Source organism: Hyperoodon ampullatus, assembly GCF_949752795.1.
Source record: "Hyperoodon ampullatus genome assembly, chromosome: 14".
Classification (NCBI taxonomy): Eukaryota; Metazoa; Chordata; class Mammalia; order Artiodactyla; family Ziphiidae; genus Hyperoodon; species Hyperoodon ampullatus.
Window position 1 is genome coordinate 23,942,526 of NC_136927.1, and position 56,798 is coordinate 23,999,323.

General features: G+C 49.6%; 2 protein-coding genes across 2 annotated transcripts; one reads left to right on the forward strand and one right to left on the reverse strand.

Moving 5' to 3' along the window:
• Positions 1-5,888: 5,888 nt before the first annotated feature.
• On the reverse strand, positions 5,889-35,622 carry SRRM2 (serine/arginine repetitive matrix 2; the record flags this gene model as incomplete). Its single annotated transcript, XM_079718984.1, has 21 exons — positions 5,889-5,906; positions 6,173-6,310; positions 7,387-7,585; positions 8,245-8,337; positions 8,491-8,541; positions 8,762-8,794; positions 8,887-8,946; positions 9,395-9,472; positions 9,649-9,813; positions 9,987-10,094; positions 10,990-11,263; positions 14,481-14,795; positions 14,903-15,023; positions 15,129-15,257; positions 21,381-21,457; positions 22,699-22,798; positions 23,039-23,218; positions 30,239-30,312; positions 34,124-34,206; positions 34,826-34,863; positions 35,419-35,622. The coding sequence occupies 21 exons, from the start codon at positions 35,620-35,622 to the stop codon at positions 5,889-5,891; spliced, it is 2,538 nt and encodes an 845-aa protein (XP_079575110.1).
• Positions 35,408-43,388, forward strand: FLYWCH2 (FLYWCH family member 2). The gene is made up of 3 exons (XM_079718355.1): positions 35,408-35,516; positions 41,462-41,893; positions 43,085-43,388. Exons 2-3 carry the CDS (start codon positions 41,563-41,565, stop codon positions 43,186-43,188), a joined length of 435 nt encoding a protein of 144 aa, XP_079574481.1. The 5' UTR covers positions 35,408-35,516; positions 41,462-41,562; the 3' UTR covers positions 43,189-43,388.
• Positions 43,389-56,798: the final 13,410 nt, after the last annotated feature.

Genomic DNA, 56,798 nt, shown 5'->3' on the forward strand with positions numbered 1-56,798 from the left:
AAAAAGCAGATGGCACAGGGGACCTAGGCCGATCCTGAGCTGGAGGAAGAACTGACTGTGAAGGAGCCTGTACCATTCTAGAGGCAGGAGAGGGAGCCCGCTCAGATGTCATTCTAGACTGGCTTGGGGCAGATGGTGGGGTTCTGGAGCCTGGGCCTCCTGGTGGGGTTCTGGACCTGGCTCGGTCAAGGAGCGGTGGTGAGGTTCTGCCACTAACGCGCTCATAGGCAGAGAGGGGCACCCTAGGGCTGGTGAGGTTTGCACCAGACAAGGCTGGAGCCATTCTAGCACTAGTGAGATTTGCAGGGGCCAAGGCTGGAGGAGTTCTTGAGCTGGCAATATTCACAGGAGCTGTGGCATGTGTAGATCTAGGACCCACCAGGTTTGCAGGGGCTGGAGCCTGGGGTGTTCTGGAGCTGGACGGATAGTTTGCAGCAGTCGGGGCTGTGCCAGAACCTGTGAGACTCAAAGCTGCCAAAGCAGCTGGGGTTCTGGCTCCTGCCAGGTTCACAGCTGGTGCTGTGGGGGTACGAGGGTCAGCAAGGTTCACGGCCGAAGGTGCCACTGCTGTTCTGGGGCTGGCCAAGTTCATGGCTGCTGCTGCAGCTGGCGTTCTTGAGTCAGCCAGGTTTACTGCCGTTGGGATGGCAGGTGTCCTGGCGCTGGCCAGGTTCATGGCTGCTGCAGAGGCTGCAGGAATCCTGCTGGCAAGGCTGGCAGCTGGGGCTGTTCTGAGACTCATGAGAGGCACTGGAGCTGGAACCTGGGACATTCTTGCAGCAAGGCCAGCTGCAGACATGGACGGAGGAGGCCGAGCGGTGCCAAGACTGATAGCCGTCAGGGCAAGTGCAATTCTGGACTGAGCATGGTTTTCTGGCACAGATGTTCTCGGATGATCAGGAATTCGGGGACCTGGACCATCCATCATGGAACCACCAGCTTGCTGCAGGACAGACATGGGTGTTCTAGAGCTGCCAAGGGGCTCAAGCATTCCAGGTGATCTACAGCGGTCAAGAGGAGTTGGTGACATGCTAGGACGACTGAAGCAGCTCATTCTGGAGCTATTGAGCGCTACCGGAGGTGTCCGAGAACCAGAATGATTTCTTGTTGCTGGAGGAGTAGCAGAACGTGAACGATCAGAACTGCTTCCGGATGCAGAACGCCTGCGGATAGCTGGAGGAGATCTTGTTAAGGACCGTTTGCCCCGAGTTGTTCGTGGAGTACGGGACCTAGAACGGCGGCGAATAGCAAGTGGTGAGCGACTTCGAGAACGCTTCCGTGCTAACAATGGGGTCCGAGACCTAGAGCGGCGCCGAATAGCTAGAGGAGTTCGGGACCTAGATCGGCGGCGTGTCACTGGAGAGGTTCGAGAGCGAGACCTCCTTCGAGTTACCGGAGACGTGCGAGATCTTGACCTCCTTCGGGTGACTGGGGATGTTCTGGATCTTGATCTTCTGCGAGTGATAGGGGAGGTTCTGCTTCGAGATCGCCTTCGGGTTACTGGTGGGGTCCTAGATCTGGACCTTCTCCGAGTCACTGGTGGAGTCCTAGAACGGGAGCGTCGGCGAGTCGGTGTTCTGGACCTTGAACGACGGCGGGTTACTGGTGGTGTTCTGGACCTAGATCGCCTTCGACTCACTGGGGAAGCTCTTGATCGAGATCTTCGTCTAGTCACTGAAGTCCTGGACCTTGATCGCCTCCGGCTGACTGGTGAAGTTCGAGACCTGGACCTCCGTCGGCTAACCAGGGGTGTTCTGGACCTGGATCGCCGGTGAGTGGCTGGAGAGGCCCGAGACCTGGAGCGTTTCCACGGGGCTGGTGATGTGCGTGAGCGGGAACGCTTCCGACTGGTTGGGGGTGTCCGAGAGCGGCCTCTTCGGCGTCTAGAGGACGTTCTGGAACTCTCCTGCCGGGCAGGAGACCTTGAACGGTAACCGGAGCCTCCCCTGCGACGCCGAGTAACCCGAGACCTTGACCGGCTCCGCTGTCTTCTCCGAGAGGTTGACTGAGAAGATCCAGACCTATCTCGACGACGGGTTGTTCTGGTTTTCTCCCTCCTCGAGCGGGAACGGGACCTCTGCAGCCCACGAGGCTTTGGTGAAGGAGAACGGCCTCTCCTTGAAGTTGTCTTAGTGCGTGGAGATGAAGGTGAACGCCGCCGGCGTGAGGATCTTGACTTTTCGGCTGGCTCTGGGGAAGATACTGAGGGACTTCTTCGACGTCTTAGGGGAGTTCTAGAGCGGGTCTCTGGTGAGGATGATGCAGAACGGCTTCTATGTGAGAGCCTAGCCTTCCTAGTCAGCTCAGGAGATGATCGAGAGCTGCGACGGCGAGGCGGAGTACGAGACTTGGTCTTGGGCTCTGGTGATGACCTAGAACTTCTTCTAGTAGTTCTGGATTTGGGTGGGTGTTCTGGAGAGGACTCAGAACTGCTGCTTCCTTCAGGCGAAGGGCCTCTGCCTTTGCTTGATGAACCTGATCTGCTTCGTCTTGGAAGGACCCGAGGGACAGGAGCCTTGGGTTCAGGAGAGGAATCAGAACCACTCTGTGCCCTGGGTACTGCTCTTGGCTTATCTTTAACTTCAGGGGATGAGCCAGACCTACTACGCCGAGGAGAAGGCCGGGATTTGCTGTCGACCTCTGGAGATGATCCAGAGTGACTCCTTTGTCTAAGTGGCATTCGTGTCTTAGCTTTAGAATCTGGAGAAGAGTCTGACTCACTTCTCTCCTGAGGCGATGAACTGGGTTTCCCATCAAGTTCTTGAGAAGATCCAGACCGACGTCTCTGCCCGAGAGGAGTCCTAGTCACGGTCTTCTGTTCAACTGATGACTCTGACCCACTTCTTTCTCTCTGGGGGGTAAGACACTTATTGTTGAGCTCCGGGGATGATGGAGAATGACTCCTTGGCCTAGGAGTCTGAGGCAAAACTTTTGCTTCTGGAGAGGAATCACATTCACTCCTTCCCCTGGACGGTGTTCTAGGTATATCTTTCATTCCAGGAGACGACCCAGACAGGCTGTGCCTTGAGGGAGTCCCAGACCCATCTCTAAGTCCTGGGGAAGACCCAGACCTGCTTCTCCTTGAGGGGGTTCGGGGTAAACCATCTTTCATTTCAGAAGATGCAGAACTACTTCTTTCCCTTGAGGGTGTTCTAGGTATAGCATCAAGTACTGGCGAAGACACACTCTGATTTGAAGACATTCCTGCTTTTTCCACCGCATCTGGGGATAACTCAGAACTGCTGTGTCTGGAGGACCTTGTTGATTGTTCTTTCACATCTAGAGATGGATCTGTCTCCAGCTGATTAGGAAAAGGTCCATTCAAATCTTTAACCTCAGGAGAAAATCCAGTATTCATTTCTGCAAGAGGGCCAGAGTTTCTAAATTCTAAAGGTGATCCAAAGCTATTCTCTCTGGGAGGAGAGTCAGACAGTTCTTTACGTTCTGGAGAAAAGTGTGGCCCACTCCAAGCTGAGGCCACTGCAGGGACTTCTTCCAAAGAAGCCTGTGACTGGCTTTGGTCAAGAGTCAAAGACATGGCAGGTCTTTCTTCTATTTCAGGAGATGATTCAAAGTTACTTCCAGCCATTTCTTTAAGTTCTGGAGACAAATGGGGCAGGACCTGGTTTAACGGTTCTTCAGATTTCTCTACCACCTCCATTAATTCCTCATTTTGGCTTGGCTTAGCTAATGCACTACTTCTGTCTTTTGTATCTGGAGATGACTCAACACCACCTCTTTCCCTTGATGGAGTTCTAGGGGTGTCTCTGAGTACTGGTGAGGACTCAGGCCTATCCTGCACAGGAGGAGGACTCAATTTGTCTCTTGGTCTTGGAGATGATGCAGTAACATCCTCCTGAAGGAGTAAGCCCGTTTTTTCTTTTGATTCAGAAGGCTCCAGTCTACTCTGCCCCAGAAGAGGTTTAGAGTCCATTGCAGGATATAGGGAAGAGTCAGACTGGGACCGGCTCTGCTCAGGAGACATTCCAGATTTCAGCCTAGGACCTGCTGACAATTCACTTCTATCTTGTCTTGTTGGAGATCTGGGTGCCAGCTCAGTGATTGGAGATGAGGACCTGGACTGGCCACCCTTAGGAGGTGTCTGAGATTTGGTCTGCAGATATGGAGATTCAGAATGACTCTGTCTCATTTCTGGACTTGAAGTACCAGATGTGGAGTCTGGTGAAGTTGGAGATTGTCCTTTCTGTTGCAGAGATGAGGGTGGTGTGCAGGACTTTACTCCTGGACAGAGGGAGAAAGATCCAGAGCAACTTTGTGCTGATGAATCTTTAGACTTCTCTTGGGAACATGGTGACTTTGATCCAGGAAGATTATGCCCTGGTGGAGTTTGGGGCTTTGCTTTGGGGCATGGCGAAGTAGACCCTGAGTGACTCTGTCTTAGTGGTGTTCCAGGTTTCACTTTGGTTTCTGGAGAAGAGGATCTAGAATGGCTGCGTCTTTGCAACAATCTAGATTCTGTCTTGGAGCATGGAGACTCTGATCTGCTTTGCCTTGAAGGTGTTTTAGATGTCACTCTACTAGGACTTGGAGAAGAGAAGCCAGAATGGCTTTGGATTGGTGACGTTACTGCTTTCATTTTGGGTTGTGGAGATGACGACCCAGATCGGCTCCGTCTTGGAGGTGTGCTAGATTTCACTCTAGAAGGAGAAGACCCAGAGCAGCTATGTCTCGAAGGGGTCCTAGACTTCACCTCAGGGTCAGGTGATGATTCAGAACGGCTCTGTCTTTGTGGTGTTGCAGATTGTTCATTTACCTGGGGACTTGTTACAGACTCTTGCCTTGGCGTTCCAGATTTCATGTTAGGTTGAGGAGATGAACTGGAATGACTTTGTCTTGATGGTGTTTTAGATTTCTGATTAGGAGGTGGAAAAGAACCAGAGCGACTTCGCCTTAGTGGTGTTCTAGATTTAGCTTTAGGTTGGGATGATCCAGAGCGACTGCGCCTTGGTGGTGTCTGAGACTTTTGTTTAGGGCGTGGAGAGGACCCTGAAAGGCTTCGCCTCAAAGACAAGCGGGATTTTACTTTGGACCTTGGTGAAGAGGGAGACCTGCTCCGCCTCGAAGAAACTCGACATTTCTTCATTTCTGGGCTTGAGTTGGACCTGCTCCTTCTCTGTGATGTTCTGGATTTGTTCTTCCGTTCTGATGATGAGCCAGACCTGCCCCTTCTTTGTGGTGTTCTAGAGTGAGATCTTCCCCGTCTAACTAGACTTCTACTACGAGATCTTCGTCTTGCTGGTGTCCTAGACTGAGATCTCCCTCTCCTGGTTGGTGTTCTAGAGCGTGACCGGCCACTTCGTCTAGCTGGGGTTCTGGAGCGTGACCGCCCACGCCTGGCTGGGGTTCTGGAACGTGACCGCCCACGCCTGGCTGGGGTTCTAGAGCGTGACCTGCCACTTCTCCTGGCTAGTGATCTACTGTGAGACCTCCGTCGTACTGGTGATCGGGTCCTAGATCTGCGCCTAGCAGGTGTTCTAGACCGAGACCTGCCCCTCCGGGCTGGTGTTCTAGACCGAGACCTGCGCCTAGTGGGTGTTCTAGATCGTGACCTCCGCCTGGCAGGTGTCCTAGACCGAGATCTGCCCCTCCGGGCGGGTGTTCGCGAACGAGATCTGCCCCTAGTTGCAGGGGATCTAGAGTGTGACCTGCCTCGTCTTGCTGACCTAGACCTGCCTCTTCTCTGTGTATTTCTGCTCCTGGACCAGCCTGGTCGCTGAGGAGACCTAGAGCGGCCACGTCGCTGGGGGCTCCTAGATCGTCCCCACCTCTGTGCAGACCGGGACCTACGCCACTGAGGTGACCGGGACCGAGAATGACCTCTCTTGGTAGGGGTTCGAGACCGAGACCGCCCCCTCTTAGTGATAGGACTACGGGACCTCCCCACTCTACGAGAAGGAGTATGAGAATGTGACTTATCCCGTTTTGCTCGGCCATGTGAGCGACTTTTGGAAGCAGGAGAAGAAGAAATATCTCGGCGGGACCCAGGAGCTGGTGTAGGTCTAGGACTTTCAGGGGAAGAGCTGGCATGCCGAGAAACTTTGGTAGGTTGAGGAGAGGGCGGGCAGCTCTCTGAAGAAGATTGGGGAGGTTTCTCAGGAGACTTAGGTGGTGAATGGCCCTGGGCTGGAGAAGCCTCAGAAGGGGGGTTCACTGGCTCCTGACTTAAGGGGGTTGTTGCAAGGGGTTGTGGGGAGCCGCCATATTGCTCAGCAAGGAGCGGAGTGGGAGCAGGTAGTTCTGGCCCTGTGCTGCTCCTTTCCGGAGAGGGGCTAGGTTGAACTGCAGATTTCTAAGAGTGGAAAAGAGAGTAAGGATACAGGTATGTAAGCACCAAAACTTCCTATCACCTGTAAGATCCCAACACCCTTTCCTATGAAACTTTTCCTCTATGCACCCCATTATACCAACTGGTCCTTTTCCTCACCACAGGCAGTCACATTCATTCAATAACAAGAAATCACATCATATGAAACACAGTGAGAAACATACGAAAACAGATTCTACAATCGAGTCTTCTATCTAGAGAAAAAACACAATGCAAACTAATGTACTATATTTCACAACAGACAACCATTGCAAAATGCTGAATGCCGAAAAAAAGGTATTTTTAAATGGAAAGATAAAGCAGTTTCCCAAAATGACTGACTTCACCTTTAAAAAATAACTATATTAAAGTAATAGAAAAAAAGACAAAGATTTGAATACATGACTTATGAATAAAAAACACCAGGATGAAGTACAGGGAAATACAGAAAGAGACCAAGTTATAAAAGCTTTAAACATTAAGTCAAAAGCAATAGGAAGTAAATTAAGTTTCTGAGATGATCCAACTTGCAGTTTGGAAAAGCAACTCTGGGTACCATGCAAAACAAACAGGAGAGCTACAAATTTAGCAAAGAGAAACTAAAATTATACTGTGATTGTTGAAGAAAACATTATTAGCGCTTGAATTTTAACAGCAAGTATAAAAGAACAGGTACTGAAAGATCTTTCCAAAGTAGTGTTTTCAGACTGCAAGCAGCAACCCAGTGGGTTGAAAAGTTTTAATGAGCCACAACCAGCATTTAATGAAACTGATACTAGAGACACTGTTTAGTAAGGTTAGGTGTAGTTCAAAAAAATTTGTTTGTTCCAGTTCTATTGACTTGTAAGTACAAAGAAAACAGTCATGTAAAACCTATTAACACCCAGTAAAGTTTGAAGGCCACAATTCTAAAGGATTTGCAAATGCAAAACAGAACTTTATGAATAACTGAGAGGAATGCAGAAAACAAAACCGGACCTTACTTCTCCCTTAACTTCACACACCTATCCTGAATCCACAGCCCTGCAAACCAAAGAATATCCATTAACTCAGGAACATACCTCCTTCTTGTCTTTATCTTTGTCTTCATAAGGGCTGCTAGGCTGCTTTGTAGAAGGCTCCGGGCTACTAGGCTGCCCTATGTTGGTGATACCTGGTTCCCTGGATGGTGCATTTCCCTCCCCTCGACGCCCCGAAGCAGGGGAAGGACTTCGCCCAGTCAAGGTAGTTGTATGGGTTTTAGCTGCAGCACTTCGAGACCTGAAGGAGGTAATTAAGGATGGGAAAAGAAGAAGAAAATCAGTTCAGGGGAGAACAGAAAACCCCCTCCCCAGCTCCCATCCACCTTTCTTCAATATAACCCTCTTCCAAAGAACCTTCTCTTACTCACAAGATTCAAGTAACTCATATTGAAATTCAAGTCCAGTTCACTTTGCTCCTTCTCTTCTCAACATCAATCCCCAAAAATGTTCTCCCTCTACCCCTTTATATTTACCTCCCCCAAACCTCCCGAAACCCTCCACCCAGTCCATTCCCTACCCGCTTCATTCACAACTCACCTGAGCCCACCTCCTTCAGGAAGCCTTCCCCGATTAAGGAAGCCAGGGTAAGGATTCCTTCCTCCCCCAGACACCACGAACAAACCACCACCCTCCCTATTCTGGCAGTCCATATATATCAGAACAAAACAAAAAATCACAAACAAAAGAAAACAAAAAATAAAAAACAAAAAAAAAAAGAGAAGGGGAAATGTATATGTCTGTCCATCCTGTTGCTTTAGCCTGTCAGCTCCTAGAGGGCAGGGACCGTGTCTTCCGAATGGTCTGTGCAGCGCCTAGCACACCGTGGGCGCTCAATAAATATTAAATTGATTAACCCACAAGTCCCTCTCCCTCCCTTCCTCCTGGACCACCCCTTACCGACTGCGGGAAGTATCTGAAGAGGAAGCAGAGTCTGCAGAAGTTGAACGGTGCACCCGTCGGCTCTTGGGGGCTGGTGTTGTACTTCGAGACCTGAAGGAAGACCACCACCACAGCTCAGGGTGCTGTCACACCCGCACTGGGTTCCCCTTATCACCCTTCAACGTCAGGGACGTGACCGATTCTGCCCTATCCCCAGGTGGCACTCATCTACTCGCTAAGCAAATTCCCCTCTAATTCACTCACCGCTTCCGCTTCTTGTCCTTAGATTTACGTTTGCTCTTTGGAGTAGGAGACCTGAGAAATAAGGCAAAATTATTTAAAATAAAAATCACTTTTAAAGAAACAAATAAAATGAAAAGTAAAATGGAAAGAACTGAGTTACTGACAGTAGGAGATCAAGGAACTGAGCTTTACTCCAAGAAAAAAAAACACCCCAAAGAGCCAGCAAGGCCATCAAGCAACGGCTCACCGCTCCATGTGCCACTATGTTCCCTATGCCACAAAGAGCTCTTACCTATGCTTCCTTTTCTTGGATTCAGATTCTGACCTGTTGGTAAAAAGTAAGTAAAACTATTATTTTTTATCTAGGCCTGGACTCACCAAACCTCTCCAATTATTCCACATATTCCCACCTCGTACCTGTGCTTCTTCTTCTTAGAGCTCTTCTTCCTCTCTCGTCGAGGAGAGCTGCTCTCTGACCTGCTAAACATGGGTTCAGAAACAGGTCATTCAGCCTGCCTCCTTCCCTGGCCCACCCACTTATAATCCATCCCCGGAAAGGCTTCTAAAGCATAGAACAACTCCAATAGCACCAATGTGCCGATCTAAGCCCAGAACTTATTTACTCTCCAAAAAGCGTAGGTACCTCCCTATTATATAGCAACAAACCCCAAAATGGAAAAAACAACGTAACTCCAAAATGCTGCTGATTGGTTCTGCAGAGGTGCAGAATCAACCCTTCCCCACTGAAGCAGCACACATTATTTCTTCTACCAGCTGAGACCTGAATGGTAACTCCCTCTTCCCTGACTTTTCTGGCAACTCTCTCCTACTTCCTAGAAATAAGAATACTCTATTTCCAGAGAGAGAGAAAAAACATGACAGGTTTGGTCCTCTGGCTACTAGAATAGCTTTCCAACTAACTTACCGTCCTCTATCTTTCTTCTTTTTCTTCTTCTTTTGCTTTGGGGTTGGTGAGCGAGAACTGCTAGACTCCCGGACAAGGCTGAGGAAAGATGAAAAACGGCAGAGATGGGTGCTAAGACAAACTCTCTTAGACATTTCAACTTCAGAAGAACAAAATCTCAAGAATTTGAAAAGACATAGTCCACACACAAAAAATGGAGCAGAGTGCTTAGAATTAGGAAGAGAAACTGACACTGGCTTCTTGGTCTTGTGTACCTGTAAGGTTTGGGTGGCTCAGGAACTGGTTGTTTAGCTTCTCGAGCACGACGCTGAGGATCAAAAGAGCTGCCATCCACATAGGAATCACTGATGCCAAAGGCAGCTCGGAGTCGCTCATTCTTCTTCTCATTCAATTCTGCCAACTGGTGAGTCTCAGTTATCCTAGAGGAGAAAAGGTCAAAGGTCTAAAGGAGATAGAGAACAAAATGCAAAGTCATATTCACACAAACAGCCATGAGAAAATGAAGACAAGAGCAGGAAGAAAGTCCAAACTAAACAGAGAGAACAGCAAAAGCAGAATAGGGTCCAGAGAAAATCGAGAGGGAAACACTCACGCTGGCCTCTGCCCTGGGGTCTCCTCCTTGCCCCCAGGGTTCACATCCTTCTCCAGCAACATGAGTCGAAAGGTCGCCACTTTTTCCTGAATTTGCTGTTCCTCGTACCTGGAGAACAAAAGCCTTCAGGGTTAGAGCTTGACTAGACACTCTCCCCAGTCCCAGGTTTACAGTTCCCTCGTTCCCAGCAGGATCCCTTCCCTTTCCATGCACACAAACAATTTTTCACTCACTGTCACCCAAAGGGCCCTTCTATTAAATCCTGCTCTTTTCCTGTCATCTTTCTTCCCCCTACTGACTACACCCTCTAGAACAGTGGATTTTAAACATGCTACACTCCAGGGGCCAAGAGAGGAAAGTTAAGCAGGCAGAGTTCCAGGTGTTCCTCCCCAAATCCAATCAACAAGAAGAGGTCTTTCATTTCCTGGGATTCCAAAGTTAACATGCATTATATGAAACGGGCGCCACTGCTGAAGTTTGAAAACCACTGCTCTAAAAGGTTTTCTGCCTTAATATGTTCCTTTTCCAAAATCTCAATTCCCTATCCAACCCATGATCCCTTTTATCTGGGTATTTTTCCAATTCCTGTTTTCCTGCCTTTGCTACTGTCCAAGGCCTCAATCCTTAAATCCATTTACCTTCCTTTTCTCTACCAATGACAACACATATCAGCTTACCTAGCTAGCTCTTGTCTCTTCCCTGGTCTGCTTCCCCACCTCTCCCTTAAAGCACATATTTGCTTCTCAATGGCCCCCCTCTTTCCCCATGTGCCTCCATCTAAATAACTCATAAAAGCCTCCCTTTTATACCCCAGACACAGGTTCCTCATCTCTCACTTTGAACTGTCCCTTAACTCCTTTCAATCCACTAGCTCCTTTACCTCCTCCCCTCCTACAAGTCCTCTCCAGGCCTCTTTCAACCAGCCCTAAGCTCCCTACATCCCACCTAACTCCCCCAGCTCTGCACTCACTCAGTGCTTGGCTCTCCCCCAGCCCTCCCTCACCCCTGCTCTTCCATCATCTCCTCCAGCTCGAGGCATCGCAGCTCCACGCGCCGCTTGCGCTCGTGGTCCAGGATGTCAGGATTAGGCCGCTTCACCAGGGCAGCCTCCAGGCGCCGCAGTTCCTCCTCTCCCTTGTAGTCAGGCCGCTCACCCCGGCGGCCCCGCACCAGGGACAGGTTGCGCTGGACGTAGCCGTTGGTGCCGCTGCCCCGGGGCGTCGGCAGCCCGATCCCGTTGTACATGGCCCCGTGCCCGGGGTGGGGCACCACCGCTCCTGAAGGGGAGCGGGGAGACACGGGTCAGGCCCCTGGCCCCAAACTAGCCACTTACCACCACCCAAACCCCTGCTCTTCTTCAACCCTACTTCAACATGTCTCTCCACACTAAACCTCCTTTAGCTACATAATCCTCCTGGTTTCCTAAAAAAACCTGTTCTTCATCCTTCCAACACTGCTTTCTTTCCACCAAATCACAGCCCAGCTCTTACAGCCTTTCCCCACAATGTGCAAGAGCCACTCTTGTTTTCACCTAGCTTTCCTGTTTCCACCCAAAACAAAGATCCCATTTCTCCCAAATTTCTCCACACTATCTCTTTATTCTCCTTTAGCCCCAATATACACAACTGGTATCTTCACCAACTACTCTAATTCCTAACCCCTGGCAATTGACTAAGGCCTCCAAACAGGGCACAACAAACACCAAACGAAGATCTGTGGCACCCAAAGGCCTGCAGTCCAAGTCCAGTTCTCTTCAAGAACTGACCTAAGCATTTCAGGCTACCCTGAAAGTAGCCAGAAATTATGAATACAATCTGACTGAACAGCCCCTAGATATCCAAAAGGTGGCCCAGGCTAAAGGCCAGCATGCATATCAGAAACACATGAACTTTGGATATGTAATCCTCTTATACTTCACCTCTCAAGTAAGGGGCCATTTCCAATCAACTATCCTGACTGATAATATATTCCTTCAACTTCCTTCCCAATAGGATTTCTCACATGGTTTGTGGCTCACCGAACTCTCACTAGCTCCTGTAAAATATTACATTTTCAACTCAGTGCTCTAAATACACCAAACCAGCCTTCTCTGTTCCAACTGTCCCCACAGCTTCTCTACACTCCTTCCCCTACACTTACAAAACCCCCACTCTTCATACCTCACTTTCATTAATGTCAAACTGTCAGCTTTCCCTAACAGTCCCGTTATCTCATTTCCAGGTTTTTCTCTTCCAGCCCATCCTTAACCCTCTCACGTGTTATCACGTGCCTCCTACCAGGTTCTATCCTCTCAATCTGTCCCAACCCCAGCATGACTCTGAAGAGCCCTCTAAAGCTAGTTTTACTGATTAGATTTCTTGGCTACGTACACAGCTATTCCTTTCTCCAGCTATATGTACTCTGTTTTTTTCTCCAACTCATCCTGTCCGAGATAGTTTCACATGGGGAAATGTGTGAGGGAAAATGATCCCAGGAAAGAACCCAAGGAACAAAGCGGAGAGATTAGTGAAAGTAAAGGGGAAAAACATAGAACTGGATAAAAGAAAAGGCTTCATTTTAAAAATTCTGAAAGAAACATCATACAAATACCTGCAAGAATGTACTAAAGCCCCCCCCCACCCCATACAGGGAGATGTTGAATGAAAGGGAGCTAGGCCAACTCTAGAACAGTCTGGAGCCCCTTACCCCCCCCCCCCAACTCTAAGGCTGGGTCCCTGCCCAATCCCAGTTGCAGACTCTAGAGATCTGAAAGCAAAACAAAACGAAATAACAATACTGGGTTAAAGGAGTGACAAATGATGCTAAATCTATGAAAGGCAAGTGGAACTGTGCAAAGAAATGAAAAATTTCTTTACAGCACAAGAAATCTTCCAACCCTCACTTTTATTTTCTCAAATTTTCTCCTCCCTATTCTAAAGCTAGGCCTCCTTTGGCTCTCTATACCCTACCCAGTTTCTGCTTCCCTTGCAGAATGCTTCTGACCTGCAATCAATTCTTCAGCTTAACCATTCACCCACACTTCCATACCACCTCACACAATAATCCTCCCACTCCCTGGAAAAGGATAACCAGCAGCTGCTAAGCAAAGGATATTAAATCACAACAGACTGGAGAACTTTTACGGAATGAGCCAAAAAAGAAGGAAAAAAAAAAAAACCCAAACAAACAAATACCACAGCATCTAAGACAGTGCTCAAAACACTAAAAGGATGGATGGACCAAGGAGTGTATTAACACCACAAACACAAATCACCAAAACCTAAATAAGGACACTTAAACTGGGGTCCACGGACTGTGGGTATGCAAAAATCACCCAAGCTAAAGGCTGACAGTAAAAGCTGCAAAAAAAAAAAAAAAAAAAAAAAAAAGACAAAAAGGAGTTTTTTCTGTTGGAAAATTATCACGATGCCCAACTAACCAGGCAGAAGGGGGTCTTGAAATTCAGTAGTATGGTATTCAAGGAAAAAAACGCACCAAAAAGGGAGAAGAGTGTGCAAGAAAATGGACAAAAATAGTAAGCACAACAAGCTCAGCACTGGGGCACTGTAGTAGCTAAGGGGACACTATGAAACCCCAGAAGCTAAACTAGCTCAGGAAAAGACCTAGACTCACACTCAAGAGAAAACACAACACTTATTCAATTTTTGACCCAGAAAATATCTTAGAAAAGCGTCTGAGTGAAAACCAAGGCCTAGAAAAGTTGTGTGCCAAATAATGACAAAGTCCAGCGCTTTCTCCTCAAGGAAGGAAGGGCTGGCAGCCTCCTCCCCAGCCGTAACACAACTTTGGGGAAGACGATGAAAAAATGCAAGAAAAAAAGGAGCATGTGATCTACCTTTACATACCTAGACCAAATACGTAAATTTTTAAAAAACGTTTAGAATGCTTCTCTTCCTAATACCTCATGACAGACAATAACGAATCCAAACTGCCTAACTCTCCCGGGCATCTAGTTCAAGGCCTTCTCTGCACTGGCTGAGCGGCCAAGGCCTATTTTCAGCCTTGAGAAATGGGGGAGGGGGCTGCGCGGCGCCCCATAGTATGGGAGGCTCCGGGCCCGACCCCAGGCCCCCGGGAGGGACTGGTAGGCCGGACGCCGGAGAAGAGCGGGGGAAAGGAGCCGGCAGCGGGCCCCGGCCGCCGCAGCCCCCTCCTCGCCGAGAAAATGTCGGCAAAGACAGCTGCAGGAGGGCCTCCTCGCCGCACGCGTCGGGGAGGCGAGAAGCCGAGTCGCGCGCTCCCCCCTCGAGAGCGCGCGCGAGCCCGAGTGCAGTCGGCGGCGCGCGCCGTTGCCATGGGGGAGGGGAGAATAAAAGCCCGCGCGCGACAGGAACCGCGAGAAGGGGGGAGGGGAGGAAGACAAGCAAGGACGTCCGCGCGCGAGCTAGGGGCGGCGAGCGCGCGTGCGCGCGGCGGCCTGAGCAGTTCTCCGCGCGCTTTGGCCTTGCGCCGGGGCCGCCGCCCCTCCCCCACCCGGCTCGCGCGCTCTCTCACCGGCCGCCGCCGCCGCCGCCTCCGCCCGCCGCCTCCGAGGGGGAGAGGTGCTGCCGCGGCCGCTGTTCGAACTCCTGAGTCCCTCGGGGCCTGGAGCCGCCGCCTTGCCTCGCCGGTCCGCCCGCCTCAGCCGACACCGCCGACTCCTCGCTTCCTCCGGGGCCGCAGCGGACTCCGACTGCGCCACTCGCACCCCGCCTGGGCCACGCTGCACGTCAGCACGACCAACTATGTGCGTCAGCACGCAGCTGCGCGTGTCGCAGGGCCTGCCGGGAACCGTAGTACGCCCCGCGGCCTTGTGCGCAGGCGCCGAAACTGCACCGGGTAGTGTAGTTTTGTAAGGCCCGAAGGAGGTTCAACTCTGTCGTCGAAGAACTACGATTCCCGTCGGCCAGTTGCGAGGAAGGTCTAGGGGGGCGGACCGGAGCAAACGACCCATTCCAGAGACTTTCCACTAGGGGGCGGGAGGACACAGGGCCTAGCGATGATGGCGCTCTCCTCGGCCTCCCGCCTTCGGCCCAGACCATCCTGGGAGTTGTAGTTCTAGCGTGCCATGGAACCTGTACGTATCTTCGCCCTCCCTGCCCCCACACGACCGCCATTTTGTCTCCCCGTGTTGGGAGGCGATGAGCCCGAGCCCACTGATACCGCTGCTTGCAAGTGATCGCAGGCTTCCTGGGGCGAGCCCGGGGCCGCGCCGCACCCGTCCTTCTGCACCCAGGAGGACCCGCTCCCCAGACCCCGGCCAGCGGACACCCCCGGAACCCCAGAGCCCAGCTACAGGCCCAGGGCCTGAGCCAAAGGCTGAGCCAGGAGGCCGTGGTGTTCGCAGCTTCTAGCAGCTGAACCGGGCCGGCTGCCCCTGGGGAATGATTTTTTTTATGATCTCCGAGTAAGGCGGCCAGGCAGCGATGTGATTTTCTCCTACAGAACCTGGGACATGTTATAAACGTCGTGGCCGGGCAAAAACGTTACAAACACCCTTAAGTTTTTCACCCTTCTGCAGAATGTCTTAGGTTAATGGTTTTAAGTCCGTTTTCTTTGAGCCTGAGAACCAGCCAGTCTCCCTCAGAGCAGACTTGGAAGAAGCTGGGCTTCGCAGGCAGGCCAACATTTTAACCTGAGCTTGGGCTCGCGCTCAGCCGTCCCGGTTATCTCGAGGGTCTTGCATCCTCAACAGGACCCAGCACGTGGCAGACACATAATGAACTGTGGTCCGTTTGAGTTTGATTGTGTTTAATGTTAGTTTTCTTTGTAACCAGAGAAGGATAAAGTCATCTCAGACGCTGTAACTGGGCCACCCACCACTTGGCGTAGGAACTGTAGCTTCGGTGTATGGTGCTCCGGATGTTGTAATCTTGCCTCCTTGAATTGGGGCAAGTGCTTCCATGAGCTGGATGCACCTTTGGAGTAATTTATGGCAAAGTGGCAAAGCCTGTGTCTTTTCTGGGCCTAAGCTGGTGTTTCTGAGGTTGAGGGTGAAGGTGGTGGTTTCTTAAAACCCACCACCTTCAGTGAGACCCTTCCCTGTAATCAAATTCCCAATGATATTTCCTGTATTTACTGAATATTTTGTGCTAAATTCTGTACATGAATCACTGCAGTTAATGCTCGTGACAATCTCCTTTTCCTATGGGGAGAACTATGAATTCCTTTACATATCCACAGCACAGTTTTCAAAATATGAAAAGCAACATGGAAATAATACTATAATCTACAAACCTTATATAGAGGTGTTATCAATTGTTCTGATAATATCCTTAATAGCAAAAGAAAATTCAAAATCATGCATGTTGCATTCTTAGACGCCTTTAACATACTATAGATACTCTTTTGCACTTTACTTTTTTCACTTAGCAATATATCCTGGAAATCATTGCATATCAGTTCATAGAGATGTATGGATGGACTTTTATTTAACCACTCTTTTATATATGAGCATCTAAATTGTTTCCAATATTTTCTAATTACAAACCATGCTGCAATGAGTAACCAGGAGTTTATGTATTTTCATATTGTTGGGGGGTATATCTTCAAGATAAATTCCTAGAAGTGGGATTGCTAGGGCAAAAGGTAAAGACAAATGTAGTTTTGTTAGTAAGGACAGAGTCCTCTCAGTAAGGATTATACCAGTTTGCATTGGCAAAATATGGGAGGGCCTGCTTTCCCACCACCTCACCAACAGAGTACATTTCTGTGCTTTTCCATTTTTGCTAACCTGATAGGTGAGAAATGGTATTCTAGTGCAGTTGTTTTGTGTATGGTAAAATACACATAAACATAAAATTTACCATTTAAACTATTTCTGAGTGTACAATTCAGTGGCATTAAATACATTCACAGGGACTTCCCTGGTGGTCCAGTGGCTAAGACTCCTCGCTCCCATTGCAGGGGGCCTGGGTTCAATCCCTGGTCTGGAAACTAGATTCCACATGCATGCCACAGCTAAGAGTTCACATGCTGCAACTAAAGATCTGGCTCAGCCAGAATAAATAAATAAATAAATATTTTTTAAAAAATAAATATTTAAATACATTCACAATGTTGTGCAACCATCACCACCATCCATTTCCAGAAGTTTTTCATCCCCCAAACTGAAACTCTGGACTCATTAAAGACCAGCTCCTCACTCCCCACTCCCCCCAGCCCCTGATAACCTCTATTCTATCTTCTATCTCTATGAATTTGCCTATTCTAGGTACCTCATTGTATGGTCAGGCCACTCGAGATGGCTGTTCTCTTGCTCTCTGTATATTCCCCTGCCCGACCAGTGCCTGCTTCACCTATATCTTAAGCACATGACTGACCTTCCTACGTACTTGCCCCAGGCCCCAGCTAGTGATTGTTCTTATCAAAGGGGCAGTGAGGGGTGTGCCCCTATAACTGGTAATCAAAACCTCCCCACCCCTCCCCACAGAGAAGACTGCCATTATGTCCTGCCCACCGTCAGCTGCACACAGTGGGGAGCTGCTCCGGGACCTTGCTTCAGACATGTAAGATCCTCCCTATCCATTATTATTATTATTTGTGTGTGTGTGTGTGTGTGTGTGTAAGCCAGCTTTGTTTTTTGAATTTTATTTAATTTTTTATACAGCAGGTTCTTATTAGTTGGTGGTGTGATGAATTAGGAGATTGGGATTGACATATATACACTAATATGTATAAAATGGATAACTATAAGAACACCCTATCCATTAAACCATTGATGTCTGTGTTGATGACTCCGGGCTCTTTCTTCGTTCTTAAAGCTAGGCAAGTGCAGGCCTTGTAGGCCTGTTGTGTGCAGCCCAACACTCATAGGGTGGAATCATAAAATATCTGTCCTTTGGTATCTGGCTTATTGTACTTAGCATAATGTCTTTAAGGTTTATATTGTAGCATGTATCCCACTGAATGTATATATACCACATTTTGTTTACCCATGCATTCACTGATGGACATTTGAGTTGTTTCCACGTTTTGGCTATTGTGAACAGTGCTGCTATGAACGTTACTATGCAAGTTTCTGTGTGGACAAATGTTTTCATTTCTAGACTCTAAAGATGGACTCTTCTCCAGGCTCCCAGCCTCTGGGCTTCCCCTCCAACCTTCATGGGACCTCCAAAAAGATTTTCTAATTTTCCTTTGAAACTTTATTTGTATCCTACAGTGTAGTAGGTTGACTAGTGGCCCCCCAAACTTCATGTCCATCCAGAACCTCAGAATGTGACCTTACTTGGAATAAAGGGCTTTGCATAGGGAACCAGTTAAGGATCTCCAGAAGAAATCACCATAAGTTTGGAGTGGGTCTGCAATCCAGTGACTGATGTCCTTAAAGGAAGAGGAGACGCAGAGATGCACAGGAGAGAAGGCCATGGGAAGATGGAGGCAGAGATTAGAGTGGTGCAGCCACAAACCTAGGAATGCCAGCAGCTACCAGAAGTTGGAGGGTGGGAGGCTCTGCAACACCTCAATTTAGGACTTCTGGCCTCCAGATTGTGACAGACAAATTCCTATTGTTTTGTGCCATGCCGTTTGTGACATTTGTTATGGCAGCCCCATGAAACCTCATCCATATAGGTAAGCCATAGTCATTGTAGAAAACGAGAAAATACACATAAGCGAAAAGTCAAACCGCACAGAGGCAATTCCCTGCCCCCAGAAACAACCACAGTTAACACTTTAGCGTCTATCTCATCAGAGTAAGATTTCTAAAATGCAACCTTCTGAAATGCTTAAAGTTCTCCCAAATGCCTTCAGGATAAACTCTCAAACTCCTTAATAGGGCCTCAGAACCAGGCCTTTTTGTAGCCTCTTTTCCTTCTACTTGAAGAAGAATCAACATGCACACCTGCCTCTGCTTGTTCCCCCAGGCGGACAGACCTTGCCAGTGCCTTCAACCTCTGATTCCCTGGCCTCCTCGCAACACCCCAGTGGAAGCACTCCTCCTTCTGGAACTTAAGCTGCTGGACCATGGGAGCCTGAGGTGCTGGTGACCCCTGGGGCAGGGGTGAGTGGAGCCTCTCCCACCTCCACCTCTTGGTTTCTGGACCCAGGAATCCTGGAGCTGCCGTTCCACCCAAGGCAATACAGACCATAAACGAACAAATAATAGGCAATTACCAATCATGGGGACAGCAAGGAGGGTGTAAATGGGGTGGGAGGGCAGGAGGTCTAGAAAAGGATCTCACCCTCCCTTCCAGAGGGAGACCAGGCCCCGGCAGTAGGGCAGCTCCCAGGGCTGATGTTGAGGCACACTGGGCCACCTGTGAGGGTTTCCAACATGGTCTTTTGATCTGGAGGCCCCCAGCCCCAGCTCGCCCCCTCCCACAGGCCTGTAAGCATGGTCCTGGCCAGGCCTGGTAGCTTCCAGGCCCTGTGTGGGCTCGATGACCTGGCTGGGACCAGGTAGCCTCAGCTCAGGTTGAGGGGGGCACACACCAGTCACAGTGTCTGCCTGAGCAGCCTCCCAGCAGCACTTGGCCCCCGAAGAAACCTCGGATCTGAGGCCCTATAAGATGCCCCTGATCTTGTGCCCAGGACAGGACCCTGATAAGGGAAGCCCTTCCATGGACAACAAGGGTGGTCCTGGTCCCGAACCTTCACAGGCACTGCCTCCTTCCCTGTGGCCGGCAGTCCTTGTGCAATGCGCCCTGGCCCAGGGCAGCACCGTGCTCCCCATCCCTTCCTTCTCGGGGTGGATGCTCTCCATAATTTGGGGGTTTCTAGAGCTTTTAAAGCACGAACTTTATTTTCTTAGGACTGCATATTTAGTCTCTTTGGAGAGGTTAGCAGTTGAGGCTTTATGAAAATTCAGATGAATTATGACTGCCAGACGTGGCACTTTTTTTTTTTTTTTTTTTTTTTGGCCATGCTGCATGGCATGTGGGATCTTAGTTCCCCAACCAAGGGTCAAATTGACATCCCCTACAGTGGAAGCATGGAGTCTTAACCATTGGACCACCAGGGAATTCCCCGCCACTTTTTATTTTTAAAAATACTGAGAAAAAAACCCCAAACACTGAAAAGTAAAAGATCAACCAACCAAAATCCCATCACTTAAAAATTATAAAATATAAACATATTTTATAAAAATATAAAGTGGTACTCCCCCAACTGGTACCCTCACACTGCAGAGCCCCCAGAGCCTCGGTGGGAGCTGCTCCCTGGAGGGGCCACAGAGTGCCGTGCCGGCTGAAGGTCAGAAGGCGACATCCATGCATGCATAGTGTTGGCACAAGTTCATAATATGAAAAAAAATGGGAAAAAGCTAAATACCCATCTATAGGATATTAGTTAAAGTAACTGTGAAACAACCTCATGTTAAGAGAGGGACTCTATTCTCCTGGTTGTCAAGGCACACGTATCAGGCAGGCTGCATTCTCCACAAAGGTAGGTAGTTAGATGCAGAGATACAGGGATGGTGGGTGGTGGACGGCAGATGGTAAGATGAGTGGCATTTTGTATGTGTCAGGGACCCTGGGCCTCCCCCTGCAGGACCTGTCCCCAGGAAGCCTCAGTCTCCCTCCTGCTAGCCCTCCCCAGGACACCCCTTGGTCACTGCCCTCCCAAGCCCAAGTATCACCTCCTCCAGAAGTCTCCCAGGACTGAAGGCTCCCAGCTGCGAGCTCCCAGGGTAAGCATCTCCTGCCAAAAATGTTGGCTCCAGGGATTCTAATGAATATGAGCTGGGGGCCACAGACTGAGAGGGCAGGGATTGGACATAGGGGCTGCACTTAAAGCTGTGCTTACACAAGGAGCTCAACCTCCTCTCCAAAGGGCTCAGAACAGTGGAGTCTTTGGCCCCACTTCCTGCAGCTAGTGGCCCAGTGCCTCTACATTCCTCCTCTACCAGCCACATGGGAAGCCTGCCCAGGCGCTGGGCACTCCCTCTCCCCCTTACCTGCACCCACGGTGCCCTTAGTTGTCCCACAACTAGGTACATCTTAAATGCTTTTATTGTAGAGCAGGTGAAAGAGAAAATGAAATGAACCATGATAGCCTCAGAAAAATGTCACATGGTTTCAGTGAAGCCACTGTTTTTCTAAGAAGCCATGATGGGGGCACAGGAGGGAAGAGCAAGGAAATAGCACACCCAAGTCCATTTCCTGTCCTGGCCTAGCTAGAGGCTAAGAGCCAGAGAGGAGAGAGCTTGGCTCCCTTCAGAGGGTGAGGACCTGGTGCCGGGCAGGGGACCAGGGCGGGAGAGCTGCTCCACCAGCATGTGGGGGTAACTTTGAACTGGCTAGGGGGTGGGGGGAATTGGGCAGGGAGTATGAGTGGGGCAGGGGAGGGAGGGTGCCAAGCTGCTCCTTCCTCTGCACCCAGCAATCCCTGGGGTCCCCCACCCCACTGTCACCTGCCAGAGGACCATCCCCCTCAGGTCAGCTCCAGGCTTGTCCCATGGCATGTTCTCAGGACCAGAGGATCCTGCTGGGAGCAGTGAGATGGGGGAGGGGGCATCAGGATCCTGAGCAGGAACAAAATTTCAAAATTGCCTGGTGGACATGAAAGGGGGCAGAGTGCGGGGGGGGTCAGGGGGCTGCTGGTGAGTGTTCCCAGATGACATGGGAAGCAGAAGAGAGGGGCCCAGTGGCCAAGCCTGGGGCTGCAAGTTGGAGGGGGCAGCTGGAGGAGGCTGAGGAGGATGGGCAAGAGGAGAGGGCAGCAGGGAGGGGGCCGGACCATCGGCTGCAGGAGCTCCCTCAGGAGACAGTTTGCTGAAGTGGGTCAGGATACAGGTAGCCATGAGGGCTGATCCCAGGGGAAGCTGTCACCAACCATAGGCCCGAAGGGGCCCTGGGAGGAGTCCAGCCAGAGCTGTAGCCTGGAAGGAGTGAGGCCAGGAGCAGGAGAGCCACTGGCCGAGTGGGGCGAGGCAGGACATGTGACCCTCCTCCTCTCAGCTCCAGCCTTCTGCCCCTGCCTCCCCTGTTGAAACCAGAAACCAGAACTGCAGAGACCCAAGGCCCCTGGCAGAGCTGGGATGTGGGGTGGGTGGAGGGAGCAGGCGCTGTGACGGCCCCTGGGGTGTGTTCCCTTTGCGGCTGGGGAAGGTGGCTCTGCAGGGCTGGGGGGAGCCCAGGAGGCAATGGGCCCCCAGCCCAGAGTCCTGAGGGGGATGTGAGCATCCCCAGGCCTGCGGAGGGACTCCTGAGTCCAAGGCCCGGCAGGCTCTGGGACCTCCCCAGACCCCCAGGGAGAAGGTGCCTGGGGCAGCCCCATAGACTCCAGGACAAAGAGCACTTGGGTCTTTGAGGTTAGGACCTGGCCTCAATCTCTGGGGAGGGGATCCCGGGGGTCTTGGGGGAATCAGAGTGTGTGGGAAGGAAGATGACTAGGCATGTCCCCGCCGCACACACAGGAGTGAGCTCTGATACCTTGAGAAGGTGGTGGCAGGAGAGATGCCCATGGCAGTGGCCATCAACATGGTGAGAGACATGTCCCCCCTCGCAATCAGCCATGCCTGACCAGGCCCAGCCGCCAGCTACCAGGACAAGAACAGGACCCTGGTTGCTTCCAGGACAAATAAAGTCTCCAGGGATGGGGGTGGGGGAGGGGGCTGCTTCCCCTGGACTGAGACCCCAAGACATCCTCAGCTACAGGCCAGGAGCTTCAGGGGACCTGAGGGACCCCTCAGCCTCCATCCCCTGCCAGGGGTCTAGGCATGTCTGGAGCCGCGCTTGAGGAGCCAGAGGGACCCCCTCCCCCCAGAACCTGGAGCCTGTACCTGGCTCACCTGGAAGCACTCCCTGCAGCCAGCCCTGTCCCAGGTGCCGCCATACGTCCACCTGCTTCCTCCCACCAGCCCAGGGGGTGGAGGGTGCCATCTCCATGAACTGTGAGGAGGCAGAGCTCAGAGGGGCCAAGTCACTGCCCTGAGGTCACCAGATTGTCACTACAGAGGGTGGGGCAAGGCTGGCATCTACCTTGGAGCCCATTCTTTCTGCTCAGCTGGGGAGGGGGCATCTCGAGTGTCCCTGTCTTTTCTCTGGTTCCTGCCCCCGTGTCAGCCTGGGACCCTGAGCCCTACAGTCCCCTTACTGTCTCCATCCTGTGGGGTCACCCTGCCCGTTTACCCCCATATAGAGAGTGGTTCCTCCGGCCCTGAAATTAATGGCCTCCGGGTCGGCAGTGTGGTCCACTGCGATAATAATGATTGCCGGGATGGCTTTGTACAGCTGGATGAAGAGCAGAGCCAGCCGGAGCTTGCACCGTGGGAGGTCCCAGGGTGGCCGGAGGTAGGGGTCAGGGAGTGCCTGAGTAAGAGGAAGGCCTGGGCATGGTTTGGGGGAGGCACAGGTGAGGTGGTGAGAGGGTAGTGGGATCCCCTCCCTTGGCCTGGCGGCCCCACCCAACTGGCCACCATTGTCCTCCTCCCACGGTCAGTTCTGGGCCCTGCCTGACCCCACCCCCTTCTCTTGCAGATAAAAATGAACAAGAACAAGAACCCTAAAATGTATTGACAAGAATCCTCTCCAAACCCCCTACAGACAGGAGAGCCCACCTTCCTAGGGATGGAAATGATGTGAGGCAACATTTTACAACCATATGATGTGAGGCACCAGGAAGGCTCTATGGGGCCTCTGTGCCCTGAGGTCCTGAAAAGGGAAAAACACCCTGCTTTTCCTCTCGTACACTCACAGTCACACACCAACACTTCTCACACCAGATGTGTGGGATTTTCCACACCCGCCAATTTTCCAATTTCCTGTGGACACCACCTAAGATTTCTATGACTTAATTCTGACACTGACAGAACTTAGCACAGACCCCACATGTTAAAGGCTCAATCCTATAACACTGCTCCCACTTCAGATGCCAGTCCCAGGTAGTGGGTCCCCAGATTACCCACAAACTTCTGTCTGACTTGGCTACAGATCATGTGTTCCCATGACCCCCTTCTTGGGTTTAATAATTTGCCAGAAGGGCTCACAGAACCCAGGAAAACAGTTTCCTTACTAAGATACGGGTTTAGGGAGTTCCTTCGTGGTTAGGATTCGGCGCTTTCACTGCCGTGGCCGGGGTTCAATTCCTGGTTGGGGAACTGAGATCCTGCCAGCCCCGAGGTGTGGCCAAAAAATAAACAAATAAAATAAAATTGTTGGGACTTCCCTGGTGGTGCAGTGGTTAAGAATCTGCCTGCCAATGCAGGGGACTCGGGTTCAAGCCCTGGTCCTGGAATATTCCCACATGCTGCGGAACAATGAAGCCTGTGTGCCACACTACTGAGCCTGCACTCTAGAAGCTGCGAGACACAGCTACTGAGCCCACGTGCCACAACTACTGAAGCCCGCGCGCCTAGAGCCCATGCTCCGCAACAAAGAGAAGCCACTGCAATGAGAAGCCCACGCGCCACAACGAAGAGTAGCCCCCACTTGCTGCAACTAGAGAAAGCCTGCGCGCAGCAACGAAGACCCAACACAGCCATGAATGAATAAATAAATAAATAAATTTATATTAAAAAAAAAAAAAAGAATCCGCCTTCCGTTGCAGGGGACACAGGTTTGATCTCTGGTCAGGGAACTAAGATCCCATATGCTGTGGGACAACTAAGTCTGTGTGCTGCAACTACTGAGCCCGCGTGCTGCAACTAAGACCTGATACAGCCCCAAAATTAATTAATTAATTAATTAAAAAAAAGACTGCTCCTTTAAAAAAATAAATAAGTAAAATTGTTTAAAGGAAAAACATGGTGGGGGCTTCCCTGGTGGCGCAGTGGTTGAGAGTCCGCCTGCCGATGCAGGGGATATGGGTTCGTGCCCCGGTCCGGGAGGATCCCACATGCCGCGGAGCGGCTGGGCCCGTGAGCCATGGCCGCTGAGCCTGTGCGTCCAGAGCCGGTGCTCCACAACAGGAGAGGCCACAACAGTGAGAGGCCCGTGTACCGCAAAAAAAAACACAACAAACAACAAAAAACATGGTGGATATTATGGCATGTGAATTAAATCTCAATTAAAAAAGAAAAAAATGTGGGAGTTTGGGATTAGCAGATGCAGACTATTACATATGGAATGGATAAACAACACGGTCCTACTGTATAGCACAGAGAACTATATTTAATACCCTGTGATAAACCATAACGTAAAAGAATATGAAAAAGAATATATATGTATAACTGAATCACTTTGCTGTACAGCAGAAATTAACACAGCATTGTAAATCAAATATATTTCAATAAAACAAATTTTTTAACAATGAAAGGGAATTCCCTGGAGGTCCAGTGGTTAGGACTCCATGCTTTCACTGCCGAGAGCCCGGGTTCAATCCCTGGTTGGGGAATTAAAATCCCAAAAGGGGCACAGCGTGGCTAAAAAAAAAAAAAAAAAAAAAGGTTACAGCCATGAAGGACATGGCTGAGGAACAGCCAGATGGAAGAGATGCACTAGACAAGGTATGAGGGAAGGGGCGAGGAGCTTCCATGCCCTCTCTGGGTGCACCACCCTCCCAGCACCTCTGGGTGTTCACCAACCCAGAAGCTCTCCAAATCCCATAGTTCAGGGATGTGTATGGAGGGTTCATCACATGGGCGTGACTGATCATTAACTCAATCTCCAGCCCCTGTTCCCTCCCCAGAGGATGGGGCTGAAAGTTCTAAGTTTCTAATCAAGCCTTGGTCTTTCTGGTGGCAGCCCCCATCCTGAACCTAACCACCCAGAGCCACCACATTAGAACAAACGACACTCCTGTCACCCAGGAAATTTCAAGGGATTTGGGAGCTCTGTGTCCGGAACCACAGGCAGAGATCAAATATACTGTATAATTCTTTTTTTAAAAAATAAATTAATTTTATTATTTTATTTTATTTATTTATTGTTTCTGGCTGCATTGGGTCTTCATTGCTGCGTGTGGGCTTTTCTCTGGTTGCTGCGAGTGGGGGCTACTCTTCGCTGCGGTTCGTGGGCTTCTCATTGCGGTGGTTCCTCTTGTTGCGGAGCGTGGGCTCTAGGCGCGTGGGCTTCAGTAGTTGTGGTACGTGGGCTCAGTAGTTGTGGCTCGCGGGCTCTAGAGAGCAGGCTCAGTAGTCGTGGCACACAGGCTTAGTTGCTCCGTGGTGTGCGGGATCTTCCCGGACCAGGGATCGAACCCGTGTCCACTGCACTGGCAGGCAGATTCTCAACCATTGCACCACCAGGGAAGCCCTACTGTATATTTCTTGTTATGTCACAGGACCTCATACTCCTGGGCCCCCTCTACCTGGAAAACCAGCCACTAGGTAGGTCCCTGAGGTTTCCCCTTCCTGTGGTCCTTGACCCAAAAGGGGACAGTGGGACCTCCAGCATCACCTTCCCCTGGTGACCTCTTTTCCAGCCTTCACTGCCTCAGTCATTTTCAGTTCATAAGACCGTCCACACAGAAGAGAAAATTTTACAAAGTAAACGTCAAGTAAAAGTACAGTCTTTCCGTCCCATTGCCCCCAATTACAGTTCTCATTTCTGGTGGATTGGACCTTGTCCCTCTGGATGTTTTGGTACAAAGACAATCCGAAGTAGGTGTATCTGTTCTCTGGGGCTGCCACAATAAACCACCATGAACTGTGTGTCTTTTCTTTTCTTTTTTTTTTTGGAACAAGGAATAAAAATTTGAATCAGAAAGCTAGCAGACCCAGAAGATGGCAGACTAGCATCTCAAAAAACAAAAAACAAAAAAACAAAAAAGAACCCCATTTTACCTCAGTCCAAATTCCGACTCCTTTTATAGAGAAGAGAGGAAGAGGAGAGGCCCACTGTGGCGCCCACCAGTGGCTGAGTGGGACCACTACCTGTGGCTCATTGACAGTTTCTCGCTTTGGGGAGGGGTCCGCTGCTGCGCCCACCAATGGCTGAGCGGGGGCTGCTATAGCTGGCGCCTGCCCCGCCCCTATTACAATTATTCTCCCTCTCCCTCTTCCAAGCTGTTAGATGCCTTTTCCCCAGGGGCTCAGACTCACCCTCCTGGAATTCAGGCTTCAGGTCATGCTTCGGAACCATTTACAAGCGATTCGCTGCCGCCTCCTCCTTCGCCTACCACCCCCGACTCCTGCCCCCTACTCTCTATCCCACCCAACTCCGCGTCAGGCTCGCCGTCAGGCACGGCCAGCTCTACATCCTGGGCCCGATTTGCCAGCTCTACATCCTGGGCCCGATTTACCAGCGCCCGCAGATCTCACAGCCTAGCGACCCGCGCAGCCGCCGCTCCAGCCAACGAACTGTGTGTCTAAAAACAACAGAATTTTATTCTCTCTCAGTTCTGGAGTTCAGAAGTCCAAAATCTGGTTGTCACTCCCTCTGAAGGTTCTAGGGGAGGATCCTTCCTTGCCTCTTCCAGCTTCTGGTGGGTCCAGCATTCCTTGGCTTATGGACACGTCACTCCAATCTCTGCCTCCATCTTCACATGGCCTTCTTGCCTGTGTCTCTCTTTGTGTCTGTGTCCCCATCCCCTTTCTTTGCTCTTAGAAAGACACCAGTCATTGGATTTAGAGCCCACCCTAAATCCATGATTATTTCCGCTTGATATCCTTAACTTATTACGTCTGCAAAGACCGTATTTCCAGATAAGGTCACATTCACAACTACTGGGGGTTAAGACTTGAATGCATCTTTTGGGGGACACAATTGTACATTTTTTTAATACACAAGTGAGATCATATAACAAATGTGTATATTTCTATAATAAAGTGTGGAGAAGACACATTTCTCTAACCACAAACTAGAATTTTTAAAACTTTGTCTTTTGAAATAACCTTATATTTAGAGAAAAGCTGAAAATAATTATATAGTTTTCCCATATATCCTCCACCCAGCTTTCCCTAATGTTATCATCTTACATAACCATAGTAATCAACCATAGAAAAGAACATTGATACAATCCCATTAACTAAACCCCTCAAATTTCACCAGATTTTCCACTAATGTCCTTCTCGGGTCCAGGATCTAATCCAGGATTCCAAGTGTATTTCTCTGTCATGTCTTCTTAGCCTCCTCCAATCAGTGACAACCATCTAGAATATTTGTACAGCCATTAGTAATTTAAAATGTATGTATGATGCAAATTTTCATTAGTTCTACTTTATTTTAAAAATATGAACCATGGAGGGACTTCCCTGGTGTCCCAGTGGTTAAGAATCATCCTGCCAATGCAGGGGACACAGATTCGAGCCCTGGTCCAGGAAGATCTCACATGCCATGGAGCAACTAAGCCCATGTGCCACAACTACTGAAGCCCGAGCGCCTGGAGCCTGTGTTCCACAAGAGAAGCCACTGCAATGAGAAGCCTGTGCACCGCAACGAAGAGTAGCCCCTGCTTGCCACAACTACAGGAAAGCCCGCGCGCAGCAACGAAGACCCAACACAGTCCCAACGCAGCCAAAAATAAATTAATTAATTAAAAATTTTTTTTTAATTTTCAAGCTACTAAAAAAAAAAGAGAGATAAAGTTTCAAGATATATTTATCCCAGGATTGAAACTGAAACTGAATACTTTAGAAATAAGAACCACCATCTCCTGTGGATACATGTGCCTAAGCATAGGGCACATTTGTAATTTGATTCCAATAGTACACTCGCTGGAGTACACATCCCTTCCTCACCTATGTAAAGGCCACTTCAACACTTACACCATCTGATTGAAAAATGTACAGACAGTGAAGCCAGTATCCACTAATGCCAATGAGGGCAGGATCAGTACAAAACATATCAGTGATCTTTGCAAGTACTGTTTAAACAATGATTTTAATGTGAAAGCGGTTATGAAAATAGGCAGAGAATGCGTGTCTAGAATCAAGGAACAAAAGATATTTTAGTTTCACTTTTTGGTATTTAAAATGAAATTATAGAGGTGGGATAGGGAGAGTGGGAGGGAGACACAAGAGGGAGGAGATATGGGGATATATGTATATGTATAGCTGATTCACTTTGTTATAAAGCAGAAACTAACACCATTGTAAAGCAATTATACTCCAATAAAGATGTTTAAAATCTTAAAAAATAAAGTGAAATTATATAAAGTAACTGAAATTATGGATATACAAACCATTCTTGAGGGAGCAGTTTTAATATATATGCCACTTTTTAAAAAAATTATTTATTTATTTTTGGCTGCATTGGGTCTTCGTTGCTGCGTGCAGGCTTTCTCTAGTTGCGGCGAGCAGGGGCTACTCTTCATTGCGGTGCGCGGGCTTCTCATTGCGGTGGCTTCTCTTATGGAGCACGGGCTCTAGGCACGCGGGCTTCAGTAGTTGTGGAACGCGGGCTTAGTTGCTCCATGGCATGTGGGATCTTCCAGGACCAGGGCTCGAACCCGTGTCCCCTGCATCGGCAGGCGGATTCTTAACCACTGCGCCACCAGGGAAGCCCCTATATGCCACCTCTTGATCCTTCATTTTTTATCTTTGTTTGTTTGTTTGTTTTGGCCGCATGGTTTGTGGGATCTTAATTCCCCAGCCAGGGACTGAACATGGGCCCTCGGCAGTGAAAGCCCTGAATCCTAACCACTAGACGACCAGGGAACTCCCGATATTCACCATTTTAGAGTGTACAATTTTGTGGCTTTTAGTATATTTACAACGCTGTGCAACCATCATCATTATCTAATCACAGAACATTGTCATTACCCCAAAAGAAACCCAGTCCCCTTTTAGCAGTCACTCCCCATTTCCCCCCAAATCTCCCAGCCACCGGCAATCACTAATCTACTTTGTCTCTATAGATTTGCCTGTCCTGGGCATTTCACATGAATGGAATCATGCAGTATTTGTCCTTTTGTGTCTGGCTTCTTTCACCAGAGTATGGTCTCCCAGGTTCCTTCGCGGTGTAGCAGAGATCTGTATTTTGCCTCTTATTATGGCTGAACAATATTGCATTGCAGGGATAGCCCACATTTATTTATCCAGTCATCATTAAATGGACATCCGAGTCACGTCATATTTGTTTCACTGTTATCAATAATTCAAAAAGCCTTGAGGCTAAATCCGTGTCGCGTCAGGATAGGCCAAGGAGTGAAATTGCGATGAAACAACTATGTCAGAAGGATAAACAGAAGGTCTTCTAGTTATTCGGTAACGGGGGGTGGGGGAGGGGAGCCCAGACAAAACACCCCTTCGTTCTGTGCACACGACCTCTGTGCTTTTCCTCGGTCAATGTGGAGAGCGGATTAAGATCTCACCCACGTTTCCCGCCGCGAACAATGTATGGCTGATGCTCTGGCGGCCGGGAGGGGGCGCACGCGGACGCCGTCGGGCCCAGTGGACCCCGGATGCCCACCCAGGCCCTTTTGAGACCTGGGCATCGGCTCTAACTTGCCTTCTGCGGGGGTGGCGGGGAGGGTGGCGTTTGGGCCAGGAAGGATTCCTCAGCGATGACCGGCAGATGGCCCGCTATCCGAAGAATGCGGGTGACATCCTTACTCCACTCCGAATTCCAACATAAATCGCAATACTAATTGCAGGTCCCCTTTCGATCTCCTTCCTTCCTTCCTTCCTTCCTTCCTTCCTTCCTTCCTTCCTCCCTCCCTCCCTCCCTCCCTTCCTTCTTTCTTTCACAACGCTTTTTACAAAATCAATTTTCTTGAAATACAGTTGACATAGGATAAAAATTTCCCTTTGGAAATGTACATTTGCCATATACAAATATAACCACTGCCCCAATCGAGAAATGGAACATTTCCATAATCCAAAACATTCCCTCAGATAGCACAAACTATTGATATATAGCAAGGTATATAACTTTAAACAAATTATATAACTTGATCACTTATTATATCTATTTTATTATGTCTCCTCCATTGCCCCTACAATATGGGTTCCTGGAGAGCAGGATCTTTATTTTGTTCACTGAGGTTCCCAAGTTCACAGTGACGAGTAAATAGTAGCTATTGAACACACATTTGTTGAATAAATAAATTCCAGGGGACTTCCCTGGCAGTGCAGTGGTTAAGACTCCGTGCTTCCACCTTCCACTGCAGGGGGCACAGGTTCGATCCCTGGTTTGGGGGGCAATGAGAAACTTAATTTTCAATCAATTAAAATTAGAGACAAGTCCCTAAGCAGTATCAGTATTTTGAAACAATTTGATAATATATATATATATAATAAATTCCAAAACATGAGAGAATCAAGTGGAAAGGGAGAAATTATCAAACCTTTAGAAAAAAGTAAAAGCAAGTGCTATGAGTTGAATTATGTCCCCACCCCCCACCCAAAGAAGTTTAAGTCCTAATCCCCAGTGCTTGTGAATGTGACCTTGTTTAGAAACAGGGGCTTTGCAGATGATTGAGTTAGGTGAAGTCATTAGGGTGGACACAACGCAAGTGACAGGTGTCCTTTTAAAAAGGGAAAATCTGAACATGGAAATGCACACAGGGAGAACACTGTGTGCAGACAAAGCAGAGATCAGGGTAATGCATCTAGAAGCTAAGGAGAGAGGCCTGGAACAGATTCTCCCTCCCAGCCCTCAGAAGGAGCCCACCCAGTCCACACCTTGATCTCAAACTTCTGGCTTCCAGAACTACCAGAAAATAATTTTCTCTTGTTTAAGCCACTCAGTTTGTGATACGTTGTTCAGCATCTCTGACAAACTAATACAGAAACTATCCAGTAGTTATTCAAGTAAGTATGGGAAGAACTTGCTTAGGATAATTTAAAAAAACAGAGAAACTCAAACTGGAAAAGACCACTAGATGCAGCTGTGTAGGGAATTCCCTGGTGGTCCAGTGGTTAGGACTCTGTGCTTTCACTGCCAAGGACCCGGGCTCAATCCCTGGTCGGGAAACTAAGATCCCACAAGCTGCGAGGTGCTGCCAAAAAATAAATAAACAAACAAACAAACAAATAAGTAAATAAAGATTCAGATGTATAAACACACACACCTATCATACACCTATTTTCCCAACCTCCTCCCCCACCAAATGTAAATAATAAAATATTTCCATCGCATGTGGAACACTAGGGTTAATCTGAGTTCAATAAAAATGTTTCTTAAATCAGTAAGAAAAAGATGAACAAGCTAACAGAAAAATGAAAGTACAGCTGTTCTCAAGGTGTGTTCTGGTGGCTCCTGGGGGTTCCCAAAGCCTTTTCAGAAGGTCCATGATTATTTTCATAGTAATACTGAGACAATGTTTGCCGTTTTCACTGTGATGACTTTGCACTGATGATGTAAAAGCAATGGTGACTCTTAGTGTGAATCAAGGCAGTGACACCAAACTGACAGAATTTGTTGCCAATGATAAAATTCTAAGTCTTCTGGCAAAAAGTACAATTTTGGGGGCCTCCCTGGTGGCGCAGTGGTTGAGAGTCCGCCTGCTGATGCAGGGGATACGGGTTCGTGCCCCGCTCTGGGAGGATCCCATATGCCGCGGAGCGGCTGGGCCCATGAGCCATGGCCGCTGAGCCTGCGCATCCAGAGCCTGTGCTCCGCAACGGGAGAGGCCACAACAGTGAGAGGCCCGCGTACCGCAAAAAAAAAAAAAAAAAAAAAAAAAAAAAAAAAAAAAAAAAAGTACAATTTTGGAAAACTTGTATGCCACCTTTAGCTTCACAGCTTCCCAATATTGCCAGACTTTTGTGTTGAGATTGGTGGCAGTATTAATGAATGTTATACATTTATATTGTATAATAAGATGTGTCAACATTTGCAAGATCTGTACAAGTCAATGAACAAATATTTTCGAAAAGACCAACACATGATTTATGAAATCACATGAGGGTAAAAGAGCCTTTCAAAGTGCAAGACAGATCAATGGATTTTCATGTAATAGAACACAAAAAGCTCACTGATATCATCTCAGATTCCATGTTGCAGCTAACCTTCAAAAAACTACCATATTTTGAGTGTTGGTGTAGTATCAAAGAAGAATATCTACAATTATCTGAAAAGGCTATTAAAATATTCATTCCTTTTCCAGTTTTTTATGTGTGAGGCTAAATTTTCTTCACGTACTTCAACCAAAGCAGCGCATCCCGATAGAGTGAAGGCAGACACAGATATGAGAACCCAGCTGTCTTTTCTCAAACGTGATATTAAATAGATTTTATTTTCTTTTTTGGCCATGCCACGCGGGATCTTAGTTCCGCGACCAGGGATCGAACCCGTGTCTCCTGCAGTGGAAGTAAGGAGTCTTAACCACTGGACCACCAGGGAAGTCCCCAAACAGACTTTTTTTTTTTAATGTAGAACATTGCCACTCTTCTCACTCATTTTTGGTTTGAAGATACAGTTATGCAGTGAATTTATTATTGCTATTTTAAATTCTCAGGTTAAATTTCTGATATTGTAAATATTGACAGATGTAACCTACATAACCAAAAGCTCTTCAAGCTGCTCAATAATTTAAAGAATGTAATCACTCTTTAAAGGGGTTCTGAGACCAAAAAGCCTGAGAACCGCTGGACTACAGAATATAAATGTTAGAACACACGACCCACAGGATAATACTCTGTGAATTCTCACAATGACTCCATGAGGTGGGTGATGTTATTATACCCATTTATCAGAAGAGAAAACTGAGAGACAGGGGAAGCAGTTGCTTGTCACACAGCTAGCTAACGCCAGAGCTGGGATTTGAACACAGGCATCTGACTCCAAGCTTGTGCACTTCCTTGGGGACAATCTGGCAACATGTTTAAAAAGCTCTTATGGACTTCCCTGGTGGCAAAGTGGTTAAAAATCCGCCTGCCAATGCAGGGGACAAGGGTTTGATCCCTGGTCCGGGAAGATCCCATATGCCGCAACTAAGCCCGTGTGCCACAACTACTGTGCCTGTGCTCTAGAGCTTGCGAGCCACAACTACTGAGCTCTCGTGCCACAACTACTGAAGCCCATGTGCCTAGAGCCCATGTTCTGCAACAGAAGCCACCGCAATGAGAAGCCTGCGCACCACAACCAAGAGTAGCCCCTGCTCCCAACAACTAGAGAAAGCCCACGTGCAGCAACAAAGAACCAATGCAGACAAAAATGAATAAATAAAAATTTAAAAAACTTATCAAAAATAAAATAAAAAGCTCTTAAGACATTTGCCTTCTTTGACTATTTTTTGAAATTTCAAGAAAGGGGATAATCAGATGTCAGGAATTTAGATACAAAGATATTTATAACGTAATAAAATTAGAAACAACCAGTAGTCAGTGGATTATTAATAGATAATGGCAAATAAATTCATGAAGGCCTTTGAATGACCCTGAAGAATACCCAGGAAATGACCTGGCCCCTGGAGAAAGGATTGGAGGTCGGTGGAAGCTGTGGCTGCTGAACCGAGGGTGGTGATCAGGGATCTGCAGAGCCAGGGCGGCGGTGGCGGGGTGAGGCGGGGGAGGAGGGAGCTAGGAGCCTTTGTAGAGGCAGTTGCAGGTTCTGCTGATATCTGGACTTGAGGAGGAGGATACAGGAGAACGCGGGAGAACTGGAGGACACGGCGGATGCAGAAGATGCGGAGAACGTGGGAAATGCCTGAAGTCCAGGTCAGGCAGGCCTCATGGCAGCTGGACCTGCACCTGCTGGGAGCCCAGAAGCAGCTTTAGAGCAAGAGAAAGGAGGAGAAGAAGAGGGGTGTCCTGGGAGTGGCGTTTTCTAGAGAGCAGCAGCGTCTTCACTCTGCCAACGTGAGGACGCGCAGGTAGAAGACTGGGGGCTCTAGAGGGGCGAAGGGGGGCGGGCGGAGGGTCGCAGTGAGCGGAGGGCCCGGGGCGCCGTTCAGGAGGGGAGGCGGGTGAGAGGCAGGGCGGGTGTCAGCTCGGAGTATGCTGGGCCACTCTGATCGCCACCCGCCAAGTGTCCAGGAAAGCAGCCCCCAGGGCCCGCAGCTCCCCGTGCGGGAGCAATCCCGGTCTCCACCGCCCAGGGTGGTCAGAGAATCAGTGTGCAGTGACTGTGTGCTGTGAGTGGGGGCTGGACCGATGGGCGAAGGCCGGGATGATGGACGAGGGCTGGACCTGTGACGGGGGACGGGGGGGAGCACCAATAACGAGGGAGGGACCAATGGCGAGGGCTGGACCGAGGGTCGGGGAGGGACCAATGGCAAAAATGCCGCGCCCTCAGGGATGCTGGGCGGAGCGGAATCAGTAGCTTTGATGAGCATACTGGAAGTTCTTCCCTCTGCTCGCTCAGGAGAACGACTGAGACGATCGAGGCCTTTAAACAAATGCTGTGACTTCCTCTGCGTGGAGCCGAGGTCAAACACTGGGGGAGGTCGGGTGGTCTCAGTTAAACCCACCCCACCTTGTCCTGGGAGAGCCTCGCCCAAGACTCAAAGTCTGGCCACTAGAAGGCTGACGCTCCGCCCCCCGGGGGCCACCGCCCAATAACGGCATGGTCCTGCCCCCTCGCGAGCTCTGGCTCCGCCCCCGCGCGGGATTGGTCAGGCCGCCAGTTCTGCCCCGCGAGGGGAAGACCCGGAGAAATCGAGTTAGCCCAAGGAATGGGCGCCCCCCACAAACCCTGCTGCGCATGCTCGCTCCATGACCCCAGCTTGAGGTGACTGCCCGAACCCAGACGGGGGCCCCAGGCACGGAGGCTGAGGGACCTGCCGCGGCTCGGTCTCCGGAGAGGGAGGGCCCCGCTGCCGTCGCCGCCCGGCCGGTGCCCGGTGAGGACGGGCCCCAGCGGATCGGGGAGGGTCTCGGGTCCCTGCCGGGCTCCTCTGGGGATCCCCAAGGGCTGCTGATGCTGGGGGGTGCCCCCCAGCTCTGCATTCCGGCGCTCAGGCCGCCTCCTTGTCCTTCACCAGCGATTCAGCTCTTCTCCTCGCTCGTCCTTCCCCCAACCCACCCGACCCCAGGACTGAGCCCTCACACCCCAAGTCAGGGAGCCCCACATTGGTTTGCCTTTCCTTGACCGTGTCCGCCCCGCCCAGTACTGCCCCCGCCCTGCACCCATCCCCAGTCCCGTGCCATCCTTGTGGCTCTAGAGATGCTCGCAGGGATGGCAGTTGGAGGTCTGAGATGTTGGGGCGGGGGAGGCACTCCGGAGGCTTAAGAGGTGGCGGTAATGATGCGAGAGGAGAGAGGCGGGGAGCAGGGGCCATTTGGGTACAGCATAGACAGGTCTAAGGACAAATTACAGTGGGTAAGGAGGAGTAAAAGTAACTAAGATTCCAAGCCATGGTGATTAGGGGAAAGGAGGTGCCATTACATGAAATTCCCACTTTGGGGAAGCTGTTCCCTGCACACTATAGAGTAGCAGTTCTTGACCCATTCTGGGTCTTACTGCTGCTTTGAAAATCTCCCTGTAAGGATGTGTACCTACCTGCATATCTAAGTGGGTCCATCATCCCACCAGCAGCCCTCCAAGAACCACATGGGACAGCGATTATAGAAGGGGCATCTGTCAGTATCACTGGTAACTTGAAGACTTCACCCTTGCCTGCCTGCCTGCCTGCTCTTAAGAGCCCCTGCGAAGTTCACCACTACTCCCATTACATAGGTGAAACCAGCCCAGAGAGTGTAAGGGGTTGGCCTCTTAGCTGAGGATGCAGGTGTTGGTGGACATTAATGGTATTTCTCTCCCATACATATGAAGGTAATGGTAATTCTGTTAATCCATCATCAGTTGCCAGGCAATGATCCTGGCTTTCTTTTTTTTTTTTTTTTTTTTGGCCACACCGTTTGTGGGATATTAGTTCCCCAATCAGGGATCGAACCCACGCCCTCGGCAGTGAGAGCAGGGAGTTCTAACCACTGGACCGCCAGGTAATTCCCATGATCCTGGCTTTCAGAACCTCACCATCAAGGGATTGGACCTCGTATTAGTTACCTACTGCTGCCATAACAAATTACCACAAATTCAGTGGATTAAAACAACACAGCTGGGCCTCCCTGGTGGCGCAGTGGTTGAGAGTCCGCCTGCCGATGCAGGGGATACGGGTTCGTGCCCCGGTCTGGGAGGATCCCATATGCCGCGGAGCGGCTGGGCCCGTGAGCCATGGCTGCTGAGCCTGCGCATCCGGAGCCTGTGCTCCGCAACGGGAGAGGCCACAACAGTGAGAGGCCCGCATACCACAAAAAAAAAAAAAAAAAAAAAAAACACAGCTTTGTAAAAGTCATGCAGTGCGTTAGGTCAGAGGTCTGACATGGGCCTCACTGGGTTAAAATCAAGGTGTGGGCAGGGGCTTCCCTGGTGGCGCAGTGGTTGAGAGTCCGCCTGCCGATGCAGGGGACGCGGGTTCGTGCCCCGGTCTGGGAGGATCCCACATGCCACGGAGCGACTGGGCCCGTGAGCCATGGCCGCTGGGCCTGCGCGTCCGGAGCCTGTGCTCTGCAACGGGAGAGGCCACGGCAGTGAGAGGCCCGCGTACCACAAAAAAAAAAAAAAAAGGTGTGGGCAGGGCTGTAACCCTTCCAGGGGACTATAGGAGAGACAGTCTGTTTCTTTGTCTTTTCTAGAGGCCTCCAGCATTCCTTGGCTCATATCCCCCTCCCTCCACCTTCAATGCCAGCAACATCGAATCTCTCCTCTCGCTGACCCTGCCTCCATCATCACACAGCTTTTTCTGACTCTTCTACCTGCATTTCCTGCTTTTTAGGATCCTTGTGATTGTGATGGAACCACCTGGACAATCCAAAATAATCTCCTAGTTTAGTAACCTTCATGCCATGTGCAAACTTAATTCCCCCTTTGCCATGTAAGGTAACGTATTTACAGGTTCCAGGGATCAGGACCTAGACAGCTTTGGCGATGGGCAGCGGGGAGGCATTATTCTGCCTCCCAAGGTGTCTAAGAGGCTCCTGCCAGTTCTTAACATTGTGTGGTTTGGGGTTTACACTGAGCCATCTTACAATATCATGACAGCTGGTTAGGATAAATGGGTGACTGGAGACCCATAGCAATATCAAACCATCCAACTGGGGATGCAGGTGGAGGGTGTAAAGTGAGTGAAGTAAGGTAAACTATTAAGCCTTTTGATCTTTTTAATTCATTTCTGCTTCACTTCTAAAAATTCTGTTAATTCAATGAACTTTTATTGAGTAAAAATTTAATTTTCAAAATAGATGTTTTAGGCTTAAAATAGCTGCCTGTCAACTCTTCCATTCACATCTCAAGAATAAATTGCTAGAAGGTTAGGGATGAATCCAGAAAACAGACTGATCTAGCCTGAGGGACTGTCCACCCCTGTACATGGAGTGGTGGAAAAACAGTTCAGCTATGAACTAGAAATTAGAAACTTCTTAAACAGAGGGCCCATGGCATCATCCACTTTTCACAAAGTATCAGAATCAAATAGGGTACTGGTAAAAAAAAAAAAAAAAAAAAAAAAAGTAGATTCTCAGGTCCCTCTCCAGACCCACTGAGAAAGAAGTCTGGGGGTGGAGGAGTCCAGAACTGTGCATTTTTAATAAGAATTCTGGGTGATCTTAGGTATCATGAAGTGGGGAAACCACTGATTATAGACTTAAGCTCTCTTTTCTCAATACATAAGTTTTATTGAGATAATTTACATACCATGCAATTCACTCACTCACAATGTACAATTCAATGGCTTTTAGTAAATTCACCAAGTTGTGCAGCCATCACCACAATCAGTTTTAGAACTTTTTCATCACCCCAGAAACCCCATACATACTAGTATTCACTCCTCACTCTTCTGGTCCCCATCCCTCCCACCCCCATCCCTAGACAATCACAAATCTACTTTCTGTCTCTATGGATTTTTCTACTCTATAGATTTTCTATAGACTCCAGGTCATTTTATAGAAATGGAGTGTATAATATGTGATCTTTCATGACTGGCTTCTTTCACTTAGCTAATCTTTCCAAGGTTCATCCATGTCGTGGCATGAATTTTTTAAATTATCAAATAATATTCCATTGTGTGGATACATCACATTTTATTTATTCATTTATCTGTTGATGGATATTTGGGCTGTTTCACTTTTTGACATCTATGAATAATGCTGCTGCAAATATTCATGTACAAATTTTTATGTAGACATCAGTTGCCATTTCTCTTGGGGATACACCTAGGAGTGGAATTGCTGGGTCATATGATAATTCTGTGTTTAACCTTTTGAGAAATCATCAGACTGTTTTCCAAAGTGGCTGCACTATTTACATCCCCACCAGCAGTGTATGAGGGTTCCATTTTCTCCTCATCCTCACCAACACTTGTTATTGTCTGGTTTTTTTTGTTTTGTTTTATTAGATCCATTCTAGTAGTGTGAAGTAGTATCTCATTATAGTTTGATCTGCATTTCCCTCATGACTAATGATGTTGAACATCTTGTGCTTACTGGCCACTTGTATATTTTCTTTGGAGAAAGGCCTATTCAGATCCTTTGCCCATTTTAAAAATTGAGTAATTTGTCTTTTTATTACTGAGTTATGTGTTCTTTATAAATTCCAGATACAAGTCCCTTATCGGATGTAAGATCTGCAAAAATGTTCTCCCATCCTATGGGCTGCCTTTTAATTCTCTTGATGGTGTCCTTTGACTCACAAAAGTTTTAAATTTTGATGAAGTCAAATTTTTGTGTTTCTTTTTTGGTTACCTGTACTTTTAGTGTCGTACTGAAGAAAGCTTTGCCTAATCCAAGGTCAGGAAGATTTACTCTTTTCTTTTTTTTTTTTAAGAGTTTTATCACTAGCTCTCATAATTAAGTCTATGGTCATTTAGAGTTAATTATTTGTATATGATGTGAGAGAGGGGTCCAACCACCTGGAGTTTCATCCCTGGACCACAGAGGTGTGGGCTGCTGGCCAGGGTTGTGCACCAGGCCAATCAGAGTGTGGGGGCAGGGTCCTGTGGGTGGGGCTTCCCACCATAACCCTTTGCTGCCCAGAGTGGTTCTCTGGGGGTCGGGGGGAGACAGTGTCTTTTCTGCTGGGCCCCATGTCCCCCCAGGTCCCAGGTACCACCATGTTGCCTGCCCTGTGGGGCAGGATGGGCAGAGCTGGGAAGGACCACATGGAAGGAGTAGGGGTTGGCTTATCCAGGGGCTGGACCAGGGACAGGAGGGATAATGAGACATCAATCCCAGGGGTGCCTGTCGTCAGGTGACTTGCTACCAGGAAGCATTTACCTGAGGCTACACCCCCTGGAGGTGGGGGTCCTCCTCTGTCGCAGTTGGGAGGTCTCTGCTTTCGTGTCTAGTTGTCAGGTCTCTGCTTTCATGTCTAGTTGACTGAGAAGGGGCGCTTGCAGGGGACAAGGCACCCCAACCATGCACTGGCCTTGCACCTCAGGCTCCTCTCATGGATGAAGGGGTCTTCGAAGACTTTGGGGTGCGGGACATGGACACCTCAAGCCATGTGCATTGGAAGGGCCCAGAGAAACACAACTGAAAGCCAGGTTGAAGAAACAGGTCTAAAGGGTCAAGTAAGAGTGTACGCGCCTTGGTGCTGCCTGAGTCCTGGACAGGGAGGGTGAGATGTCTGCCAAGGCGGCAATCTTGTTTCTGGGCTAAACTGGAAACTGAGAAAGACCCCGCCATCTGCCCACCACCCAATCACCCCCAACAGACAAAACAGCTAGCCCACACTGATGCCCCAGAGCCCTGGTCTCCAAGCCAGCACTGCCCCTGTCATCCATTTTTTTCTTTTCTTTTTTCTTTTTTTTGGCCATGCCATGTGGCTTGTGGGATCTTAGTTCCCTGACCAGGCATTGAGCCCGGGCCCCCGGCAATGAAAGTGCAGAGTCCTAACCATTGGACCACCAGGGAATTCCCTGTCATCCATCCTTTCTGCTTCTCCAGACCAGAAGCCAGGGAGCCCTCAGTGACCACGGATTCTCTGGACACCTCCACAGCCCTGTCCCCAATCAGCTGAGGCAGAGCCAGCACCAGCTCAGACACAAGGTCACTGCCCTCGTGGGGTCCTCATGTCCCCTAGCACTGGGTGCCCTGGGGCCTCTGGCCTGGGATGGGGGCCGGATCTAGTTGTAAATCTGGAGAGCCCTGCCTCCCAGGGCCCAGCCCATGCTCCTGGTGACAGTGTCAGGGTGAAGGGCACCGGGCATTCTGGGAGTATCAGTGACCTGAGCTCATGTCCCCAAAGTACTTTTCCCTGAAGACTGGTGCTCAGGAAGATGTGTGTCCGTTATCCTGGACAAGGTACCCCAGGTGCTGTGCAGGGCGGCCTCTGGACCCACCTCGACTGGACTCTCAGCTCTGCCTTCACGGCTGCGTGCCTCAGTGTCCTCATCTGTAACCTGGGTCAATGAGAAAGATCAACTTTCAATAACATGGGGGCTGAAGGTTAAATGGAAAACCTGTGGAAGCACTTCACCCCGTGCTCAGCACCTGTGGGCCTGGATTCCTAGTAACTCACAGCTGTCAGCACCTTGGTCACCCCAGTAGCCCCTTGAGAGCCCTGTTTGGGGCACATTTTGTAGATGGGAAAGTGAGGTTTGGCTGGGGGAGGTGACGGACCCAAGGCTACCAAGAGAGCAGAAGCACCAGCCCAGGGTTCTCTGGCTCCATTCAGGTCCTTCCCCGGGGGCACCGAGGCAACCCCATCTGCCCCAACCTCCAGCCCAGATTCTTCCTGAACCCAGGTCCAAGGGCATCTCCACTGATGGGATCTTGCCTCCTGCCTTAGGACGGAGCCCTTGAACTGCTGGGTTCCTCCCAGGGAGGTGGAGGAGAAATCCATCTACTGGGACCTGAGCGTGGCCTGGGGGCCAGGCCATCGGTCCCAGAATGCCCCTGCCCGAGCCCAGTGAGCAGGAGGGCGAGAGCGTGAAGGCCGGCCAGGAGCCCTCCCCTGAGTCCCCTGAGCCGGGCACAGATGTCGTCCCCGCAGCCCCCAGGAAGCCCAGGAAGTTCTCCAAACTGGTGCTGCTGACGGCCTCCAAGGACAGTGCCAAAGTGGCGGGGGCCAAGCGCAAAGGAGTGCACTGCATCATGTCCCTGGGGGTGCCTGGCCCCGCCACCCTTGCCAAAGCCCTCCTCAAGATCCATCCCGAGGCTCAGCGGGCCATCGAGGCTGCCCCCCAGGAGCCTGAGCAAAAACGCAGCAAGCTGGACACAGGTGAGGCCCCAGCCCAGTGAGCAGGGCGGGAGCAAGACCTTCCTGGGGCCGAAGTCTCCTGTCACCTGGGCAGCCAGGGGGACAGCAGGCTCAGCTGGCTCAGGGGAGTGTGTGCTGTGAACATTTCTGCGTGCATCTGTCTACATTATCTCAGTGTGAATCTCTGCGTGTCTATAGGCCTCCGTGTGTGTGTGTGTGTGTGTGTGTGTGTGTGTGTGTGTGTGTGTTTCTCTAAGGTTCTGTCTCCCTATGTGTGTATTTGCCTAGGAGAGTAAGTTTGTGTGGGTTCTTGTATGTCTGTGTTCCTGGGCCTATTTCTCTCTGTGTCTACTCTTATGTGTTTTTCATGAGATGGGGGCATCCCCAGCCACAGGTCTAGAGTTCTCAGGGGACCTGAGGGACCCCTCAGGCTCCATCGCCTGCTGGAGTCAGGGACCCTGGAGCCTGGAGGCCCCTCTGCAGTGGGCCTGGTTCACCCTTGAGCCCTTCCACCAGCCTGTTCTGCTCCAAGTGCCTCCTCATGGCCACCTGCCTCTGCCCAGTGCAGAGAGGGTTCTGTCCTCACAACCTGTGTGGAGGCAGGGCTCAGAAGGGCCAAGTCACCACCCTGAGGCCACCAGCTAGCTCACTGAAAAGGATGGGGGGCCCCCTCTGGCTCAGAGCCCATTCTTCCAACTGAGCTGGATGCGACAGGCCATTTCTACCCCAACTGAGACGTCTGCTCACTTCTCAGATCAGGCAGGCTCTGGGGCCATATGGACCCCACCCCATATGGCACCTTTGTGAGAATCAGGACAAAGTCACCCTTCCTCAGATGGAGAGATGAAGAGCCGAACAAGGGCTGCAGCTCGGCCCCATGGGCTCCCCTGGGCAGGTGCTCATGGGCAGTCAACACCTCTCAACCTGCCTCTCTGTCTTTACCTCCAGACCTGTCCACAGCCCTCCCCACCTCCTGCCCCGTCCTGGGCCAGGCAGCGGGGAGGGAGCAGCAGCTTCCTGATGCTCAGCCCAGATTTGGCCCAAAGTTTCCTGGAAACAGCCTCTGTGTCCCTGGGCCAGTGGCCTTTGGGAACATGTCTCTGGAGTCAGCAATCCCCGCCCCTGCTCTGGCAGCTGGGACCCCCAGTTTTGCCCCCCACCCCTTCCCCCTTTTCCTTTGACAACAGCCTGACCCACCCCCTTCTCTTCCAGAGGGAAAAGAAGACGGAAGGTTGGCAGGACAGCCTGCCCCCAGTCCCTTGGTGGATGGGGAGGAGTCCACCACGGGCCCCATTGTGTCCAGGGAGGACCCGTAGCCCTGACAACCGAGGGTGCGTCCTGGCTGGGTCAGTGAACTTGGCTGCAACTTCTACACGTTCCACTGGGCTTCTGCCTGGGGCCCAGCCGCTGACTGATTTTCACTTTCAACATTGTAATCTTTTTCTGATCAAGCATAATTTACTTTTGTAAGCAGAAAAAAAAAAATTAAAAAGAGAATAAAAGAAGCTGTACACTAGATCCCACCATGGGTAGGTTTTTAAAATTCCATGATTCTGGGTCCTTTGAGGTCCCAGCTCCAATCCCCACCCCCCTGCTCCTGGGCCTCCCCAACCCCCACCAGCCCTTACCTGGCCCTGCTCCAGGACTTCCTGGCCTGGGCCATCTCTCAGGCCCAGGAGGGCTCTCCAGCGGCCTCCATCCCCCAGGGCCTCACACCCTGGGCCTCCTCAGCCTGGAAAACCTGACCACTGACTCAGAGACTAGGTGGAGTCTCTGAGGTTTCCACTTTCTGCTGCCTTTGGTGTCCAGCCCTGAACCCTTGGGAAGCCAATCCTGCCCCTCCCTGGCTCTCCTTCCAGGGCCAGTTCCCAGGAGGCCTTAGCCTGCTTCTTCCTGCTGGACGCTCAGAAAGGCCACCTCCTCCAGGGAGCCACACAGGACTGACAGCCCCTGTGCACAGGGGCCCTGATGTCCATAGCAGCCCAAGGTTCTGCTGAGGAGGTGAGCCTGCGGTGTGAGGGGACACGCCTGACAGAAGTGTATTGTGCCCCTGCCATGTTCCTTCTGGGTGGTTTGGGGGCTGAGGGAGATTCCTGGGAGCCTGAGCCCCTCCTCAGGTCCCCTGGGTGCTGCGCTGCTGGAGGAAAAGATGAAGAAACACTGTTCCCCTCCTTCAACCATAAGTCAGGGTCCCCTGAGAAAAGGCATCGGCCTCAAGTTGCTTCAGCCCACGTGGTCCTTATCATTTGAAAACTGCCTTTGGGCAAAAGGAAATGGATTATTTTTTTAAAGTAGAGTTTAGAGGACTTATGTTTTCAAACATTTTCCAAATTTAATCAGTATCTGTTGACTCCCTCTTGGGAAAAGTGAGTTACGCAGCACATCCGCAGCACCCAACTCTCCATTTTGCTGTTATTTTTACAGCATGGTTGTCTGTAACAATTATATTCTGTAACCATAACTTGAAAAGTTCTTTTGTCTAAATTCTATATTTAAATAGATTCCCATCCCCCACAAGATTTCTCCTTTCCTGAGGCTCTGAGTCATCCTGGAGGGCTGGTTCTGTCAGTTGAGGACACCTCCTGAGGGCTTGCTCTGGTTTAACATTTGGTGGTGGAGGAGGCATGGAGAAGAGGAGGTGGGGAGAGGGGCTGGCCAGCCTCGACCCCTGCCACTCAGCCTGGACTCCAGGCAGTCCTGGCCTGGGCAGGGTCACCGTGGGCATCCACTCCCCTGCATTTTGCTGTGGCACAACCGACCCCTTCTGCAGCTGCCATGGGAGCCTGGGGCGGGGGTGGCACTTGGGTCCCCAGTGAGGGGGCCTGGTTGACTAGGTGGCCCCTGGAGGCTGGGTGGGGGCACAGGAAGGGTGCACCTCCCTCCGGGGGCTCAAGCGGCCTATGATGCCTGTCATCTGCCGGGAGGGTGGGAAGCTACTGCCAAGCCAGGCAGGGAGCTCATACACTGGATCCGGAGGTGTTAAGCTTTTCTTATTTTTTAAATTTTGAAACATTTCGAACTCCCATAAAAGTTGAAGGAATATGCAGGGAACACCACATATCCCTCACCTAGATTCACCCTCCCTCTCCCTCCCAGTCCTGCTGCTTTCTTGCCCCTTCACTTCTTGAGGGCCTTAATGTCTGCCCAGAGCAGGGTACACAGGACCTAGTGGTAAACAGGTCACAACCCCAGCCTCCCAGAGGTAGACAGGAGACACAGGACTTCCTGCTGATGAGTCCATGAAATCTGGGGCTAAGGGCTGCCCAGGAGAGGACCAGGAGCTCCTCAGCATATGACAGGGGCCTGAGGAAGCCCCGTGGAGGGAGCTGAAAGGTGAAGAGGGCGGGCTTAGGAGGAGCGAGCCCAGACGGAGTAGGACAGGAAGGCCACGAGGCAGGAATGGTTGGCAGAGGCTACTGGCCCAGGGCCTTGAGGCCACAGGTGGGTTCCAGGCTCATCACGGGTAGTAGGAGGTTGGGACGGATTTATGCAGAGGAGGAATGTGGTCAGTGTCGTTTTACAAAACTGCCCTGGTGCCCTGAGAACAGACTGGAGGGGGTCCCAAGTGGGAGAGGAGAGGCCGGTGAGGGCACCACCACAGCCCGGGGGAGAGAAAAGGGAGGAGAGATGGGAGATGCTAGAAGGGGACGGAGAAGGGCTCAGTGATGTGTGGTCTCTTTCGGGGGACAGAGTTTGAGGGAAGACTGGCCTGCCCAGCCCGGGATGACAGTGCCACCCACCAGGAGGAGAATCCAAGGGGAGAAGGGAGCTGGGGGCAAGTGGCCCTTCCAGTTAACACAGTTGGCATCCTGCTGGACGGGTGTGTTCCTGTAGGTCAAGAGTGGTTCCCACCAGTGTCAACGGAGCAGAATACCCTCAGAAGTGGCAGATTGATACCAGTTCTGGGTCTCTGCACTCAGTGAGTGGGTGGGTGGGGGCATTAATTATGATGGGGATAAAAAGTAAATAGGATGACCACTGTACACTTATTTTTTAAATATTTATTTATTTGGCTGCACTGGGTCTTAGTTGCGGCACATGGGCTCCTTAGTTGTGGCATGAATGTGGGATCTAGTTCCCCAACCAGGGATAGAACCCGGGCTCCCTGCATTGGGAGCACAGCGTCTTATCCACTACGCCACCAGGGAAGTCCCTACACTTACTTTTTAAAAATATCTTGCATTGGTTTTTCCTTCAAGCTAAAAAACAAACAAACAAAAAAGGTAATTCATGGTCGTGAAAATAAAGAGAAAATACTGATTATGAAAAAATATTACAAAATCTACAGTAATTACACCATCTAGAGATAAGTCTATGATAAATATTTTTTATATTCAGAAAATTGGGGTGATAAAATGCCTTTTTTTTTTTTTTTTTTTTTTTGCCGCACTGCGTGGCTTGCGGGATCTTAGTTCCCGACCAGGGATAGAACCCGGACCCCCGGCAGTGAAAGCACGGAGTCCTAACCACTGGACCACCAGGGAATTCCTTATTTTTTTCTTAATGTATTACAAATGTCTCTCCAGCGTCCATTTTACAACGTACCACTACAGGGGTGGGTGATCATTTATCCAACCAGTCCTGATTGTTAGACGTATCCCAGTTGTTTCCAGGTTGGTAACAATCCTTTCAAAAGCCTTGGGTGAGATTCCTGCACACGGGTTGGACACAGCCACTATCATTCCACCCGCGACCCGTGAATACCCGGCTCTCAGGCATCTTAGCCAACATCCGGGAATATCATTAAGAAGAAAATATTTTTTAAAAAAAAGAAGAAGAAAGTATTGATAACGCCCCCCGCTTCATCTTGTGTGCACAACCTCTGCGTGTTTTTTCCTGGGGGTTGCATTTTCCTTGGTTAGCTTGGAGAGCTGGTCCAGGCACGCTCCCCACCCCCCACCCCCACCCCCACCCCCGCCGCCGCCAGGCTCAGTGTGCCTGATTCTCCTGGAGGCCGGGAGGAGGCGCGCGCGGACGCCGTCAGGCCAGCAGATTCCGGACGTCCACCCAGGCCCTCTGAGGCCCGGGCACAGGCTCTAACTTGCCTTCTGCAGGGGTCAGGGAGGATTCCTCAGTGACAATCCGGCAGATGGCCGGCTATCCGAAGAATGCGGGTGAGATCCGTACTCCTCGTCATCCTCAAACATACACTCCAACACAAGTCGCAGCCCCTCCTCCTCCCTGTCTGATTGCCCCACACAGCAAGTACCTCTTCTAAGAGACCATGTGACTCATCGTTTATTATTATCTATTGCTTCTCCCCAACCCACCCCCCATAACGTAAGCTCAACGCCACCACGGCAGGGGTCTTTGTGGACTTGGGCCCCTAAGGTGCCCAGGGTGGAGACCTGGCAGAGGAGTGGGCGGAGAGGCGCAGGGTGCGGATGGGGTACGGCACTCGGAGTCCAGGCAGGGGCAGAGGTGCGGGGACCCAGAGCGCGCAGTCGGAGTTGGGCGGAGCGTAGGTGCGAGAGGAAGGCGCGGAGGGTGAGGCAGTGGGAGGCGGAGGACTGAAAACAAGGATGGGAAAGGGGGCGGGAGAACGCGGGAAGGAGGAGATTCGACGGAGGATGCGGAGAATGTGGAAATGCGGAGCGGGCGGGGGACCAGGGCAGGAGGGCCCCATGGGACCTGGACCTGCACCTGCCTGGAGCCCAGGGGCAGGGGGGCGGCGGGGACTTCCAGCAGCAGCTTTAGAGCGAGAGGAGGAAGGCGGAGGGCAGGGGTGTCAGGGTAGTGGCGTTTTCTAGAGAGGAGCAGCGTCTTCACTCTGCCAACTGGGAGACTGGGGGCTCCGGCTGGGCAAAGGGGGGCGGGCGGAGGGAGGAGTCCGCGGGGCTGCGGAGGGTCGCGGTGAGCAGAGGGCCCGGGGCACCCTGCAGGAGGGAAGGCGGCGGCGTCGTCGCGCTTGGGCAGGCGAGAGGCAGGGCGGGTGTCCGCTCGGAGGATGCTGGGCCGCTCCGGTCGCCACCCGCCAAGTGTCCAGGAAAGCAGCCCCCAGGCCCCGCAGCTCCCCGCGCCAGAGCAATCCCGGTCCCCACCGCGCAGGGTGATCAAAGAATAAGTGTGCAGTGATTGTGCGCTGTGAGTGGGGGCTGGACCGATGGGCGAGGGCTGGATAGATGGGCAAGGGTTGGACCAGTGCAGAAAAAGATGCTTTCCCCGCACGGAATCCCCTCAAAGGGGCAGATTTTTTTTTTCTGACGTTTTTTGACATAATTTCACACCTACAGAAAAACTGCAAGTGTACAAAGCATTCCCATATACTTTTCACCCAGGTTCCCCAAAAGTTAGGAATGAAGCCAGCCACAGCAGCAATAGTGAAATTTAGAAACGTGTCCATAACTGCTGAGCCCACGTGCCGCAACTGCTGAAGCCCGCGCTCTTAGACCCCGTGTTCCACAACAAGAGAAGCCACCACGATGAGAAGCCCGCACACCACAATGAAGCGTGGCCCCCGCTCACCACAACTAGGGAAAGCCCTCACGCAGCAACGAAGACCCAACGCAGCCAAAACTAAATTAATTAATTTAAAAATGCTTAAAAAAATTTTTTTTCTTCAGATTGAGTTGGAGGATTCTTCTGGTTAGAAATTCTGTATCAGATCATGTGATCTGAAAAACGTTTAAATGTTTCCCCTGAATTTATATGATGTATTATGATGGAAAAAATGAGATCTGGGCATCTTATAAAATACATTTGTCTATTAAAAAAAGAAACTAGTGTCTAATAGGAAAATAACTGAACTATGTAGCCAGCCATATGTAAATAGGGTTATAATATGGGGGGGGGAGTTTTACAATATACAGTTAGGTGGAAAAAGCAGGAATACTTGAAAATAATTGCCATGGAGTGTGTTTGCAATGATGTAAAATTTAAAAGAAGATTCATTTTCAAAAAGATTGACAAGAAAGGTGACAACTGGAAACTCAAGGGACCCAAAACAAAAGGGAAAGAACGAAGTTGGAGAATTCACACTCTCTGATTTCAAAACTTACCGCAAACCAACAGTAATTGAGTCAGTGTGGTGCTGGCACAAAATAAACACAGACCCATGGATAGAATTGAGAGTCCAGAAATAAACCCTCACATTTATGGTTAATTGTTTTTCAACAGGGGAGCCAAAATAATCACAGAGAGGAAAGAACAGTCTTTTCAACAAATGGCACAACTCAGATATCCATATGCAAAAGAATGAAATCAGAGCCCTACTTTGCCCATTAAAAACAACAACAACAACAACAACTCAAAATGGGTCTAAGTCCCAAATGTAAGAACTAAACTGTAAAACTTTTTAGAATACATACAGGTAAATCTTTGTGAACTTGGATTAGGCAGTGATTTCTTAGATGTGACATCAAAAGCACAAGCAACAAAAGAAAAAACAGATAAATTGGACATCATCAAAATTAAGAACTTTTGTGCTTCAAAGGACACCATCTTAACTGGGAGCAATAAAGTGAAAAGACAACCCACAGAATGGGAGAAAGTTTTTGTAAATCATATATCTGACAAAGGACGTGTATCTAGAATATAAATATAGAGAATTTTTAGGCTTAATAATAAAATGACAACTCAATTTTAAAATGGGCAAAGGATCTGAATAGACATTTCTCCAAAGAAGATATGCAAATGTCAAATAAGCACTTGAGAAGAGGATCAGCATCATCAGCTATCAGGGAAATGCAAATCAAAACCACAATGAAATGCCACTTCATATCCATTAGCATTGTTGTAATCAGAAAGACAGATAATAACAACTGTTGACAGGGATGTGGAGAAATTGGAACCCTCACACACTGCTGGTGGGAATGTAAAATGGAGCAGACCCTGTGGAAAACAATCTAGCAATTCCTCAAACGGTTAAACATCGACCCAGCAAATCCAATCCCAGGTGTATACCCAAAAGAATTGAAAACATCTGTCCACACAAATTTGCACATAATGTTCACAGAAGCATTAGTCATAGTATCCAAAAAGTGGAAACAATGCAAACGTCAGTCAACAGATGAATGGATAAACAAATTGGGGTATATCCATACAGTGCAATACTATTTGATGATAAAAAGAATGAAATACTACTGGCATGCTACAACATGGATGGACTCTGAAAACACTATGCTAAGTGAAAGAAGCCAGACACAGAAGATATGATTGTATGATTCCGTTTAAATGAAATGTCCAGAATATGCAAATCTATAGAGACAGAAAGATTAATAGTTGCTTAGTGTGGGAGGATGGGGGACTTGGGGGTGATCGCTAAAGTTTTCTTTTGGAGTGATGAAATTGTTCTAAAACTGAGTGTGGTGATGTCCGCATCTCTGTGAATCTATTAAAAACCATTCAATTGGTACACTTTAAATGGGTGAACTGTATGGTATGTGAGTTATATCCAATAAATCTGTTACCAAAAGATACAATAATAAACCCTTTATGTGTTAGCATAACATATTTTTATGAAAATCATTATATTTTCCAAAACAAAGAAATTTTATAAGAATGGTGTTGTTCTTTTTTTTTTTTTTGCAAATCTCTTTAATGTAGGCTTAATGGAGGACTACAAGTTGTCATCTGTGCTTTGGCATTCAACCTGTTACACATCATGTAACCTTTGGAATATCCCACAGGGACTTCCAGGAACCCCAGACTACACTTTGAGAACCATTTGCCTACTGTCAAATTCATATTTTTCCTCTTGAATTAATAAATGTATTGTGGGGAAATATGTACTTTGGGAATATGTAAATACTATTTCCTTGTTAAACTTCCACCCTCCGGTCTTAGCGGCCATTGATAATTTTTGCCCGAATCAATTATTACTTACGATGGTCGCCAAAGGGTGATTTTCCGCATCCTTCCTTCTGCATTTATTAGTTGGCATTCTACTGTAAGAGCTTTCCCATCTCCCCATTTACTTATTTACATCACTATCGATCATGGCTTCTTATTTTACTCAGTTATAATCTGTTATTATCATTATTTAGTTTGAATCAAATTGACCCAGCTTTGGGGTAGGTCATTTTAGTTTCTATGAAGTCCATAGGAAATTTCCTTCCGCTGGCTAACGAAAGTGACGGGCCTAATGATGCATTTAAATGACCGCTTCCGTAGTAAGTCAGAAAGAGCAAAACAAATATCGTATATTAACGCATATACGAGGAACCTAGAAAAATGTCACAGATTGAAACGGTTTGCCCGGCAGAAATAGACACAGATGTAGAGAACAAACGTATGGACACCAAGGGGGGAAAGTGGCAGAGGGGTGGGGGTGGGGGTGGGGTGGGGGTGGAATGAATTGGGAGATTGGGATTGACATATATACACTAATATGTATAAAACAGATAACTAATAAGAACCTGCTGTATAAAAAATAAACAAAATAAAAAAAAATTTTAAATGACCGCTTCCGGGCTTCCCTGGTGGCGCAGTGGTAGAGAGTCTGCCTGCCGATGCAGGGGACACGGGTTCGTGCCCCGGTCCGGGAAGATCCCACATGCCGCGGAGCGGCTAGGCTCGTGAGCCATGGCCGCTGAGCCTGTGCGTCCGGAGCCTGTGCTCCGCAACGGGAGAGGCCACAACAGTGAGAGGCCCGCGTACCGAAAAAAAAAAAAAAAAAAAAAAAAAGACCGCTTCCGCTCAGTGAGCTGAGTCAAATCCTGGATCAGGTCTGGGGGTCTCAAGCCCCCCAACTCTCTTTTTCTCTGAGGGTCCACCGCCCCGGATGCCCCCCCCAACTCGCCGTCCAAGCCCTAGGTCAGATCAAAGCTCGGTCCCCGGCTGCCGCCGCCCAATCCTGAGCTTGACCCGCCTCTTTCGCCAGCCCTGGCCCCGCCTCCCAGCGCCGATTGGTCCGGCCGCCAGCTAGGCACGGCGCACGGAAGACCCGGAGAAGTGGGGTTTTCCCAGAGAATGGGCTCCCCGCGGCCCCGCTGCGCATGCTTGCTAGGAACCCTCTAGTGCGCTCCTAGAGGCCGGCTCCCCCGCGTGGCCGTGCGCGCTCCCTACGACCAGCGGGGCGGCGCGCGCGGCACGGAGCTCGCTCCCGAGAGGGCAGGTGGGGGCGGGGAGTGGGCACCCGGGTTGCAGTGGCCGGAGGGGCCTGGGCCGCGAGGTTGGAGCCTGTGGCTTCGGCGGCCCGAGGCCAGAGGACCCGCCGCGGCTCGGTCTCCGGAGAGAGAGGGCCCCGCTGCCGTCGCCGCCCGGCCGGTGCCCGGTGAGGACGGGTCCCAGCGGGTCAGGGAGGGTCTCGGGTCACTCGGCGTGGCCGCGCCCCCAGCCGGGCTCTCCCGGGGGTCCCCAGGACTGCTGATGCTGTGGAGGGGGGTGTCCCCGGAGTCTGCGTCCCGGCGCTCAGGCCGCCTCCTTGTCCTTCATCTGCAATTCGCAGCCTCCTTTCTCCTCGCTCTTCCTCACCCCCCTCCACCCACCCGACCCCGGGACTGAGCCCTGACACCCCAAGTCAGAGAGCCCCACATGGATTTGCCTTTCCTTGACCGTCCGTCCCACCCAGTACTGCCCCCGCCGGGGCATTCACCCCAGCCCCATCCAGTCTTTGTGCCTCTGGAGGTCCCAGTGACCTTGCACTTTTTGCTGTTGTTACACCTGCTTCCACTGCTGAATATGTAGATTACCTGTTGGGGCTTTCAAACTTTTTTGACTCAACCTACAGTGAGAAATGTATTTTACACGCCTGTAGATGCAGATTACTGAGCGATAAGTTTAAAGGGAGATTTTTACCCCAACCTCACATGACGCAGCCAGATCTACTCTACGTGGGTTCTAATTCCAACCTATCCTATCCTGTCCTATTCTATTCTATTCTGTTCTTTCCATTCCAAAAGTCTGTTGCTAACCCGTTAAACTGATTTCAGGACCTAATGAGTCTGACCACAGTTTGAAGCCCTTGCTTTAATGACCAGTCTTTCACTTCCGTTACCCCATGCCTTTGGAGGATGCAGAGGTCCAATAACAGATAATAACGTGTAAACTTCAATTCCAAAGAAAGGGTATATTTTTATTATTTTGACATTAATGCTTTTCGGGGCCAAAATCATCTCCAGGACTTGGTGTGATTCAGGCAGGTTTACCTTGTTCCTCTTCCCAAAAGCTCCTAGTTGGACGTGGAGAAGAGTTCGTATGTGGAGGCTAGATTATAGAGCGTTTATAACGGAGACGGACACTACTTTTATTGGAGAGGGAAATGTTTCAGCTTTAGGAACTCAGCACTGCATAGGGAGAATCGGAGCAGCCGGATGCCGGGCAGAAAAGCCATTTAGGAGGTGGTGGGTATCGAAGCCTTGAGGTAATGTGGGGTGGGAAGGCGTGGAAGATGGTGTGGCCAGGTGCCCAGAGTTGTGAGGATGAATTAGGCCTGATATGGGAGGCGTGGAAATAGCCACGATTGTGCTCTATGGGCGTTGGGGGATCTGGGGCTGGGAGTACTATTAGCTGGAATCTCCCTTTCTGTGTCCTCTGCCTCTAAGTTGCTTTGGAGCAGTGGTTCTCAAGGGACATGCAGCAATGTTGGTTGTCAGGATTTGGTGGCTGCTACTGGCATCTCACAGGCAGAGGCCAGGGATGCTGCTAAACATCCTTCATTTCACGGGACAACCCCCCACAACAAAGAATTATCTGGTGCAAAATGACAGTGGTGCCGAGGTTGAGAAGCCCTGCTTTGGAATAGAATTTTTATTTTATTTTATTTTATTTATTTATTTTTGGCTGCCTTGGGTCTTCACTGCTGCGGGCGGGCTTTCTCTAGTTGCGGTGAGCGGGGGCTACTCTTCGTGGCGGTGCGCGGGCTTCTCATTGCAGTGGCTTCTCTTGTTTTGGAGCACCGGCTCTAGGCGCGCGGGTTCAGTAGTTGTGGCTTGCGGGCTCTAGAGCGCAGGCTCAGTAGTTGTGGCGCACAGTCTTAGTTGCTCCGCAGCATGTGGGATCTTCCTGGACCAGGGCTCAAACCCTGTCCCCTGCACTGGCAGGCGGATTCCTAACCACTGCGCCACCAGGAAGGTCCCTGGAATAGAATTCTTAATCTTTAGGGAGATCACTGCCACCTTCACCTCTCCCAGGACTAATGCCTGTATGCACACTCAGAGACTTTGCACATAATGGTAGGAGGGTCCATGAGCCAATCAGTGTGCACCTCTAATTTTCATAGCTTGCTGGGGATGGGGGGCGGGGCAGCTTTTGGAATCATCCAGGAGCTTTTTCAAACATCAGGATATTCGCTCCTCCCCCTTCCACTATTCAGAACCTCTGCTGGGCCTGGACAAAGTACTCCTTGTTCTTACATGATGATTCACAGTTTATGGAAGAATTTCACATACAGTGTCTCATTTGCCACTTTTCCTGTTTCACAGATGAAATCAGCCCAGAGAAGTGATGGGATTTGCCCCAGGTCTTCCACCCGGCAAGTCAGCGCTAACGTCGGTGTTGGCGGACAGTGATGGTGGTTCTCACTCTTGTGTATGAAGGTAATTCTGTTGATCCGCCATCAGCTGCTGAGCGAGGCTCTGCCTTTCAGGATCTTAGGGCTTGGACCCACTGGTGTCTGAGAGGCACCTAACAGTTTGTAATATTGTGTGTGTCTTGGGTGTTCGGTTTATTAGAGCAGGCAATCTGAGTATTGCAGTCAGATTGCTCTGTACCTCAATTTTGGGGGAGGGGAAACAGCATAAGAGAGTGACCAACTGTAAACTGTGAGGCTCTCCTACTTTCCATTTACATCTGCCTGACTTAAAAATATTCTAGCCAACTCAATAAATCTTTACTGAGTAAAAATGGAATATTATGAAAAAACACATTAGGGCCCAAGTATTTACCTCAAAACAATGATCATCCAAAAATTAAAAAATACATTTAAATCCACCGAGAACAAATATATAAATGTATTGCAAATAGAAGTTTCATAAAATAATGCTCACTTCTGTTACACACAATGCAGATTGCTTATTTCCTATGTAATTTTTAAAATTGCTGCCTGGAACCCAAAGATTTTAAGAGCAATGACCAGGGAGATTTGAAAAGCAGAGGCTTAGACCAAAACAAAGAAAATAAAACTCTTTCATACAGATACTAAATGAACACGTGTGCAAGCTTTTACTTAACTCATCAATCAAGGAAGCAGTAAGATCTTACAACCAGTTTTCAGGAGACTCCAAAAAAGATTCTGGAAGACTGTAGATTAGGAATATTCACATGAATGTGCAAATGGAGGCAAAACCGGAGAAGTTACTTACTTATCTGTATTTATTTACATGGCAAGAAAGAGAGAACGTGTCTACAGAATAGAATTATTTTACCTTGTTCCGTTATCTGTGCAGAGCTTCAGAAGTAGCTCAAAGGCAACAACAGGCTAGAATCGTATAACCTGAAAGGTTGTGTTCTAGACAAAACCCAGGTCTCCATTGAAGCACAAATTTTCCCTTTGGCCTCATAATCTCAGTGAAAGATATTTTTTGCATGAAATAAGGCTGGTCCAGTAAGATCGGGCCTGATTATTTACATAGGTGCAGCAGGCATGCTAATTCACCTCATAGGCCTTCTTGAGTTTGTTTTGCTGGAAGTTTCTGTGAGGAACCTCAGATTGGATTTCTAAAAGTCTGGTATTTGTTACCCCAAGGTACTAAAGCCGTGCCCAATGAGCTTTCTCCCCCAGATTTCACCTGTACTACTTAAAATTTGGACAAATTCCACTCTTCTTGAGGTCCCCAAAATATCTTAAGGTATCTGAAACTTGTTAAATTGTTATTAAAGGATCATTTAAAAAGATGCAATCATGACTCTTCCACTGATATAAAATAAACAAATGTTAATGATTCTGTTTAATGCATTAATGAGGGAACCTTTACAATGTGACAGATTAAACGAGGTAATGTATGTGAAACACTTCATGTGTTGCCCTGCATAAAGAAAACCTCAAATCCTTATTAAGTTGGTCACTTAGCCTCTGGCCACCTAACCTCAAGGGCATCTATTCCAGTGTTTCTCAAAGCCAAATCCATGATCCACCAGAACCAGGGTCTCGGGGTACTTGTTAAAAATCCAGATTCTTGAATTTTGCTCCAGACTCACCATCAGAATTTTGGATGGGAAATCCAGGCATCTGATTTTTTTTTTTTTTAATATCAGAGAAAGGTTTATTGCAGGGTCAAGCAAGGAAAATGGGTGGCTTGTGCTCAAAACCCCCAAACTCCCGATGATTTTCAGGGAAAAGTTTTTATAGGCAAAATTTGGGGTGAGGCTGCAGGGTATGTGATTTTCTTCTGGTTGGTTTGTGGGAGATAACAGGGAGGAGCTCCAGGAATCCTGTGCTCTAAGCATCTGCATTTTTATCAAGTGCCCCAAGTAATTCTTATGGAGACCAGAATTACATATACAAATAATTGAAATAAAAGCTTCATGAAAACTGTACTTAACCTCAGTATATGGGTGCACTCTTTCTGTTCTGTTTTATTTTTCAAGCGCTGCTTTTAAGCAGGTTTCTCAACCTTGACCCTGATGCTATTTTAGACCAGATCCTTCCTGGGGAGAGTGGTGGGGGCTGCCCCGGGCACTGTGGGATGTTGAGCAGCATCCTTGGCTCCCACCTACCAGGGGCCAGTAGCCTGCCCCACCCCTTAGTTATGACAACCAAAAATGTCTCCTGACCTGGCCAGATGTCGCCTGGTGGGCAGATCACCGTGACTGAGAACCACCAGTCTTAACTGACTGCGTTGATTCCTATGGGTTGGAATCCTCAAATTGAAAAGAACCATTTTAACTTATATTAAGAGTTTAAGCCCTGAAAACAGACACAGGAGTTTTGAATGCTGACTCTGTCCTTTAGCGGCCTGGCTCTCGGTCACAGGAATCTAAGAGTGAGCCTTAGTTTCCTCCTCTGTGAGTGAAACAACAGCAGGCCTAATGGATGAGGGTATTTGGG

What these genes read in the sequence shown, in the direction of transcription:
- FLYWCH2 (XM_079718355.1), top strand. Translation starts at nt 41,563, where the DNA reads ATGCCCCTGCCCGAGCCCAGTGAGCAGGAGGGCGAGAGCGTGAAGGCC. An exon ending in ACGCAGCAAGCTGGACACAG is followed by an intron (nt 41,894 to 43,084) that starts GTGAGGCCCCAG and finishes CTTCTCTTCCAG; the next exon opens with AGGGAAAAGAAGACGGAAGG.